General features: G+C 48.5%; 2 protein-coding genes and 1 non-coding gene across 3 annotated transcripts; 2 read left to right on the forward strand and 1 right to left on the reverse strand.

Moving 5' to 3' along the window:
* Positions 1–7,475: 7,475 nt before the first annotated feature.
* LOC128051857 (U6 spliceosomal RNA) lies at positions 7,476–7,582 on the forward strand. Its single transcript, XR_008199776.1, has one exon. It is a non-coding gene; the product is annotated as a U6 spliceosomal RNA (small nuclear RNA).
* A 3,824-nt stretch (positions 7,583–11,406) lies between these two features.
* On the forward strand, positions 11,407–44,281 carry LDLR (low density lipoprotein receptor). Its single transcript, XM_052643028.1, has 18 exons — positions 11,407–11,535; positions 21,685–21,807; positions 23,352–23,474; positions 26,481–26,867; positions 28,805–28,927; positions 30,867–30,989; positions 32,566–32,685; positions 33,307–33,432; positions 34,303–34,474; positions 34,576–34,803; positions 36,779–36,897; positions 37,178–37,317; positions 37,721–37,862; positions 37,977–38,129; positions 38,616–38,735; positions 41,922–41,999; positions 43,295–43,452; positions 44,108–44,281. Exons 1-18 carry the CDS (start codon positions 11,469–11,471, stop codon positions 44,141–44,143), a joined length of 2,538 nt encoding a protein of 845 aa, XP_052498988.1. The 5' UTR covers positions 11,407–11,468; the 3' UTR covers positions 44,144–44,281.
* A 10,027-nt stretch (positions 44,282–54,308) lies between these two features.
* On the reverse strand, positions 54,309–60,282 carry SPC24 (SPC24 component of NDC80 kinetochore complex). The gene is made up of 5 exons (XM_052644134.1): positions 60,123–60,282; positions 56,221–56,365; positions 55,941–56,045; positions 55,735–55,811; positions 54,309–54,415 (listed from the first exon to the last, which is right to left on the reverse strand). The coding sequence occupies exons 1-5, from the start codon at positions 60,280–60,282 to the stop codon at positions 54,309–54,311; spliced, it is 594 nt and encodes a 197-aa protein (XP_052500094.1).
* Positions 60,283–60,948: the final 666 nt, after the last annotated feature.

The following is a 60,948-nucleotide window of genomic DNA, read 5'->3' on the forward strand; positions in this document are numbered from 1 at the left end:
CCTGGGTTCAGTTCCTGAGTCATAAAAAGCCCCTGGAAAAAAAAAAGAAAAAAGCCCCTGGAAAAGAGAATGACAACCCATGACTAACACTTTTAATTTCTACTGATTGGATATGGTGAAGAACCTTGGTCAGGAACAATAGCAGCTAATGCCATTTCCTCCTGTGATGCAGGTACTAATCTCAATAAGCAAGAATCATCCTCACATCCGTTTGATGCCTGAGGAGATCAATCAAGGTCACCCAGGAAGTGGCGAAACTGAGGTTTGTGCTCAGAACGGGTGGTTCTCCACCCACAACCCACAAAATCAAGGCAAGGGTAAAACACTTGGTCAGAAGGCCCCTGGGCTTCCCTGGTGGCTCAGTGGTAAAGAATCCACCTGCTAAGAAGGGGACATGGGTTCAATCCCTGGTCCAGAAAGATCCCACATGCCTTGGAATAACTAACTCCATGCACCACAACTACGGAGCCAGCGCTATAGAGCCTCAGAGCCACAAGAAGAGAAACCAAGGCGATGAGAAGCGCGAGCACCTCAATGAAGAGTAGCCTCTGCTTACCCAGCCTAGAGAGAGCTCGTGCACAGCAACGAAGGCCCAGCGCCACCAAAAATAACATAAATAAATCATGAATGAACAAATGAGTAAATCTTTAAAAAAAAATGGTCCCTGGAAGGCAGGTGGTATTTTTACTTGGATCAGTTTATATCAGTTAGCATCAACTTCAGCTGCATACTGTAAAAGAGCAACTAATTTCCAGACTTCTGTGGTGGTGCTCTGGCTAAGATGCCATGCTCCCAATGCAAAGGGCAGGAGTTCGATCCCTGGTCAGGGAACTAGTTCCACTACACCAAAACTAAAAGATTCCGCATGCCACAATGAGATCTCGAATGCCTGAGCAGCAACGAAGTCCCAACTCAGCCAAAAAATAAATAAATAAACATTTTTTTAAAAAGTATTGAATTTTAGGATTTCCCTGGTAGTCCAGTCTTTGAGATTATGTGTTTCCAAAGCAAGGGGTATGGGTTCATCCCTGGTCAGGGAATTAAGATCCCACATGCTCCACAGCCAAAACAACTAAAGTTTCCAAATAAAATAAAAATTGAATTAAAATATGATCAAAACATGATAAAAGAAAATAAAATTGTATTTTCACCAGGGCAGAAATGTCCACCTACTTCATTGGTCTTGGGACTACCACTAGCAGCAAGGGATTCTGGGAAATAATTTTCACTGGGCACATTATAGCCTGAAACAGGGTTGAGATTCTATAAATAAAAGGAAAGAAATGTAAAACAGTGCAGCTGCTGTGGAAAATAGCATGGAGATTCCTCAATCAATTAAAAATAGATATAATCCAGCAACTGACTTCTAGGTATATATACACCCAAAAGAATTGAAAGTAGGGACTCAAAAGAGATTTGCACACCTATGTTCATAGTAACATGATTCCCCACAGCCATAAAAGGCAACCCAAGTGTCCATCAGTGGATGAATGAACAAAATGTGGTGTATGTATACCAAGCAATATCATTCAGCCTTAAAAGGAAGGCAGTTCAGACACATGCTACAGTATGGATGAACCCTGAGGTTACCATGCTCACTGAAATAAACCAGTCACAAAAAGACCTATACTGTATGCCTCCACTTATATTAGGGGTGTGTGTGTGTGTGTGTGTGTGTGTGTGTGTGTGTGCGCGTGCGCGCGTTCAGTCACGTCCGACTCTTTGCAACCCCGTGCACTGTAAAATCTGCCAGGCTCCTCTGTCCTTGGAATGTTCCAGGCAAGAATACTGGAGGGGGTTGCCATTTGCTTCTCCAGCAGATCTTCCCAACCCAAGGATTGAATCTGCGTCTCTTGCATCTCTTGCATTGGCAGTCGGATTCTTTACCACTGAGCCATCTGTAAAGTTCCTATTAGGTCCCTAAAGGAGTCAATTTCATAGAGATAGGAAGCTGAATGATGGGTGCCAGGGGCTGGGGTGGGAGGATGGGGAGTTGGTATTTAGTGGGGACAGAGTTTCAGTTTTGCAAGATGGATGGTGGTGATGGTTGGACAACAATGTGAATGTACTCAATGTCACTGAAATGCACGTTTCCTTCCCACCCCCCGCGCCACGTGTGGAATCTTAGTTTTCCAACCAGGGATCAAACCCACATCTCCTGCAGTGGAAGTGCAGAGTCTTAAACCACTGGCTGCTGCTGCTGCTGCTAAGTCACTTCAGTCGTGCCGACTCTGTGTGACCCCAGAGACGGCAGCCCACCAGGCTCACCCATCCCTGGGATTCTCCAGGCAAGAACACTGGAGTGGGTTGCCATTTCCTTCTCCAATGTATGAAAGTGAAAAGTGAAAGTGAAGTCGCTCAGTCATGTCCGACCCTCAGCGACCCCATGACTGCAGCCTACCAGGCTCCTCCAACCATGGGATTTTCCAGGCAAGAGTACTGGAGTGGCTTGCCATTGCCTTCTCTGCTTAACCACCGGAGCTCCAGGGAACTCTCTAAACTGCACCTTTCAGATAGTTAATATGGTACATTTCATATATTATGTGCATTTTAGCATAAGTATTAATTAATTAAATTTTTAAGTAAAAAGGAAAGATGCAAAAGGAGAATGCTCTATTTGCAGGCAGCTCACTGTGGCCAGAGCACCTGTAGTCAGGTAACTTCTCCCCCTGACCCAAGACGAACAGATGCCATCTATGCAACTGAGGAGGACAGAGCCCAGATTCAGGGCAGGGCAGCAGGGTGGCTGTGCGTCCTAAGATGCTGAACTGGAAGAGCAGGCATCTGTAGGGATTTCTGATGGGTTGTTTCTTCCTGAATTCTCATAGATTCCTGGCAGTGGGGAGAGAGTGGCCTGAAAGATCTGAGAGGCTGTGCTGCCCTTGACATTGACTCTGAGGCCGTGGCTGACGTCAGAGGCTAAGGGAGCCAAGGTTACACATGTGGCTTGCAGCAGCTTTTGGCAAGTTTCTTCCCTCTTTCTTTCTTTTTTCTTTCTCTTCCTTCCATCCCCCTTTTCTTTCCTTCTCTCTTTTTTATTTCTTTTCTTCTTTCTTTTATTTTTTCCCCTTCCTCCCTTTTTTCCCCTCCCTCCTTCCATTCTTCCTATTTTTTTCCTTTCTTTTTAAACGTTTAAGCATGGCAAAAGACACATAACAGGGACTTCCTTGGTGGTCCAGTGGTTAACGTGGGTTCAGGGAATGTGGCTTTGATCTGTGGTTGGGGAGTTAAGATTCCACCTGCTCTGCAGTGCTGCCAAAAGATTTTTTTTAAAAAAAGACACATAAAATTTCCCATCTTCATCATTTTAAGTGCACCATTCAGGCACATCACATGCACACACATTTTCAACCAGCGCCACCATGCATCTCCAAAGTATTTCCATCTTCCCCGACTTCAGTTGTCTCCCTACTAAAAAATCACTCCCCAGTCCCCCTCCTTCAGCCCCTAGAAACCATCATCTTACTTTCTCCTCTATAGAAATTTGACTCCTTCTAGAGACCTCCTGAGGGCTTCCCTGGTGGCTCAGCTGGTAAAGAATCTGCCTGCAATGCCGGAGACCTGGGTTCGACCCCTGGGATGGGAAGATCCTCTGGAGAAGGGAAAGGCTACCCACTCCAGTATTCTGGCCTGGAGAATTCCATGGACAGTATAGTTCTTGGGGTCGCAAAGAGTTAGACACAACTGAATGACTTTCACTTTCACAGAGACCTCCTGAAGGTGGAATTGTACAGGATTTGTCTTCTCGTGACTGGTTTATTTCACTTTTTTCTTAATCACAGAAGTAATAAGTAATACAGGCATGCCTCATTTTATTATGCTTCACTTATTTTTAAATATTTATTTAGTTATTTGACTGCCCCAGGTCTTAGTTGCAGAATGTGGGATCTAGTTCCCTGACGAGGGATGGAACCCAGATCTCCTGCATTGGGAGCATGGAGTCTTAGCCGCTGGACCACCAAGGACATCCACTATGCTTCAACTTATCGTGCTTTGCAGACACTACAAATTTTTTACAAACTGAAGTTTTGTGGCAAGTCTATAATCACTATTTTCCAACAGCCCTTCCCCCTAACTGCCTGGCCTGCCAGCCTCCCCTGCTCTCCCCATCCCCACCAGAATGGTGTATCTGGCACCACTGATAAAACTGCATTGACGTATCTTCATCACCCAGAGTCCATAGTTGATATTAGGGACCAGTGTGTTGCACAGTCTATGGGTTTGGATAAGATATCCTGGAATGTGAAGTCAAGTGGGCCTTAGAAAGCATCACTATGAACAAAGCTAGTGGAGGTAATGGAATTCCAGTTGAGCTGTTTCAAATCCTGAAAGATGATGCTGTGAAAGTGCTGCACTCAATATGCTAGCAAATTTGGAAAACTCAGCAGTGGCCACAAGACTGGAAAAGGTCACTTTTCATTCCAATCCCAAAGAAAGGCAATGCCAAAGAATGCTCAAACTACCGCACAATTACACTCATCTCACACGCTAGTAAAGTAATGCTCAAAATTCTCCAAGCCAGGCTTCAGCAATACATGAACTGTGAACTTCCAGATGTTCAAGCTGGTTTTAGAAAAGGCAGAGGAACCAGAGATCAAATTGCCAACATCCATTGGATCATGGAAAAAGCGAGAGAGTTCCAGAAAAACATCTATTTCTGCTTTGTTGACTATGCCAAAGCCTTTGACTGTGTGGACCACAATAAACTGTGGAAAATTCTTCAAGAGATGGGAATACCAGACCACCTGACCTGCCTCTTGAGAAACCTATATGCAGGTCAGGAAGCAACAGTTAGAACTGGACATGGAACAACAGACTGGTTCCAAATAGGAAAAGCAGTACGTCAAGGCTGTATATTGTCACCCTGCTTATTTAACTTTTATGCTAAGTACATCATGAGAAACGCTGGGCTGGAAGAAGCACAAGCTGGAATCAAGATTGCTGGGAGAAATATCAATAACCTCAGATATGCAGATAACACCACCCTTATGGCAGAAAGTGAAGAGGAATTAAAAAGCCTCTTGATGAAAGTGAAAGTGGAGAGTGAAAAAGTTGGCCTAAAGCTCAACATTCAGAAAACTAAGATCATGGCATCTGGTCCCATCACTTCATGGGAAATAGATGGGGAAACGGTGGAAACAGTGGCAGACTGAACTGAACTGATACACACATCCTGCCCTGTTCTCTCTCCTGCAGTCCTTGATGATGAGGTGGTGTCACGGTTAATTCTGAACCTCCCCAACTACGGATCCGGGGCTTTTGCCATGTTCTCAGTATGAGTTTGCTTTCAAGTCTGTGGTTCTTCTTGAAAGAAAGGAGTGGCGGTCCAGGACAAATTTGAGTTATGAATGATCAAAATCCCGTTAAACCAGTCAATCCTAAAGGAAATCAACCCTGAATATTCATAAGGACTGATGCTGAAACTAAAGCTCCAATACTCTGGTCACCTGATTTGAAGAGTTGACTCATTGGAAAAGACCCTGATGCTGGGAAAGATTGAATGCAGGAGGAGAAGGGGACGACAGAGGACAAGATGGTTGGATGGCATCACTGACTCAGTGGATGTGCGTTTGAGCAAGCTACGGGAGATGGTGAAGGACAGGGAAGCCTGGCGTGCAGCAGTCCATGGGATCGCAGAGAGTCAATGACTGAGCAACTGAACAAGAACAACAGGGGAATTCAGAAGCAGGGCATCTATTATGCTGTTGGCAGGCAGATCAAAAATAATATTACTGATTTTCACTTATCTATTTAGCCCTTACTACATGTATGGATGTGAGAGTTGGACTATAAAGAAAGCTGAGCGCCAAAGAATTGATGCTTTCAAACAGTGGTGTTGGAGAAGACTCTTGAGAGTCCCTTGGACAGCAAGGAGATCCAACGCGTCCACCCTAAAGGAGATCAGTCCTGGGTGTTCATTGGAGGGACTGATGCTGAAGCTGAAACTCCAATAGTTTGGCCATCTCATGCAAAGAGCTAACTCATTGGAAAAGACCCTGATGCTGAGAAAGATTGAGGGCAGGAGGAGAAGGGGACAACAGAGGATAAGATGGTTGGATGGCATCACCAACTCAATGGACATGGGTTTGGGTGGACTCCAGGAGTTGGTGATGGACAAGGAGGCCTGGCGTGCTGCAGGTCATTGGGTCGCAAAGAGTCAGACACCACTGAGCGACTGAACTGACTGACTGCTAGGCGCTAGAGATACTAACTATATAACATTGTCTCTGCCCTCACATGGCTTATAGGCACCTTATGGAGATAAACGGATGGCTACAGCGTCAAGTCTGGTCTCTAAATGCACCCATTGGGAGGCACCAAGGCACCTGTGGTTACTCGCCCTCTCTGACTGCTGAGTTCTGTTTCAAAGGCAGCTATGAAGACTCACCTTAGCCAAAAGACCAGGGTCTTTTGGGTGGAGACCAATTTTGGTCTGAGCCTCCTGGTGACTTACAGAGGTGGAAACCTGGATAAAGGGCATCAGAACAAGGAAAACACGTGCCTTGGGTTTAGATGATTTTGCAAGCCGAGGGACTTTTAGATGAAGTGGATTCCATGGAAGGTTTGTTTTTAAGTGCCTGTGAGGAAGAAAGTTTCCCCTAAAGAGAAGAGTGATGAAAAAAAGAAGATGTCATTGCAAAGACAGACAAAACCAAAACAAGGAACCAACGCACTATGGTCATTATGTGCCAAACAAGCACGGCTCCAATATGTGTCCAACTCTGCAACCCCATGGACTGTGGCCGGCCAGGCTCCTCTGTCCACAGCGTTCTCCAGGCAAGAAAACTGGCGTGGGTTGCCATGCCCTTCTTCAAGGGATCTTCCTGACCCTGGGATTGAACCTGTGTCTCTTATGTCTCCTGCACTGGCAAGTGGGTTCATTGCCACTAAAGCTACCTGGGAAGCCCCCAATTGCATATATATATATGTATATACATATATATATGCGATGGTTGGATGGCAGTAACGACTCAGTAGACATGAGTGTGAGGAAACTCCGGGAGTTGCTGATGGACAGGGAGGCCTGGCATGCTGCAGTCCATGGGGTCACAAAGAGTTTTACACGACTGAGCGACGGAACTGAACTGAACTGAGACATATATGTGGCACATATATATAATCATTCATATATAAAATCATATATCCATCTGGTGGTAGGTGGCTTGTTCTGCTCAACAGCCCTGGAAAGGGTTACCAGGAAGAGACTGTCTTCCATTCCGTCATGGCACAGTGGATGGGAACCTGCATGCCAATGCTGGGGACATGGGTTTGATCCCTGGTCTCAGAATATTCCACATGCCATGGGGAGCAACTACTGTGCCACACACATGGAGTCCATGGGCCACAGCTACTGAAGCCCATGCTATCGGGCCCAGGAGCTGCAACTACGGAGCCCACATGCCACAGCTCCTGAAGCTGACTTGCCTAGAGCCCATGCTCTGCAGCAAGAGAAGCCGCCGAAAAACTCCGAGCATGTGCTCGCTCCGGCAGCACATATACTAAAACTGGACCGATACAGAGAAGATTAGCATGGCCCCTGCGCAAGGATGACAGGTAAATTCGTGAAGCATTCCATATTTTTAGCAAATGAAACAATTGACAAAGGATTAATTCCCAAAATATACAAGCAGCTCATACAACTCAATACCAGAAAAACAAACAGCCCAATCAAAAAGTGGGAAAAAGACCTAAACAGACATTTATCCAAAGAAGACATACAGATGTCTTCTTGCTGAAAAGATGCTCAACATCGCTCATTATTAGAGAAATGCAAATCAAAACTACAATGATATATCACCTCACACTGATCAGAATGGCCATCATCAAAAAGTCTGCAAACAATAAATGCTGGAGAGGGTGTGGAGAAAAGGGAACACACTTACACTGTTGGTGGGGGTATAAATTGATACAGCCACTATGGAAGAAGGTATGAAGATTCCTTAAAAAACCAGGAATAAAACCACAATATGACCCAGTAGTCCCACTCCTAGGCATATACCCTGAGGAAACCAAAACTGAAAAAGAGACATGTATTCCATTGTTCATTGCAGCACTGCTTACAATAGCTAGAACATGGAAGCAACCTAGATGCCCATCAACAGATGAATGGATAAAGAAGTTGTGGTACATATGCACAATGGAATATTACTCAGCCTTAAAAAGGAATGGATTTGAGTCCATTCTAATGAGGTGGATGAACCTAGAACCTATTATACAGAGTGAAGTAAGTCAGAAAGACAAAAGATAAATATTGTATTCTAACGCATATATACAGAATCTAGAAAAATGGTACTAAAGAATTTATTTACAGGGCAGCAATGGAGAAACAGACATAGAGAATAGACTTATGGACGTGGGGAGAGGGTGAGATGTATGGAAAGAGTAATGTGGGAACTTAGATTACCATATGTAAAATAGACAGCCAATGGGAATTTGCTGTATGGCTGAGGAAACTCAAACAGGGATTCTTTATCAACCTAGAGGGGTGGGATGGGGAGGGAGATGGGAGGGAGGTTCAAAAGGGAGGGGATATGTGTATACCTATGGCTGATTCATTTGGAGAAGGCAATGGCACCCCACTCCAGTACTCTTGCCTGGAAAACCCCATGGACGGAGGAGCTTGGTAGGCTGCAGTCCATGGAGTCGTGAATAGTCGGACACGACTGAGCAACTTCACTTTCACTTTTCACTTTCATGCTTTGGAGAAGGAAATGGCAACCCACTCCAGTATTCTTGCCTAGAGAATCCCAGGGATGGGGGAGCCTGGTGGGCTGTTGTCTATGGGGTCGCACAGAGTTGGACACGACTGAAGCAACTTAGCGGCAGCAGCATGGCTGATTCATGCTGAGGTTTGACAGAAAACAACAAAATTCTGTACAGCAATTATCCTTCAATAAAAAGATAAATTAATTTTTTTAAAAAAGTCTGAGCACTGCAACGAGGAGCAGCTCCTGTTTGCTGCAACTGGAGAAAGTCCAGGCATAGCAAAAGACCCAGCAGAGTCAAAAGTAAAAATAAATAAAACACACAACAGTGCTATATATAATTATTTATATAAGTAATCATTTTATATAATCATTATATATATATATAAGGCAATGGCAACCCACTCCAGTACCCTCGTCTGGAAAATCCCATGGACAGAGGAGCCTGGTAGGCTGCAGTCCATGGGGTCTCGAGCAGTCGGACACGACTGAGAGACTTCACTTTCACTTTTCATTTTCATGCATTGGAGAAGGCAATGGCAACCCACTCCAGTGTTTTTGACTGGAGAATCCCAGGGACGGCGGAGCCTGGTGGGCTGCAGTCCATGGGGTCGCACAGAGTCGAATACGACTGAAGCGACTTAGCAGCATATATATATATATATATAAATTTACTTAATCCTCACAAGAACCCTGAGTAAGTTACAGAAGAGCATATGAAGGCTCCAAGAAGTAGAGAAATTTAAACAGCGTGACTCCATCCTCGGGGCAATATATGCTTTTGTGGCAGGAACACAAAGGACCTTGAAATTTCTGCAGACAGATTAAAGGGAGACCTGGGTAAAACTGTCCCAGAATTCTTGCCCAGGCTTGAGCCCTCCAGGAATGTTCTTTTCAGGGTTTTTGTAGCCCTTTTCCAGGCCTGTCCCTATATCTCCATACAACTAGCTCTGAACACATGTTAAGTAAGCTGAGTCCTCTCTGGAAGACAGTCTCTTCCTGGTAACCCTTTCCAGGGCTGTTGAGCAGAACAAGCCACCTACCACCAGATGGATCAGAGAAAGCTGGGCTTGCAACAGAAACTGAGTCTGTGAGGTCTCGTAAGTTTTCAGAAGAGAAATCAAACCTAGTGCTCCAGACTTTGAGGGGGGAAAAAAAGGAGCATATGTTAATATGTTATAAGGAATGGAATGGAGGGTAACACATTCATAAACGTTGCAACTCCCAGAACTTGCCCATCCTTGTCAATTTCTGCAGCTAAGATTATTCATGATTTCATTTTGACCCTGACACTGAACCTGCCAAGTAAGGGAAGTAGGCATTACTTTCTCCCTGGTTTCCTTCCTCCCTTCTTCCTCCTTCCCCTACCCTGCCCTCTCATCCACTGCCTTGAGGCTTATGGGATCTCACTTCCCTGACCAGGTATGGAACCCACTCCCTCTTCAGTGAAAACATGGCATCCTAACCACTTGATCATGAGGGAAGTCCCAGTGTCCCATTTTTTTAATTGGCAAAGCTAAGGGACTCGCCCAAATTCTGTATGATTCAGAAGCTGGGGCTCTATACTGCCAGACACTGTCTATAAGTTTCTTCTCCTGGGTTAATCACTGTTTTTCTTTCTGAGAGTTCAATTATCTCCTCTCTGCCTCTTTTCTGCCTTCTCTCCTGGGTTTCTCCCAAAGCCTGCTGAGAGGGTAGTACGCCTGCCAAGCTCAGTTTGTAAAACCTCAGAGAACTCTGCTCGTTCCAGAGAGAACCCTCCCAAACTGCCAGACCCTTTGTAGGAGGGCTTTTTGGCAAGGGACCCTGGCAAGTTCATCAATCTCCACCAAAGAGACACCCTGATTCTTAAAAGCTGTTCACCATCAGCTCTTGGTGGTTTCGGCATTCAGGTTCAGCTCTGAAATCTCTAGTTTGTTTTGATTTGGCTTTGGGGAGAGGAAGTGGCCATGGCCACTCTGTTTGTTCAACCCTTTCTCTGAATAAGATAAATCACTATTTATGTCCAGACCCCATGTATGAGCTCAGTTGATTTCAGAGATGTTTTGGCCCATAATTCATCCAAGTGCTGGATCCCACAAAACAAAATCAGTCTTTGCCAGTACTTTTGTGATGATTTTATTTAAATGCATCACTGATAACAGTTTTATGGGGAAATTTGGAAGAACCCTCTAAAACTATATATGATGAAACAGTTAAAATCTATAAACAATTCCTAGGCAAGTAGAGAAAAGTGGTGGGGGTTAAGTTTCCAACATCTCTAGTTTTTGGTTTTGAGTCAGAGGGGAGATGTCATTAGCCAATTAGATGATTTGGAAGGGCAGATAGAATCTTCTTTGGGCACCAAAGGGAACATAACAATCAAAATTTGAGAGAAATTTAAAGGAGATGCGGGATTTCATTTTGAGGGTGGGCATGGGGGCGGCTCAGCTCTTTCTGCGACAAACCCTGTAGCCTGTCCGGGACCAGCTTTGGAAAGAACTGGAATCTGAATCAGGGCTTCATGGGTTAAGGAGCCCATGTCACATCGGCCGTTTGAAACTCCTCCTCTCCAAACTCCTCCTCCCACAGTGAGGTGAAGATATTTGAAAATCACCCCACTGCAAACTCCTCCCTCTCCGGGAAACCTCACATAGAAATGCTGCATATGACTGGGGCCCCGCGTGCAGTCGCGTCCTGGCCGCGCGAAGCCCGGGTTGCCAGAGCGGTCACTGCCAGCGGACAGCGGCCTGGGCCGGGGCGTGACAAGCGGAGGCTGGGATCATGAGGCTCGCGGGCTGGGGACTGCGCTGGGCCATCGCCCTGCTCATCGCTGCGGGGGAGGCTGCAGGTGAGGCTGGCTCCGGAAGCCCGCGTGGGATAGGGGTGAACTCCTGAATTTGGGGAGCCCCTTGGTATTTGGGGGGGCCGGCGGGAGAGAAAATGAAAAATCATTCAATCCATGGAAGACGTGGGAAAATGACAAAGTCCTTCCCCAACGGCTGGACTGGGAAAAGGGTTCTGGGGATAGGTGTCTGAGGGGTCTGGGAGGGGAAGGCGACGCGGCTTTCCCTACAAGTATCCCCACAATGGGGGACCACTCCCCTTTTCTTAGAGCCTGGTACGCTTTAGGAGGAGGTACTCCCTCCCAGAGTTATTCCAGGGGTGAGACGGACCCGAAAACTGGCTGCTCAGCCTGGAAGCCCTACGGGCGCTCCTCCACATCGTCTCACCCTCAGGGGTTACGGCGGCGGTCAAGTTGGCTTTGTGCTTCCCAAGGGCGCTGCTGCCTCTGGAAGCGGAGCGGGACTCGTCTAACCTGCACCAAGCTTCCGCCCTTAGCCTCCTCCTCCAGCCCCGCCTTCAGCCCTGTGGGCCCTCCCCCGAGCTCCCATTGGGCGCCATTCGAACAGGCGAGCCTCGAGCCACACCCCTTGGCCAATGGAAGGCGGTGGTTGCTGAGGCCCGGGCGGGGCGGGGCGGAGCTGGCGCACGCCACGCGCCTCACCTACATCTCCGTGAGGATGTCGAAGGCTAGTCGTTCAGGGCTCCCGTCATAAATGATGCGACAAGTCCCGGGCCCCTGGAGAAACTCTGCAAGCATAGATGAGGTGCCCGCTGAGCGCTTGAGCCCCGCTCGGCCAAGGCCTGTTTCCTCCTCTATCTGCAGTGATGCCTTCGTACCCACTTTGTCCTCGGGAGCTTCTCTGACCCCGCCCGACTGGGACCAGTTCGCAGACGTGACCCCCAGGCCACCTTCAAGGCCTCAGTTCCTTCCCAGTCTGAAACGTTGCCTAGAAACTCTAGTCCTTCCCGGATCGGACGTGAAGGGCACTTAATGGAGACTTTCATCCGTGCCTGGGCAGGGACCGAGAGCTGGGGACCGAATGGAACCCTTTGGGGTTGCCTTGTTTGTTCATAGGCGCTAAAATGAGTTCAGTTGAGCTGCTCTCATGACAACATGACAACCTTTCATTTTAGGGGGTTTGAATTTTAGATTTGAGCAAGAGGCTGCTGCTGCTGCTGCAAGAGGCTAGTTGGTGCAATATCCTGTTATCCAGTGGCTGAGGGAGACATTTGACCTCGCCCTGGATAATAAAGAAATGGTCCTTTTCCAACTTAACAACCAGCTGGGCCTAGAAAAGTATTGGAATTGTCCCATGAACAGGATGCAGGAAGCTTTTTCTTTTAATGGAGGGGGAGGGGTGGCTTTGAGCAGAGAACTTTGAACCCTTGGAATCAGTACCTGTGACACACACATCGCAGTTTCCTCTGGGAGGAAAGGAAGGAGGATTTCAGCCACACGGCAGAGGGTTATTGTAATAATTCGGCCATTGGGTTGTGTGAAGCAGAGGGATGGTGGCTTGAAAAAGAGACAGTTGATGAGCCTGTATTTCACACAGAGATCCACTCCTTCTTTAAGAGGATATTAACGGCAGTGAAGTTTCATTAAGCAAGATATGTTGCTTCAGTTTCCTTTTTCACTGGGCAGCTTGAGGATCTGATGTATTTTGGTTCTCAAGGAGGCTCTGAGTCTGGGTGTGTTCCCCAAACTCCTGAGAGTGAGTAGGCAGCTATTAAATATCTGCCTGCAGTGTGGGAGACCTGGGTTCAATCCCTGAGTCCGGAAGATCCCTGGAAAAGGACATGACAACCCACTCCAGTATTCTACTGTGTATTCCACTAAGTATCTACTCTGGCATTAACTTCATGATAGACATCTGTAGCAGCCCTGGCTACTCCAGTTTGCCCCGAGGGGCGGGAATTTCTTGTCTGTTTATTTTGCGAATGGTAGTAATTGGAATCTTAACTGCTTGCTTTCCTTTAGCCAAATCAAAGTCAATTAATTGACAGTTGGGTGAGGGGTATCAGATATGCCAGGGACACACCCAAATTCAGAAAGTAGAGTGTTCCTACTAAGTTGTGTCTGCTTTAACAGAGGATAAGATGGTTAGATAGCATCACTGACTCAAGAGACATGAATCTGAGCAAATTCTGGGAGATAGCGGAGAACAGAGGAGCCTGGCATGCTGCAATCCGTGAGATCAGGAAGAGTTGGACACAATTTAGTCACTGAACAACAACTGCTTTAACAACAAGCCCCAGGGGGATTCACTGGTCATTGTCAGGCATATTTATCTTCCTGGGCAACACTCACTAAAGATAGGGAGAATGTTTCTGAGACTGCAAACCTTTAAGAGAAATATCTGCCTCATTCTGTCTTTCTAGGGCATTCCTGCTCATATCTGTAGGGTTCCTGCCCTAATAAGACCCAATTCCAGATGCCTTTTTTGCTCAGTGCTTTGATTGCCTTTCACATTCCACATTCAGTATGTTAACAGCATCCACAATCTGCTCCACTGTCTAGCAAGTAACCATGTGTTGCTAAGACACCATGCAAGTAGTCAGCAGTGAACAGTGATAGAAACTGGCTACCCCTCAAAGGAGCAGACGACAAAACTACCATGGAGATCACCTCCGGGGAAAATACCTTGGTGGTCCCTCTTGTGGGAAAGAGCACGGGTAAAAGGATTTTTCATTCATTTTCTGGTAAGACTCTTAGCTTCAGCCATTTTTTTCTTTTATTAAGATTTTTTTGGTGTGGAACATCTTTTTTTGAAAGTCTTTATTGAATTTGTTATGATGTTGCTTCTGTTTTATGTTTTGGTTTTTTTGGCTCTGAGGCCTGTGGGATCTTAGCTTCCCAACTAGGGATTGAACCCACATCCCTTGCACTGGAAAGCGAGGTCCCAACAACTGGACCGCCAGGGAAGACCCAGGTCATTTCTTTTTCAAGAAAGTGATTCCAAGTATTTATTTTTTATTTTTTTTGGTCCATGCCTCTCATCTTGTAGGATCTTAGTTCCCAGGCCCTGGCAGTGAAAGCTGCTGCTACTGCTAAGTCACTTCAGTGGTGTCCGACTCTGTGTGACTCCGTAGACGGCAGCCCACCAGGCTCCCCCATCCCTGGGATTCTCCAGGCAAGAACACTGGAGTGGGTTGCCATTTCCTTCAATTATGAAAGTGAACAGTGAAAGTGAAGTCGCTCAGTCGTGTCCGACCCTCAGTGACCCCATGGACTGCAGCCTACCAGGCTCCTCCATCCATGGGATTTGCCAGGCAAGAGTACTGGAGTGGGGTGCCATTCACTGAGCCCTAACCTTGGGACCACCAGGGAATTCCCTCCATGTATTATTTTGGTTTTCTTGAACAACCACTATCTTCAGTATCCGCGGAAGGAAAACCTTGAAAGCATTTACCACCTCACATGTGTGCTGGCGAAAAAGCAGAAATGTATATTCTCCTTTTCTGTTTCGATAACCTTGTTCCTGATTCCTCGCCCGTGACAGGAGAGGTCTACGGGCTAGAGTTTCGATTGTTTTCTGTTTTCGCGGGGGAGAGGGATGTTGCTTATGTAATTTTAGCCATCCCCAGTATGAGGAGTTATGGGATGTGGTGCTCTGGTTTGCTTTTGCTGAAATTCAACTGAAACTGACATACAAAACCCAAACCTTGCTTGTGGAACTGGGAGAAAATAAGAAAGAGCTGTTTGTTTCTTTGGGCTGTGGTGTGTGAAGTAGGACTAGTTCTGACTCCTTGGTCAGGTCAGGGTTGCCCACTGCCGGGACACCTATCTTGAGGTGCTCTCCTGGGTGCTCACCGTCATTTATCCTCGGCCATATGAGCAAGGCCACGAGACATTTCCTAGCTGACTGCTGTTGGTAATGGTGAAATCCATTCACTTTTCATTCAGACGTTACAGCTGATGGCCAGCTGGATGAACAGCTGTTCAGGTAGAAATACGTAGTAGTAGGCTCTTCTTGTTGGTGAGGTCTTCAGCCATCTACGACAAGAAAATATTTGATTAACTGTTGCCCAGGGGAGGGCTCGTTGGTGTCCAGGGAAGGCGGTTGTTGCTCTTTCCCTCTCTTACTTTTTTGTTAGTATTGTAATTTTTATATTTGGATCTTTGTTGTGAGGTGGGGGCCCTCTAGTTTGTGGTCTTCATTGCAGAATGTGGGATGTTAGTTCCCCAGTCAGGGATCGGACCCAGCGCCCCTGCATTGGGAGTGCAGAGTGCAGAGGACCACTAGAGAAGATCCTCTTTATCCCTATTTAAAGGGCTTTAAGATGGTTTAATGTTTCTAGCCTTTCCAGTAGGGCTTCCCTGGTGGCTTAGACGGTAAAGAATCTGGCTGCAATGCAGGAGACCTGGGTTTGATTCCTGGGTTGGGAAGATCCCCTGGAGAAGAAAATGGCAACCCCCTCCAGTATTCTTGCCTGGAGAATCCCATGGACACAGGAGCCTGGTGGGGTACAGTTCATGGCGTTGCAAAAGAGTTGGACATGACTGAGCGACTAACACTTTCATTTTTGCACTTTCAAAATGATTTAATATTTTTAGCCTTTCCAGCAGCATATTCTGCGTGTGAGATGGTTCCTTGGGCAAAGTGAATTAGCGATGATTGAAACTGCCATCTCCTGGCTGGGAGAGCAGATGGCAGAAGTTCCTCCTCCAGAATCCTCCTCCTCTGTAGAGAATGTCCCTTGCCTGAACTTCCTTTTTTTTTTAAACTTTTTTTCTGAGAGTCCTGGAATTTTGATTGCTTTTTACCCACCCCATGCGGGAAGCCAGAAGTGAGTCATTTCCTTTTTCAGGCATAATCACAATTCAGCTGTGAGTCAGTGGATGTGGGCTATATTGCAGAGGCACCTCAGAGGGCGATGTCCTGTCTGGATCAGTAGCTGGGCGGTGCATTATCTGTCTTCTGATAGCGGCAGATTCTAGAGCTCAGCTCATTTGAATCTCCTGAGCTCTCCACTGGGGTTACCTCCAGCTTGGTCTCTTTGTAAGTTCAGTTACCAAGTTCTGTTGATGCTTCTAAACACTCCTTGTATGTATTTCTCTCTTTATCACCTATAGCCTCCTCCACCCCTCCACTCATCTCTCTCCTAACCTCACTTGACTGTTCCTCTGGGTAGGAACACCGGACAATGAGCTTTGAAGACCCAGAATTTGTTTATTTTGAATTAAAGATGCAATTGACATACTATAAAATCGACAGATAAGAGTTCAGTGAGTTGTGATAGACATCTACTTCCGTGTAGCCACCTCTCATTAGGACCTAGAGGACTTCTCTCCCCCGAGGAAGTTCCCAGCTCTCTTCAGCTTACTCACCTGCCAGACACAGACCAGAGGCACCTCTAATCTGATTTCTGTCATTGCGAAAAGTGAAAGTGTTAGTCACTCAGTTGTGCCGACTCTTTTCAACCCCATGGACCCACCAGGCTCCTCTGTCCATGAGATTCTCCAGGCAAGAATACTGGAGTGGGCTGCCAGTTCCTTCTCCAGGGGATTTTCCCGACCCAGGGATCAAACCTGCGTCTCCTGCATTGCAGGCAGACTCTTTACGTCTCAGCCACCAGGAAAGCCCAGTTTCTATCATTATCGGTTAGTTGTTCCTGAGCTAGAACAGCACATGAATAGTATGTACTTGAGCAAAAGAAACTGGACAGGGAATTCCCTGACTGTCCAGTGGTTAGGACTCCGAGCTTCCACTGTAGGGGGCAGAAGCTTGATTCCTGGTTGAGGAATTAAGACCCCACAAACCACACTGCTCAGTGGGAAAAAAAAAAGCTTTGGACCTTTTTGAACTTGACATTGTTATACACCTGTGTTAATAATTCTTCTGGGTCCCAGGGACTTTGCACTTTAAAATTTGACAGATTCTGCCCTGTTGCCCTCCGAAGAGATGAAACTAGAAGAGTTCCACTTTTCCAAAATCTTTGCCCAGTAATATGATGGACCTGTCTCTGATTGGGGCATACCAGCTGAACAAATCTTGTTTTGACTCAGGCCTTGGGCTCTGATGGTTTCACGCTGAGAGGAAAAAAAAGACATTCCTTACTCTCCAGGAGTTTAAATCTAGGCTGGGGGACTTGGTAAACAAATGCTTTAGATCTTGTATGTTAGGAGTGAGAAATGGGAGTTTTAGGAGCTCTTGTATGCGTGCGTGCTAAACCACTTCCAGTTGTGTCCAACTCTTTGCGACCCCGTGGACTGTAGCCTGCCAGGCTCCTCTGTCCATGGGATTCTCCAGGCAAGAATTCTGGAGCTGGTCGCCATGCCCTCCTCCAGGAGATCTTTCTGGCCCAGGGATTGAACTGTGACTCTTACCATCTCCTGCATTGGCAGGTGGGTTCTTTACCACCAGCGCCACTGGGAAGCCCACGGGCTGCTAAACACAGTTTCGGGGAAGGTTAGCTTCGAAGCTGAACTGTTAGGCAAGTAAAGAGGAGGGAGTTAGGTGGGGACATTGTACCAGAAGGGACTGCAGAGCTTTGGGATCTGAGGTTGTGAAATCTTTTTTTACCAGATCCAGATTAATTATTATAATAATTAATATAATTATTTGTCATATACCTATGCTATCATCTGGTGTACATTAAAAACCATAATTATACAGAAAAGCAGGTATGTTAAAAAGGTGAGATAAAAATCAAACACATAACGTTTTAAAATATCTTGTTATTTGTGATGGCTTCCTACTATAGCTAAAAATCTCAAATCATGATGTAGTGGGGGCAAGGTTTCTTTTTTTCCTTTATATCTCTATATATGAAGTAACATATATATATATATATATATATATATATATATATATATAGTAAAGTATATTTGATTTACAATGTTGTGTTCATTTCAGTGACTCCGATTCTTTTTCAGTTTCTTTTCCCTTACACGTTATTACAAGACAATTGAGTATATAGTTCCCTGTGCTACATAGTAGGTCCTTGTTGGTGATCTGTTTTATATATAGTAACGTGTATGTGTCCATCTCAGTCTCCTAATTTATCTGTCCCTCACTTCTCTCCTCTTTGATAACCATAATCTGTTCTCTATGTCTGTGGGTCTAATTTCTGTTTTAAATCAGTCCATTTGTATCTTTTTTTTTAAAGACTCCACATATAAGTGCTACTGTATAATATCCATCTTTCTCTACCTGGCTTACTTCACTTAGTATGATCATCTCCAGGTTTATCCGTGTTGCTGCAAATTGCATTATTTCATTCTTTTTTATTGCCAAGCGTTAAGGGCAAGGCTGATGATTAGCAGTTGGACACAGGGAGCCATACTTCAAAGAGTGCCTTTGATCATTCTTATTGTTATCGCTTGACCTTCCACCATATCTAATTAGGTCTGTTTTTATCTTGTACGTTGAGGGTAAGAGGGGCAAAATGCTCACTAGGAGGAATCAACTTGTCAGTGCCACCCTCTAAGGTCGTGAAGTTTGCACATTTACTTTCACTCACAGCTCATTAACTTAACCTTGGTCCCATGGCCACACCTGGCCACAAAGGAAGCTGGAAATTATAGATCCTCCCTTAGGTAATGTGCTCAGTTAAAACTTCAAGGTCTCAAAATTCCCTGGTGCTCCAGTGTTTAAGAATCCACCTTGCAACGCAAGGGACATCAGTTGGAGCCCTGGTCTAGGATGATCCCACATGGCACGGAGCAACTAATCCTGTGCACCACATCTGCTGAACCTGCACGCCAGAGCCTGTACACTGCTTCTAGAGAGCAGCCCCTGCTCACTGCCACTAGAGAAAGCCCTCACATAGCAACGAAAACTCAGCACAGCCAACATGCAAATAAATAAGTCTTTAAAAAACTTATGAGTGTTTAAAGAGAATGTGCATGTGTGCGTGCTCAGCCATGTCCAACTCTTTGCGACCCCGTGGACTGTGGCCCACCCAGCTCCTCTGTCCATGGGATTCTCCAGGTAAGAATACTGGAGTCGGTTGCCATTTCCTCCTCAAGGGGATTTTCTCGACCCAGGGATCAAACCCAAGTCTCCTCTGTCTCGTGCATTGCAGGCATATATTCTTTGCCATCTGAGCCACCCGGAAAGTCCACTTAAAGAGACTATCAAGGGGGAAAAGATCTGAATACATAAAAAGACATAAAGCATGTAAGATCTTGAATCTTCTCCCATATGCAGAATGAAGGAAGAAGAGGCTTCTTGCATGAGAAGAATCATTCAAGGATCAAGGATCTTTTTGTCTGGAAGCTTCTCCCGGGAATGGACTAATTCTGGAGACATAGTTTATGCCTTGTGCATGAAGAGTTCATTAATTGCCTTTGTGCAAAATGAGCAAAAGAATACATTTTGTGCAAACTATTAAACTATTTTTTGGGGGGGTTTCAGTCAACATTCAAAATAAAGTGATAAAAGAAAAAACGTTCTTCTTACGAAAGTAGTCAAAAATATAATAAACGTAGCCATCAGTCCAAACTTATATTTTACATATCATTTGCCTCAGAATATCTGACTCATGAGGAAATTTCTGCTAGCTTCTCTCTTGGTCTTATTTCCTTATCCTGAGATAAACTGGATCATAATTTTTATTAACTGTGTTAACTTTAGATTACGAAGGGGATCAAAGTCTATATTTAAAGATTAAAAGAGTAATACCAATTTTATTACCAGCCAATAAAAGTTTATTGGAAGCCTGGTGTGCTGCAGTCCATACGGTCCCTAAGAGTCTGACACAACTGAGTGACTGAAATGACTGACCCACTCCAGTATTCTGGCCTGGAGAATTCAGTCCATGGGGTTACAAAGAGTTGGAATGAGCAACTTTCACGATAAAAGTTTGCTTTGATCATAGCTCACACGTAACAGTGACCCTGAATCACAGCATGATACCTGAAACTAAATGTAGTCAGTATTATTTTGCTCTGTGTCCTTGGTCTCTTAGTCGTGTCTGACTCTTTGCAACCCCATGGACTGTAGCCCGCCAACCTCCTCTGTCCACGGGGATTCTCCAGGCAAGAATACTGGAGTGGGTTGCCTTGCCCTCCTCCTGGAAATCCTCCCCACCCAGGGATCATACCCAGGTCTCTCGAATTGGGGGCAGATTCTTTACCATCTGAGCCACAAGGTGTAAAAGTCGTATATTTTAGGGGGCTTCCCTGGTGGCTCAGGAGTAGAGAATCTGCCTGCCAATGCAGGAGACACAATTTCAATTCCTGGTCCGGGCAGATCTCACATGCCTCGGAGCAACTAAGCCTGTGCACCACGACTACTGAAGCCTGTGGGCCTAGAACCTGTGCTCCGCCACAAGAGCCACTACCACAGTGAGAAGCCAGAGCACCACAGCTGGAGAGCAGCCCCGACTCCGGGAGGCAGTGAAGGACAAGGAAGCCTGGTATGCTGCTGTCCATGGGGTCGAAAAGAGCTGGACACACCTCCGCGACTGAACAGCAACAACCCGTTTCTTTAGATCTGAAATTTAGTTATATGATCACCTCTTCCGCTGGATCTCTGCTCTCTGACCTCTACATTAATTATCTCTCATAACTTATGTACCCTTTTTCGGGGGGCTGTGCTGGGTCTCAGCTGCATCACGTGGGCTTCTCGGGGTGCGCGAGCTTAGTTGCCCTGTGGCAGGTGGGATCTTAGTTCCCCAACTAGGGGAACTAAGTGTCTCCTGTACTGTAAGGTGGGTTCTCAACCACAGAACCACGAGAGAAGTCCCAATTTTTATCTTTAGTTCCATTCTACCTACTGGAGAAAGCTTTTCAAGTTTTCCTCCAGCTTAATGCTTTTGCAGTCTCAATTTTCCTTGGTCCTGTCTCCAATACAGGTTTGTGACATGCTAAATCAAATCAGGTCCTTTTCTTTGCTGTTGTGCACCCAGGTTCTAATATTTTGTCCCCATCGCCCAATGGATCCACACTTTGGACTCACCAACCATGATGTCAGAATCTCACACTGGGGATAAATCCCTTTTTAGGAAGTGTTCTTCGCATCCTCCACTATACTTTTGGTTCACTCAGTTTAATTGTTGTGCGTGTTTGATTTGCTGGAGACCTGACTGCTGCAATAGGATTGTATTTCTGGTTCATTCTTCACTCGGCAGGAAAGAGACACAAAGAATTCGGGCATTTTGTGATCCGAGCCCTGATTCTTCCTTCTCCTTTCCTTCTCTTTAGTGGAAGACAACTGTGCGAGAAATGAGTTTCAGTGCCGAGATGGGAAATGCATCTCCTATAAGTGGGTTTGTGATGGGACCGCCGAGTGCCAAGACGGCTCTGATGAATCCCAGGAGACGTGTAGTGAGTATCTCCCCACCTTTGGACATGACATGTGTCCTAACCTTTTCTTTTTAACTCCTTTTTTTTTTTAATCTAAGTATAGTTGTGTTACACTTAAACATTTTCAATTTTAATTTTCAATGTGTTAATTTCTATTGGATGGCAAAGTGATTTGATGATAGCGGGTGACAGATGTGGTAGAAATTGACAAGCATACTAATGTATTCTTCTATGAATTAGGAGATGGGCAGAGAAGATATTGGGCTTTCCAGGTGGGTCAGAGGTGAAGAATCCACTTGCAGTGCAGGAGATGTAAAAGACTCGGATTTGATCCCTGGGTCAGGAAGATCCCCTGGAGGAGGGTATGACACCCCACTCCAGCTTGGCGAGCTATAGACCATGGGGTCGCAAAGAACTGGAGAGGACTGAAACACTTAGCGTGCACACAGAGACGATATTATTGGAACTTTCCTTTAAAGGCTCTTTTTTTTTCCATTGAGGTTCATGTTACACAGATTAGCCCTTTTTTAAGATTGTTTTTTTGGTGGACCATTTTTAAATGGTCCATTTTTAAATATCTTTATTGAATTTGTTATAATATTGCCTCTTAATGATTTAGGTTTTTGGCTTCAAGGGGGTCTTAGCTTCCCAACCAGGATCGAACCTTCACCCTGTGTTAGAAGGCAAAGTCTTAACCATTGGACTGCCGGGGAAGTCCCACAAATTAGCCTTTTTGTGTGTTTGTTTTTTGTTTTCTTGGCCACTCCAGGTGGCTTTTGGGATCTTAGTTTCCCAACCAGGGATCAAACCCATAACAGCTGCAGTGGAAGCTTAAGAGTCTTAACCGCTGAATTAGGCCATTGCGGGTAGGAATAAAATAGGAATTTGGGATTAACAGATGCATACTACTATATATAAAATAGATAATCGACAAGGACCTACTGTATAGCACAAGGAACTATATTCAATATCTTGTAATAACCTATAATGGAAAAGAATCTGAAAAAAACACATACATATATATATACACACACATATAACTGAGTCACTTTGCTGTACACCTGAAATTAACACATTGTAAATCAACTGTGCGATTTTTTTAAAAAGCCACCCCAAAATTTTAAATTAAAAAAAGGTGACCAGTTTAGTAGCATTAGTATATTGCAACCACCACTTCTATCTCATTCCAAAACCTTTGCAACACCTAGCATCTAACTTAAAAAAAAAAATTATTTTTCTGTGCTGGGTCTTAAGTGCAGCCTGCAAGACCTTCAGTCTTCCTCGTGGCATGCAGGATCTTTAGCTGTGGTATATGGTATCTAGTTCCCTGACCAGGGATTGAACCCAGGCCCCCTGCATTGGGAGCATGGAGTATTAGCCACCAGACCCCCAGGGAAGTCCTCAGCAACTCATTTTTAATAAGTTCCATTAAATTTCCTTCATTTTGGTCCAGAAAAGTGAGCCTGAATCTCCTATCAGAAAACTCTGGGTTCTTCCCTTGCAGAGCTAGGAGTGGCAAGGCCATCTTGCCTCTGAGTTAAGGTTCAGTTCTGTTTCTCCCATAGAGTCTGTCACCTGCAAGATGGGGGACTTCAGCTGTGGGGGCCGTGTCAACCGCTGCATTTCGGAGTCCTGGAGATGCGATGGCCAGAAGGACTGCGAGAATGGCTCGGACGAGGAAGGGTGTCGTAAGTGGGGTCCCTTGTCTGGTGGCCCGTGGATCCTAGCCATGTCCAAGTGACCTGACTGGGTTCCCGGCTGAGGTCAGAGTTTGTTCCAAACCATAGTTTCAGACGGGAAGGCACTCTGCAGCAGGTTCTGTCTTGCCTCTTTGATTTTATTCATTATTTATAATTTATTTTCTAAGTGTGTAGATTTTTTAAAAACAAAGTAAGGCTCTTAAAAAAAAAACAAAAAACACCCTGGGGGAAATTTAAATAATTGCTGCTGCTGCTAAGTCACTTCAGTCGTGTCCGACTCTGTGCGACCCCATAGACGGCAGCCCACCAGGCTCCCCTGTCCCTGGGATTCTCCAGGCAAGAACACTGGAGTGGGTTGCCATTTCCTTCTCCAATGCATGAAAGTGAAAAGTGAAAATGAAGTCGCTTAGTCATATCCGACTTGTAGCAACCCCATGGACTGCAGCCTACCAGGCTCCTCCGTCCATGGGATTTTCCAGGCAAGAGTACTGGAGTGGGGTGCCATTGCCTTCTCCGTTAAATAATTGAGATCACATCAAATCTTCAAGTTGACAAAATATGAAACCCCCCAAGAGAGTATTTTAAAAAAAAACAACCTAAAAAGTGAGTGTTTGCTTAGTGATGCATACCTAACCTTGGTTCTCACTGGGGAGCATTTTAAAATAAAAGGGATCAGGCCTCTTTTCCAAGTGTTTTATTTTTTCTTCCAGCTTTACTGAGATATAATTGACATGTAACATGGTGTGAGTTTAGTGTCCAGTGTGATGATTTTATATATATTGTGAAATGATTACCACAATAGGGTTATTTAACACCTTCATCATTTCACATAATTACTGTTTCTTTTGACTCTTTAATAATACCAGCATAAGCAACAAGGTCCTATTGTATAGGGCAGGGAAACTATAGTTAATATTCTGTGATAAACTATGATGGAAAGGAATATGAAAAAGAACACATTTATGTATAACTGAGTCTCCTTGCTGCAGAGCAGAAATTAACACACCATTGGAAATCAACTATACTTCAATCCAACTTAAAAAAAAGAATTATTAAATTCCATGCACAATGGGGGAAAAAAAAGATTGACATGTATGTACAATAAAACTGAAGAAGTTAAAAAAAAATAATAGTACCATCAAACCCAGGAGGTGGGAGAATGAGTGAAATAGAGGAGGGAGATTAATAGGAACCAACTTCCTCCTGCAAAATAGATAAGTCACAGTGATGTTATGCACAGCATGGTAAATGTAGTCAATAAGATGGTGATAACCTTGTAGAGTGACACACAGTAGGTAGACTTGGATTGGTGATCATTTTGTGCTATCTAAAGTCACTGAGTCACTGTGTTGCACACCTGGAAACTAACACAGCTTTGTAAGTCAATTATTTACCTAGTGCTCAGTCGTGGCCGACTCTTTGTGACCCCAGGGACTGTAGCCCACCAGGTTCCTCTGTCCGTGGGATTTTCCAGGCAAGAATACTGGAATGGGTTGCCATTTCCTTCAACTTAAAAAAGTCCAGTATGGGCTTCCCTGATAACTCGGTTGGTAAAGAATCTGCCTGCAGTTCAGGAGACCTAGGTTCCATCCTTGGGTTGGGAAGATCCCCTGGAGAAGGGAAAGGCTACCCACTCCAGTATTCTGGCCTGGAGAATTCCATGGACTGTATAGTCAATGGGGTCGCAAAGAGTGGGACACGACTGAACGACTTTCACTTTCAAAAAGTCCAATGTCATTGTAAATAAAAACAAGCAAATAATAATAATAATAATGGCACCAGTTTTTATTTTTATTTCTGGCTACTCTGAGTGGCTTTTGGGATCGTAGTTCCTCCACCAGGAATGGAACCTGGGCCCTTGGCAGTGAGAGCCTGGAGCCCTAACCACTAGGCTGTCAGGGAAGTCCCCAGCCATTTTTTTGTTTTGTTTTGTTTTTTAAAGCCGAAATCACCTCCTTTTCATTTTATAAGTAATACGGTGTGACATTTAAAGTGCTGTCTCTATGCTTCCTCTGAACCTGAATGCATTACTTTCAGGGAGATATTTGAGCCGAAGGTCAAGGAGGATGATCACGTTTACTATCTGGTATTTCAAAAACAACTGTTTCTCTAGTCGGATCAAAATATTCTACTTTACCTTCCTTCAACACCCAGTTTCCAAACGTTCAGAGCTGCTCAAGGACCACTAATAAAATGAAGGAGGCTTTGAATAGTAAAGTGAAGTGAAAGTCACTCTTTGTGACCCCATGGTCTATACAGTCCATGGAATTCTCTAGGCCAGAATACTGGAGTGGGTAACCTTTCCGTTCTCCAGGGGATCTTCCCAACCCAGGGAGCAAACCCAGGTCTCTCGCATTGCAGGCAGATTCTTTACCAGCTAAGCCACAAGGGAAGCCCTTCAATAGTGAAGGAACACTTAATTCTAAGTTGCCTGCGAGTGTGCTCAAGTCCCTCAGTTGTGTCCGATTCTTTGTGACCCCATGCACTGTAGCCCGCCAGGCTCCTGTGTCCATGGGATTCTCCGGGCAAGAATACTGGAGTGGGTTGCCATTTCCTACTCCACTCAGCCACTTTTTTTAAAACTAAAGTATGTTTAATTTACAGTGTTGGGTTAGTTTTAGGTGTAGAGCAAAGTGATTCAGTTACACACACTCACACATACATTCTTTTTCCTATTCTTTTCCACTATATTTATTATAAGATACTGACTATAGTTCCCTGCACAAACTCTTAAATATAGGTTCCCGTGTACCTTTACACCCCAGTCCTCACAGTAACACTTTGAGATAGGAACAGATGAGAAAACTGAGGCCCCAAAGGGGGCCCAGGAACTGGGTGGTTGTCGGCCAGGTCCTCTGACCACTGCCCGGAGTCCACTCTCTGAGCTCTGGCCTCTCCTCAGCTCAGTGTCCCCATCTGTGCAATGGGTTGGTGTCGGGATTGGGGAATGGTCTCCCCGGTGACCAAGCTGTCCTCTCCTTTCGGTCCCCGCAGCCCCCAAGACGTGCTCCCAGGATGAGTTCCGTTGCAATGACGGCAAGTGCATTGCCCCGAAGTTCGTCTGTGACTTGGACCTGGACTGCTTAGACGGCTCGGATGAGGCGTCCTGCCCCATGCCCACCTGCGGCCCTGCCAACTTCCAATGCAACAGCTCCATGTGCATCCCCCAGCTCTGGGCCTGCGACGGCGACCCCGACTGCGACGATGGCTCAGACGAGTGGCCAAAGCACTGCGGGAGCCCCCACCCATCAGGCCCCCCGCAGGACGACAACCCCTGCTCGGCCCTCGAGTTCCACTGCGGCAGTGGCGAGTGCATCCACTCCAGCTGGCGTTGCGACCGTGACCCTGACTGCAAGGACAAGTCTGACGAGGAGAACTGCGGTAGGGGCGCCTCGGAAATCCCCTCACCCAAGCTGGGGGCTCCCCCAGCAGGGAACAGAGGTGGGGCAGTGCCTTTCAGTGGTTAAATGATTCTGCATCACACAATAAGAAAGTCAGTCCTGGACTTCCTTGGTGGTCCAGTGGTTAAGACTCTGCTCTTCCAGTGCAGGGGTGAGGGCTGGATCCCTGGTCAGGGAACTAAGATCCCATGTACCTTAGCTCCGCCAAAAAAAGAAAAAGGAACATTGCTTCCAAAGGTCTTATCTCCAACTATAATAAATCCTTGATGGGATGATTCAGATACAAGAAAAGAAAGAGCTAATATCCGGCATAAAGAATATGATATCCAAAGATATCTTCAGATTTTATTCAAGGCAACATGGTGTCAATAAAACATGATAAGCACCTAAAAAAAAAAAAAACCCAAAGTTGGTGCCATTTCGTGTTCCTTTCGGTCATTCTGATCACACAGAGGACACTTTCTTCCAAAGGAGTTCCCTTTTGAACGCCTGTTTATTTATTTATTTTTAAAATGTATTATTATTTGAATTCATTTACTTACTTGTTGGTTGTGTTGGGTCTTCACTGTTGCATGAGGGCCTTCTCTAGTTGCGGTCTGTGGGCTTCTCTTGCTGCAGAGCGCAGGCTCTAGGCACACAGGTTCAGTGCTTGCAGCACACCAGTTTAGTTGCTGTGTGCTGCAGAAGACCTCCCCAGATCAGGGATGAAACCCATGTCCCCTGTATTGGGTGGCGGATTCTTATCTACTATACCACCAGGGAAGCCCCTTGAACCCTTGTTTAATTTATCTCTTGCCAAGAGGAGCAAACTGCAGCACACTGTATTCTTTTGGTCCAGAAAGGATCCAGGCCTGACTGGTGATGTCCAAGCTGTGTGACCCTTGGCTGGGGACATAGCCTTACTGTGCTTTGATCTCCTCCCCTGTAGATGAAGCAACGGTGTTGGCCTCGGTGGACCTGGGTTACAACATAAGAGCACACACACACACAAACGAGTTCCAAACATTTGCATACTTATTTATCATCCTTTTTTTCCCCACTGACCTCTTGAAATTGAATTTTCACATTGTCAGCATTTTTATAGTGAAATATAACCCATGGGAAAGTGCAGAAAGCATAAGCTTAGAGCTTAATGAATTAGGGTTAAGTGACAACCTGTTTGAGGTCAAGGTCTAGTCTGTGGTTAGAGTGATCCTATTCTAGTCACCACGTGCATCTGTCAAGATGGCATCATAACATCATTCTTTTCACTTAGTGTCAGCTCAGAAACATTTTTCATGTTCACAGTCTGAGTCATTGGAAGGGCTGTACGATACTCAGTAGTAATGACTTTTTTGGGAGTGGGGTTGGGCAATGGGCTTCACTGGTGGCTCAGTGGTAAAGAATCCACCTGCTAGTCAGGAAATTTGGGATCGATCCCTAGGTCAGGAAGATATTAATTCCCTAGAGTAGGAAATGTCAACCCACTCCAGTGTTCCTGCCTGGGAAACCCCACGTACAGGGGAGCCTGGTGGGTTACAGCACATGGGGTCACAAAGAGTCAGACACAACTTAGAGACTTAACAACAAAAACATCATAACTTACCTGGCCAGGCTTCTATCTAGATTGGGACCACATCATTGCTTTTCTGCCAAGAATGGCCTGCTAGCTCTGCCAGCTTTTTTATTTATTTACCTCTGCCAGGTCTTAGCTGTGGCATGAGGGATTTAGCTTCCTGACCGGGGATCGAACCTGGGCCCCCTGCACTGGGAGCACAGTCTTAGCCACTGAACCACCAGGGAAGTCCCTGATCTGCCAACTTTTTAATGAATTTCCTGCATGCAAGGACAGACCGGAGAGAAATCTATGAAAATGTAACGGTTGTGTTAGGGTGCCTTCCCTTTCTTATTCTCCACACTTGGCTCTTTCTTTCCCAGCTGTGGCCACGTGCCGGCCTGATGAATTCCAGTGCTCGGATGGGACCTGCATCCATGGCAGCCGGCAGTGCGACAGGGAGCCTGACTGTAAGGATCTGAGTGACGAGCTGGGCTGCGTCAACGGTGAGCCCCACCCCTCCAGGGTCCCGGGCTGTGGGGAGATGTGGGGGGAGGAGCACAGTGCCTCCCAGACAAGGGAAGAGCCTCCTGTGTGTCCTCGAGCAAGTTACTTGAGCTCTCTGAGCCTCACTTTCTCTAATCTGCAAAATGAAAACACACCCACTTCAGGACTGTGAGATTTAATGAGGCTGGAGAGTAAATAGCTCATGAACCTATCTAAGCTCAGAGTTATGTGTACAGTACAATTCCACTTTGCTGAGTTTATAGTATAGCAGTTCTGCTCCTGGGAAACTTGTATCTGTGCACTGGGAGATAGGCTCTAGAATGAGCAGAGTAGCACTGTCCTAACAGCAAAATAGTGGGAGCAACCAGAATGTTCATCAGCAGTAGGATTAGTTTTTATATATATATATATATATATATATATATATATATATATATATATATATATATGCCATGTTGCACGACATGTGGGATCTTAGTTCCCTGACCAGGGATCAAACCCACACACCTTGCATTGGAAGCTCAGAGCCTTAACCACTGAACCACCAAGGAAGTCCCAGCAGTAGAATTAATGTAAAAAGAAAAAATTTTTTTAATTGTGGTGAAATACATCTAGAGGCCTCCCTGGTGGCTCAGAGTAAAGAATCTGCCTGTAATTCAGGAGATATGGCTCTGATCCCTGGATCGGGAAGATCCCTTGGAAAAGAGAACGGCAACCCACTCCAGTATTCTTACCTGGAGAATTAGGTGGGCTACAGTCCGTGGGGTCTGGAAGAGTCGGACAGGACTGAGTGGCTAACACAACAAAAAAACACATGTAACAAAATTTACTGTCTTCACCATTCTGAAGAGTATAGTCCAGGGGCGCTGAGTCACCATCCTCACCATCCATTGCCAGAACTCTTCCATCTTCCCAAATGGAAACTCTGTCCCCATTATACACACTCACTGCTATTCTCCTTCCTTGAGCCCCTGGTACCCACCATTCTACTGTCTCTACGAATTCCACTCCTCCAGTATTTGACCTTACGTAACTGGAATCACAAATTTGTCTTTGTGTGACAGGTTTATTTCACTAAGCATCGTTTCCTCAGTGTGCATCCATGTTATAGAAGGTGTCAGAAATTCCTTCATTTTAAGGTGAAATAATACTCTATTGTATGGATGGACCACATTTCGTTTATCCAGTCACCCGTGGATGAACACTTGGGTTGCTTCCACGCCTTGGTTGTTGTGAATAGTGCTGCTGTGAACAGGGCTGCATGGAAATAATTTTAAACGGCAGCGTCATCACAGAGTGGAATATCATACAGCTGAGAAAAATGAGGCTCCAGCCCCTGTCTGCAGCCCAGGCGAACTTCATAACCTTGGGGTTGCAAGCAAGAAGGAAATTGCAGGAATTTAGCTGGATACAGTTATTAAGACTCAAAAGCAAGCAAAATTCAACAGTAGATTGTTTATTCATATATGTTTGATAGAACTATTAATGAAAAAATAAAGAAGTGGTAACCAAAATTCAAGATTATTATTACCTCTGGGGGTAGTAGAATGGGATGGCTTAGACCACTGTAATAGTTTAGGTTGGGGCTGGAGAGTAGGAATTTTCAGCTCTGCAGGCCATGGTCTCAATTACATCTGCTTGACTCTGCTGTTATAGCGTGAAGTCTGCCACGGACAGTATATAAACCAATGGGCAGCGCTGGGTGCTAACAAAACTTTTATTTAAACAAACAGGCATCAGGCCAGTTTACCAGCCCCTGCTATTGGTGATATTCTAATTCTTAAGCTGAGTGGAGGCTTCACGTATGATCAGTAACTATTCTGTTTTACCACCAAAAACGTTTGTATCTATTCTTGCATAAATGATCATATTAATAAAAAGCACTAAGCCACCTCCTGTCAGCTGGAAGCACCTGACCCTCCTCTGTGGTTCTCATAGTGACTCTTTGCGAGGGGCCCAACAAGTTCAAGTGCCAAAGCGGGGAGTGCATCTCCCTGGACAAAGTGTGCAACTCCATCAGGGACTGCCGGGACTGGTCGGACGAGCCCCTCAAGGACTGTGGTGAGCCCTGGGGTATGGGCAGCTGGTAGTGTTGAGGGTGGGGTTCACCACATTGAGACGTGTGTGATGTGGTGCTGTGAGGGGCCAGCCCTGCCCAAGCCCACAAGTGCTGTGACTGGGGCTGGACAGATTTTAGGGGGGAGCCTGGGAATAAGTGGATTGGCTTCTAACCCTCAGTTTTCCCATCTGTAAGATGGGGCAGTAACTCCCCAGACATCCTAGGGCTGCTGGGGATCAGGTGTTGCAAGTATTTTCAGCAGCACTTTGACCCATGATTTGGACTTTCCAGTCCATAGGGTCTGTCGCAGCTCTTCTACTTGGCCTTTGTAGCAGGAGAGCACCCACCCAAGCCCATACACATGCATTTGAATGCCTAGGGCCATGCTCCAATATTCTATTATGGATACAGACACTCGAATTTCATAGAACTTTTGAAATATTTTGCTTTTGATTCTTATTTTCTTTTCAACTATTTTAAAATGTAAAAACCATTCTTAGCTGTCAAAGAGCAGCTGGGGGGCTGGCTTTGGTCCACACTTGGAACAGAGGGTAAGAGCATGGATTATGGAGCCCAGTGCCCTAGGTTTGCGGTGAGCCGTGTGATCTTAAACAAACTGTTTAACCTGGCCATGCCTCGATTTCCCCAGCTATAATTCTCTTGCCTTTAAGGTCATAGGGAGGATTTTGTGTGTGTTAGTCACTCAGCCCTGTCCGACTCTTTGTGACCCCATGGATGAGCTTCTCTGTGCATGGGATTCTCCAGCCAAGAATTTCCTGTAGGAAGGATTTTCTGTAGGGAGGATTAAGTGAGTTAATACATGTAACTGTAGTAAGTGGTATGTGGCTTTTATTTTTTATAATTAAAACATTTTTAAATTATGGTAAAAAAAAAAACCCACGAAATTCATTAATTCATGGTTTTAACCATTTTTCAGTGTAGAGTTCAGGATGTTTTAAGTACCTTCAGAGTGTTGTGTGACCATCACCATCCATCTCCAGACTATTTCATCTTGCAGAGCTGAGTCTCTGTCTCCACTAACTCCCCCTCCCCCAACCTCTGCACCCACCCTCCTACCTTCTGTCTCTGTAAATATGACCCCGTTAGGGGGCTCACGTGGAATAGTGCAGTATTTGTCCTTCCGTACATGGCTTATAATTCACTCACTGTAACACCCTCACGGGGCTTCCCTAGCGGCTCAGCAGTAAAATAGCTCACTTGCCATTGCAGGAGACTCAGTTTCCACCCCTGGGTTGGGAAGATCCCCTGGAGGAGGAAACGGCAACCTACCCCAGTATTCTTGCCTGGAAATCCCATGGACAGAGGGGCCTGGGGGGCTACAGTCTATGGGGTCACAAGGAGTGGGGCAAGACTTAGCGACTAAACATCGACAGCATCCTCGTGGTTCATTCATGGTGTCACATGCGACAGTGGCTCTAGACCTCTTAGGAGTCGTGGTCACGTCACCAGCCACGCAGTCATCGTGTTGGTTATGATGGGGTAGAACTAGTGCAGGATGTTGCGCGAGGGGGGCTGAAGGCCAGAGTGTGACCAGTGCCCCTCCTGCATCTGGCACAGGGACCAATGAGTGTCTGGACAACAAGGGCGGCTGCTCTCACATCTGCAATGACCTCAAGATCGGCTACGAGTGCCTGTGTCCTGAAGGCTTCCAGCTAGTGGACAAGCACAGATGCGAAGGTGATTCCCAAGCCCCTGGCCCTTTCCTTGGAAGAAGAGGAGGGTCAAAGCCTCAGCCTCAGTTTTCCCATCTGTTAAGTGGGTGCAGGTGCCCTCCTCACAGGACTGGTGCTTGAGCCAGCTGTCGCCAGCTTGGCCCTTGGGGAGCACTTGCTTTTGCCCTTTGGGGATTAATAATTAAGAAAGAAATCTCAGCTGATGCAACTTCGCCCAGTTGACTGTGCCGTGAACTGAATGGTGAGGTTGGGGTCACTGTTAGAGATGATGCGTGGCCATTTTCAAGATTTCGGTGATCAGGGACTTCAGTGGCTCAGACTTCACGCTCCCAAAGCAGGGGCTTGGGTTCGATCCCTGGTCAAGGAACTAGATCCCACATGCTGCAATTAAGAGTTCATATGCTGCAATTAAAGATTTCACGTGCTGCAACTAAGACCTGGTGCAGCCAAATCAATTAAAAAAAAAAAAATATTGGTCAGAACCTCCTATCCTGGAGGTTTTCCCGAGAGGGGATGGGTTGTCCGCCATTTGCCACAGGGAGGCATGGCTCTTGGTCAGAGCCCATGGCTCCATCTGCGCCCTGCTGGAAAGATGCCCCAGTTCTCTCTGTGTCCCAACTCTCAGATATCGATGAGTGTCAGAACCCTGACACCTGCAGCCAGCTCTGCGTGAACCTCGAGGGCAGCTACAAATGCGAGTGCGAAGAGGGCTTCCGGCTGGAGCCCCTCACCAAGGCCTGCAAGGCCGTGGGTAAGTGCAGGAAGGTGGCAGGAGGGGTAGGCCATGTGGTGGGACTTTCATCATCCAAACTTTGTACCTGGGGGTAGAACGTTTGCTTCTGAGACATCTGGCAAGTGAACACACAGCCCAGTTAGCAGTCAGGCTAGGTGACTGCCCACGCTCATCTGGCTTCTCTGAAGATGTAGATCAATCCCACTGGGGATGGTGTGCAGCTTCTGGTCTCGCAGGGGCTTCAGGGGACAAGAGATGGGAAGCCATGAGCCAGACAGCCTATACCTGCCCCAGCAAAAGGAATTTATACCAAAAAAAGCAAGTCCAGGACTTTCCTGGTGATCCAATGGTTGAGACTCTGCGCTTCCAATGCAGGGGGCTTTAGTTTGATCCCTGGTCCAGTAACTAGGATCCTGCATGTGGCATGGCCAAAAAAAAAAAAAAAGAGAGACAGAGAGAGAGAGAGAAGGGGGAAAAATCCATTGAAAAGAGACCAAAATATAATACCTCAAAATGAAACAAAATAGGTGGCCCTGGTGGTAAAGAACCTGCCTGCCAATGCAGGAGATGCAAGCAATGCGGGTTTGATCCCTGGGTGGGGAAATTCCCTTGGAGAAGTAAATGGCAACACGCTCCAGTATGCTTGCCTGGAGAATCCTGTGGGCAGAGGAGCATGGCAGTCTATAGTCCATGGGGTCAAAAAGAGGACTAAATCAATTTAGCATGCAGTGAAACAAATAGACATCATTGAGTTTCTTCTACCTGAAGTTTAGGTTAGAACTGCAACCATGCAGTGATTCTTAGAAGCACCTAAATCAAGAGATCCCAGGTTTCTGGAGGTCGGGGTCCCTTCCACTCTGCTGAACGCCCCTCTTCCTGGCTCCCCAGGCACCATCGCCTACCTCTTCTTCACCAACCGCCACGAAGTGAGGAAGATGACTCTGGACCGAAGCGAGTACACCAGCCTCATCCCCAACCTTAAGAATGTGGTTGCCCTGGACACGGAGGTGGCCAGTAACAGGATCTACTGGTCTGACCTGTCCCAGAGGAAGATCTACAGGTGAGCCTGCCCGCTCCCCCAGCTGCATGCAGCCCCAGTCCCTGAGTGGATGGAGGGCCCCTGGAGCTGACACTCTCCTCTTCCTTCTCCTCTCCCCTCAGTGCCCAGATCGATGACGCCCCCGGCTTCTCCTCCTACGACACTGTCATCGGCGAGAATCTCCAGGCCCCCGACGGGCTGGCGGTGGACTGGATCCACAGCAACATCTACTGGACCGACTCCATCCTGGGCACCGTCTCTGTGGCTGACACCAAAGGGGTGAAGAGGAAGACACTGTTCCAGGAGGAAGGCTCCAAGCCACGGGCCATTGTGGTTGATCCCGTCCACGGGTGGGTACTCCTAGGGCTGGAGTTCACAAATGGATTAGAGCTCCAGATGGGAGGTTTGGGCTTAGGTAGACCAGATGACCAGACCAGACCAGATTAGCTTTTTGTTTGTTTGTGGGGTTTTTTTTGCAGGGCGTAGGGCACAGGTTTCTCTTTATGTCTTTATTTATTTTCGGGTGCCCGGCTCTTCATTGTTTTGCACAGGCTTTCTCTAGTTGTGGGGCACAGGCTTCTCGTTGTTTCTCTTGTTTTGAAGTATAGGCCCTGTGGGCCTCAGTAGTTGCAGTTCCTGGGCTCTAGAGCTCAGGCTCAGTAGTTTTGGCACATGGGTTTACTTAACTCCAAAGCATGTGGGGTTCCCACATCCCCTGCACTCTCAGTGGGAGGGGGTCTGTCATGGTGGGAATTTTATCATCTGAACTTTGCACAGGGTGGGGGTGTAGACTGTTAGCTACATCCCAAGACCTCTCCCAAGTGAACACACAGCCCAGTTAGCATGAAAACAAGAGAGACAATGTCCTTAAGAAATATTGAACACTTGAAAAAAAAACCACATATACACTTCAGGCCAGCATTAGCCAAACAACAATTTTTGCAAATGAAGTGAAGGTCGCCACCCTGTGGCACGCCCCCTGCAGGTGGGACCATAGCTGACGCAGCAGCTCCCGTGTCCACAGGGACCTCTGTGAAGGCATGGTCTCGTCCCAAGTACCATGCCCTGCAGAGAACACCTGCTCCAGCACATTACATGTGTGTCTGGGAGGGCCTCTGGGGCTGGGAATTTCACAGCCCCAGGATGGGCAGCCTGTTCTGGCTGCAATCATTGGAGGAGAGGGAGCAATGGGCCTCAGAGAGAAAACATTGGCGAAGCCACACTTGGCTGTGTTAGCACGGTGTCCACGGCTCAGATTGGAGGGACCCTGGGATGAAGGTGGGCCCAGAGGCCTTCATCCAACAAGACTAATGCCTTCATTTGGTGGAGGGTCATCTGGTCTACGCAGATGCCAGGAGAGAGAGACCCTCCCAGACACACACTCCACTTGGACTTGTATCACTTTTATATGCTCTGCTTTTATATTTCTCCCCCTAAACAGCAGGCACCACCACCTGGCTCTTCCATTTGGTCTATGAGTTTCCTTTCCTTTGGCCTGATGGGCCATGATTTATTTAAACTGCTCTCCAGCACATGGAAATTTAAGTTTTTCTCCCCTGCCTCATACAAAGTAGCCATGAATAGCTTTGAATGCCTTTGAACATGAGCCTTGCAATTTATCTGCAGGATAACATACACTTAACCTGGTGGTCCAGTGCTGATACTCTGTGCTCCCAATGCAAGGGGCATGGGTTTAATCCCTAATCGGAGAACTTAGATCCCGCGTGCCTCACAGCCTTAAAAAATTAATGAATAAATAAATAAATTCGTACTTTACCAAAACAAATTTATAAAAGCCCTCAGGCTCAGAAAGCAGTGTTCAGAGAGCAGATTCCAGGGCCCCAGTCCCAACACTGGAATGAAAACCTTCTTTTGTTCTCCAAGGTCCCCGAATCTTGCCAGGTCTCACCAGGTTGCAGGCCCTGGAACTGGCAAGGTTGGTGGGGTTTAGTCGCTAAGTCAAGTCTGACTCTACAACCCCCTGGACTGTAGCCTGCCAAGCTCCTGACTGTCCATGGAATTCTCCAGGCCAGAATACTGGAATGGGTTGCCATTTCCTTCTCCAGGGGATCTTCCCCACCCATGGATCAAACCCAGGTCTCCTGCACTGCAGGCAGATTCTTTACCAGCTGGGCCACCAGGGAGCATCAAGGTTAAGTTAGAGGACCAGAAAGAACCCATCCAGGGCCTCCCCCAGTAGGGACTGCAGGGGCGGGGTGGGGGGAGGTTCCTGGCCTGGCTGATGCCAGGGAGAGAGCAGCTCTTCGGTGCTCACAGCTTCCTTCCCTGATGTCCGTCTGTCTGTCCTTCCCGCTGCCTCCCCAGCTTCATGTATTGGACTGACTGGGGCACCCCTGCCGAGATCAAGAAGGGGGGCCTCAACGGCGTGGACGTTTACTCGCTGGTGACTGAGGACATCCAGTGGCCCAATGGCATCACTCTGGGTACATTGTGGGGACAGTAGTCCTTGGGTTCAGGCAGGGTCTGGAGGAGAGATGACCAGGGGGCTCCATGACAGTGTCGAACCGGAAAGTCAACTCTCCTCTCCCCACACCACACCTGCATGCGGTTCGGGTGGGAGGGGGGTGTGGATCTGAATGGCTTTCCCAGGCGCTGGGTCTGGTTGGGTGGGAGGTTGGTTCCCTCCTGCGAAGAGCGGGATGCCCAAGCCCCAAGGCTCGGGCATCGCCTGTGACCTCTCCTTGCCCCCACTGTGGGTTCTAGATCTTTCTGGAGGCCGCCTCTACTGGGTCGACTCCAAACTGCACTCCATCTCCAGCATTGATGTCAACGGAGGGAACCGGAAGACCGTGCTAGAGGACAAGAAGAAGCTGGCACACCCCTTCTCCTTGGCCATCTTTGAGGTGGGGGCTGGAGGCATGCAATCACTCATTTTTTTAAACTAAGAAATTTTTAAAGAAAAAAGGCTCTGGAAGAGAGGGATGGCCAGGCAGCTCTGTGAGAGTTTATAACCCAAAACTCAGTTCTCTTCCCCTGACACACCTGCCTGCAGTTCAGGCTTGCAAGTCGGGGCAGGAGCTGGGGGGATCCAGTGATTTTCCCCGGTGCTGGGTCCTCGGGATGGGGCCCTTCCTCCTTCGGGGAGCAGAATGCCCAAGTCCTAAAGCCCCCAACATCGCCTATGGCCTCTCCTTGCTCCCTTGCCCTGCCAGCTGCACCCCCGTGGACCCATTTGGAGGGGTGTGGAGCCAGTGGTCATGTCCCCTATGGTTGATGGGGATTGTCATTTTCCTTATGCCCCTGTAGGATAAAGTATTTTGGACGGATATTATCAACGAAGCCATTTTTAGTGCCAACCGCCTCACAGGCTCAGACATCAGTCTGATGGCAGAAAACCTGTTATCGCCGGAGGACATTGTCCTTTTCCACAACCTCACGCAGCCGAGAGGTAAAGATGGGGTGTTCTCCCCCACTGCCTCCACTTCTCTGCCTGTGCTCTGGAATGTTCCAGAATTTTTCTGACCTCATTCTCATCCTGCCTCCCTGCCTTTTCCCGCTGCAGGGGTGAACTGGTGTGAGAGGACTGCCCTCCGCAATGGCGGCTGCCAGTACCTGTGTCTGCCGGCCCCACAGATCAACCCCCGCTCACCCAAGTTCACCTGTGCCTGCCCCGACGGCATGCTGCTGGCCAAGGACATGAGAAGCTGCCTCACAGGTGGGGATCGGCCTTCTGCCACCCTTGAGGGTTGGCCCCACAGACTTTCTTTGCTCATCTGTCAAATGGGAGAGGAAGGGCCCTGGAGGCTGTTGTAAGGCCTTTCTCAAATGCTGCGTACATCAGCACTGACTAGCGGGGAGATGGACTCAGGTCCAGTTCTCTCTTTCCCAGCCCTCTTTGGCGGGGAGGCCCTGATTTTAGTTGCAGACATTAAGGGAGAATGCGGCCCCTTTTTCGGTCTCTGCATCCTCAGAGAAAGTCCCTACTGGGGGTCAGTGTGTCTGTAACACTTACGAATCTCCCTTTTGAAAGACAACGTGTAATATAATAACATAGACATTAGTGGGTTTGTATTTTCACTGCATTTGTCTTCAGTTATTTCTTTGTGGCCCATGGCACTTGCTTCCTACCTGTTTTCAGAAACAGCACAACTCTCTTTGGCTCTCAGGCCACAGGACACTCAGGAAATGTTTATTCTTTCAGAGTCTGAATCTGCAGTGACCACTCGAGGACCCTCCACGGTCAGCTCGACAGCTGTGGGGCCGAAGCGCACATCCAGCCCTGAGCTCACCACAGCCGAGTCAGTGACAATGTCCCAACAAGGTAAAGCCTGAGGCCACCTACCCCCCGCTCCCTGCACCAGTTCATTGATAACCAGCATCTCTGTGAAGAGACAGAGTGGATTTAATCTTGGTTCTTTTGCTGACTGTCTCTGGCATGGCTTGTGCCTGTCTGAAGCCTCAGTTTCCCTACTTGGAGCTAATAACAGTGCCTGCCCACCTCCCTGGAAAAGTGGGGATCACATGAGCATGGGAAGAACCTAAAGTTTCAGGTGTCTGCCCAGCAAGGCCAGGACTAGTGTGAGGCAGGTCAGGTACTCCCTGGGTTAGCGCCTAAAGGGGGCACCAGAAAATCCAGGATTCAGATAATATTTTAATGCAATTTTCTTTCATTTTTTAGTTTTTCTTTTACACTTTTAAAATTAATTCATTTCTAATGCATTATTATTTTTTAATCAAATTGTGGCCTGTGGGGACAGTCCTGATAAATAAAGTTTGCTTGGTCCCAGTGAGGCAGGTTTTGCAAAGTGTATTATCAGATCCTGTTTTCCTAAAAATTTTGCTCTTTTGTTCTTCATGAGATATTGACATTAATTTTTGTTTTGTTTTCTTTTTCTTTTTTTTCTTGGCCATGCCACGTGGCTTGTGAGATCTTGGTTCCCCAACCACGGACTGAACCCAGACCCTCAGCAATGAGGGTGGAATCCTAACCACTGGACCATCAGCCAGGGAGTTCCCATTGGCATTAATTTTGATTTTTTAAAAAATGCATTATAATGTTACTGGTTTACTGACTTTGGGGGGGAAATCCCTTTAAATTTTGTGACTGAGGCGAGACAAGATTGCCGGGAGAAATATCAATAACCTCAGATATGCAGATGACACCACCCTTATGGCAGAAAGTGAAGAGGAACTAAAAAGCCTGTTGATGAAAGTGAAAGTGGAAAGTGAGAAAGTTGGCTTAAAGCTCAACATACAGAAAACGAAGATCATGGCATCCAGTCCCATCATTTCATGGGAAATAGATGTGGAAACAGTGGAAACAGTGTCAGACTTTATTTTTGGGGGCTCCAAATTCACTGCAGATGGTGACTGCAGCCATGAGATTAAAAGACGCTTACTCCTTGGAAGAAACGTTATGACCAACCTAGATAGCATATTCAAAAGCAGAGACATTACTTTGCCGACTAAGGTCCCTCTAGTCAAGGCTATGGTTTTTCCTGTGGTCATGTATGGATGTGAGAGTTGGACTATGAAGAAGGCTGAGCACCGAAGAATTGATGCTTTTGAACTGTGGTGGTGGAGAAGACTCTTGAGAGTCCCTTGGACTGCAAGGAGATCCAACCAGTCCATTCTGAAGGAGATCAGCCCTGGGATTTCTTTGGAAGGAATGATGCTAAAGCTGAAACTCCAGGTCTTTGGCCACCTCATGCGAGGAGCTGACTCATTGGAAAAGACTCATGCTGGGAGGGATTGGGGGCAGGAGGAGAAGGGGACGACAGAGGATGAGATGGCTGGATGGCATCACGGACTCGATAGACGTGAGTCTGAGTGAACTCCGGGAGCTGGTGATGGACAGGGAGGCCTGGCGTGCTGCGATTCACGGGGTCGCAAAGAATCGGACACGACTGAGCGACTGAACTGAACTGACTGACGCGAGTCACCAGTTCCCTTCTTAGCCTGCCCTCAAGGTCTTTCTCTACCACCTCCCCAGCTTGCTTGCTTGGAGACACGCTGTTCACTGCTTTTTCCAGCAGAGGGCGCCCGGCCCCGTTTTTGAACAGTCCGGAAACAGCACAGGCTTTTCTGGCCAGGAAAAACAAAAAAAAAAAAGCACATTAGCAAGTTTCAGACATTTTTTTTCCTTTCAAAGTAACTGAATCCTTTGTTCCACCATAAAGGGGATACAACAGGAACTGTATGGTAGAGAGAGGCCCAGAACCGTTTTCAATTGAAGTGCCACTGCTTGAAATACCGTTTCACAGACGGGCCCATCTGGGGCTTCTTGAATTTGGCAAAGGAGCTCTTTTAAAAGAAAAATTTCTCAGGGACACTGCTGCTACTGCCCTAAATTATTTTTGTGGTGAGGTTTCTTAAGTGCAAATGTAAAACTGGATACAAACTCTGTCCAAAGCATGTATGATAGCTGGTAGATATGGATTTGAATATAACTGGTGATGGTTACTACTGCTCACTGGCTTATCATGTGGCTCGGATGTGGCTTGTGTGGTCTTCGCAGCGCATTGGCCTGTTTGGAGGCCTTTATATTTTCACTCACACGGGCCCTCACGTTGTTTGGCCCAGGTGCACACATGTGATTATATAACGATGTCACCTCCAATATCTCTTTTTTTGTTTGTTAGCTTTTTTTGATGTGGACCATTTTTTTTAAAGTCTTTATTGAATTTCTTACAATATTGTTTTCTGTTTCATGTTTTGGTTTCTTGGTGGTGAGGCATGTGGGATCTTAGCTTCCCAACCAAGGATCAAACCCACACTCCCTGCATTGGAAGGCGAAGGAAGGTGAAGTCCTACCCACTGGCCCACCAGGGAAGTCCCTTCCCCAAATATTTATTAGCCGGGGCCAGCTGGCACAGGACTATGGGTCTTTGGTGCGATCCAACCCAAGCACTGAAATTGCTGAGAATTACGGGGACAGAAGGTGACCCCTGCCCTCATCCACAATAGGCTCCTTGTCATCAAATGCAGGGGCTTCCCAGGTGGTTCATCTGCCAGTGCAGGAGATGTGAGTTCCATCCCTAATCAGGAAGATCTTCTGGAGAAAAACAGGGTAACCCACTCCAGTATTTTTGCCTGGAAAATCCCATGGGCAGAGGAGCCCGGGGGACACTACTTAGCAACTAAACAACAATGACAACATCAAATGCAGAAGCAGGTTGAAAAATTCCATCAGTGACCTCTCCAGCCCCTGGGAATGTATCCACAAGTTTTGATCTCAGAGACCGGCATCCCCCTTCCCTAGTGCCTCATAACACGAGCCTATAGAACCCTCTTAAATTCGGGCCATAATCCCAATTGCCCACAAGCAAGGCCTGGACAGAAGCCAGCCTGGCACCATTCAAGCCTGGGAGATACTCCAACTTCTTTGGACGTTTGAAGACACTGGGAAGCGTCGGTTGTTCTCCTCTGCATGTTGACATCATACACCTGTGTTTCCCCACCCTTTCGTGGTGCATCTGGGCCTCACTTTCTCCCTTCTCTCCCGCAGCCCTGGGCGACGTTGCCGGTCGAGTGGACACGGAGAGGCCCGGGAGCGTGGGTGCTCTATACATCGTCCTCCCCATTGGTAAGCCTGTGGCCGGGCCTCCCCTGGTTCCTTGCTTCCTGCAAAATGACTTCAGTTCCCGGCAAGCCATTCTGGTCCACCTTTCCTCCAGTAATCAGGTGGCCCCATTGTGTGTCCTATTTATCACTGAGCAACCCCCTTCCTAGCTTCATTCACTAAACAAATATAGTTGAGTGACTACTGTATACCAAGGCCACTTCTGCACACTGGGGACAGAGCCCAGAGAGAAACAAACATCCGCCCCCTCGGAGCTGAGAGCAGAATGGGACATCTGAGATGTCACATGGGAGGAAGGGGGACTGGGCCAGGGTTCCCGCTGTAATTGATGGGCACTTTCATCAACACCCAAAGGATGGGAAGGCAGGCGTACCTCCTGATGAGTTGTTCTGTTTCAGGGGCCAGTTTGGAGATTTCTACTTTCCTGGCTTCACCTGTCAATCATGACTTGGTTTGCATCATACCCATTTTTCCTTTTTGAAAAAAAAAAAGATCCTTTCAAGGTGTCCTTTCACAGAGACCAGAGATCTAAGTCCCCACCAGTTGTCTGGCTGTGGGTTGATACACTTGCCCAGGGAGGCCCTCACCTCCCTTGAGGCTGCTCCAGGGTGATGCCCACCTGACATCTTCCCACCCTCTGGGCACCAGCCAGGATCTTTTCAGGAAACGGCACCCCAAGACCCACCATGAATGATGCAAAGAGGGATCCCACATTATCCGCACTCACGCAGAGGCAGAGTGTGCTGTGGTGGCCCCGAATTTTAAGAACAATCCCATTTGTGAAACGAAGTAACTGATGTGTGACTAATACACAAGAAACGTGGAAAAATTGACAATAGCCTTCTTGCCATCAAATGCAGAAGCAGGTTGAAAAATTTCACCAGTGACCTCCCCGGTCACTGGGAATGTGTCCTAAATCTTTGGTCTCAAGAGACGGGCAGCTCCTGACCCAGTGCCTCATAATGCAAGCCTACTATATACCCAACAATAGGTTAGCGGGGGCAAGGCAGTCACAGTGGTTTCAAGCTAGAGATTTGTTATACTCACTGATGGATTTTTTTTTTACACTAGGCAAGTATTGTCTTTTTTCTACGTTTTGCGGGGCATTTGGGAAGATCTTAGTTCCCCAACTAGGGTTGGAACCCACTTTCCCTGCAGTGGGTCTTAACTGCTGGACCACCAGAGAAGTCCCAAGTATTAGGAAATTGGAAAAATACAAATAATAAATTGGGAACAAAAACATTTCCCCGTGAAAGGGCCTGGCGTCTGAAGGCAGCACCCCTCCCCTCTCCCCGCAGCACTGCTCATCCTCCTGGCCTTCGGGACCTTCCTCCTCTGGAAGAACTGGCGGCTGAAGAGCATTAACAGCATCAACTTCGACAACCCCGTGTACCAGAAGACCACGGAGGACGAGGTCCACATCTGCCGCAGCCAGGACGGCTACACCTACCCCTCGGTGAGCCGCCCCGCTGGGGACTTCGCCAGCACCGGCTGTCTGTCTGAGTGTTCCTCATGCCTCCTAAAGGCCAGGCCCTCCTCGAGAGCGGACGATCTCACAGAGTGGGGGGCATGGGCGGGGGGCGGCAGGACCAGCGGATAAGCCAAGGGAACATAGGTCCGAGGGTGAAAGCCGGAAGGGGGACAGAGTTTTTTTGTGGGAGGTCTGGGAAGGAGGGGAGGCAACTTCAGATAAGGTGGCCCAGAAGGCTTTCTTGAATAGGGAGTGTACGGAGTGCAGCAGGCATCACTTGTGCAAAGGCCCTGTGGCTGAACCCTCCCTGTGTGTGTGAGGGGCGGAGAGTGGGAGGGGAAGGGGCAGGTGGAGCAGGACGCTGTGGGCCTATTGGAGCACCGATGCTGGGAGCGAGATGGGCGCCACGGAGCCACATGATCAGACTCGGGTGCTCACAGGCGCCCCTGGTGGTTGTGTGAGGAACAGGCCTGGGCCAAGTTCCAGAGCCCCGAGACGAGGGTGGAGGCCTTTGTGCGGGTCCAGCGGTAACGAGGGGGGTGACCTGGGGGACCAGAAGAGAGTCAGGCGTGGGTGGCTTGTGGCCATGTTTACTGGATGTTGGACTGATCGTTTCCGGCGTTTACTGTTTTGTTGACAGAGACAGATGGTCAGCTTGGAGGATGACACGGCATGAGCTGCTGCCTTGAGTCCTCTCCCTCCCTGGAACCTGCCGCTGGTCACTCAGAGGCAGCAAAAACACTTTCTCCCCCGACCCTTGACCTGCCCCCAACCCTTCCTGAGACCTCCGCGCCAAAAAGCACTGTTGGGGACTGCAGCCTGTCTGCCTGTCTGCCAGAGCTTTGTTTTATATATTTATTTTTCTGGGAGGCAGAACAGGCATCAGACGGCACCCACGGGCAGCAGTTTGGGTTGCTTTTTTTTCTTCCTTTCTTTACATGTGAAGGAGAAAGGCAGAACAGCTGGGGAATCTGTCTTCTCCGGGAATCTCTGAGCTGCTCTCCTTCTAGACACACTCCTCCCTGGAGGGAATGGCAGACAGACACGGAGCCGGAAAGCTAGTGGCTTTGAACGCACGAAAGCAGGTGCTACCCACAGGGTCCCAGGTGGCTGCTGCTGCCACCTACCCTCTAGGCCAGGCCCCACACTCAGGACTGAATGTGTTTACTTCTGCCAGGCAAGCCTGCGGGATGGCCAGAATTGGTCTGCCTCCCCCTGGTCAGGATCAAACTAGGGTTTTCCAAGCAGGGTTTGTCCTCCACTTAAGCCAGGAGGGGACCCTGGGTCCAACCTTCCAGGAGTGGCACCCGCTGAACCCTATTCATTCACCAAAACCCAGATCATCCCCAGGGAAAACAAATTCGAGCCACCAGTCGCCCTTAACATACATGTATTAAGTGCCTGAGACCCCCTTACTTTGTGCGTGAAGATGAGCAGCTCCCACCTCTAACTGTATCCCTCGGTCTGGGAGTGGGTATCTGGACCCCATCCCTGCCCCTTGCACTTTTTCAGTTCAGGGTCGTACACTGTGTAAAGTCGACATTCTATTATTATTTCGCACTGCTTTTCGTTCTGGTTCCCTTCTGGCTGCAAAGAGTCTGGGTTGATGATCGGTACCAACCCGGCCCCTCTCCCAGCATGTAGGGAGATGTGTGTGCGGTGGCTTGATCATGACTTCAAAGCCAAGATGACGACTGGACGATCTGCCTACTGCTTCCACTTCTAGGCGGAGGCCACTGAGCCATTCATATCCCCGACAAGCCCATCATGGTTGGCTGGTGTCCATCTGAAACATGCATGGCAGGTCTGCCCTGTAAGATGTGCTCTGGGCGCGGGAATTTCATGGGATTCATTAAACAAGAATGCTTTCTGAAATTGCCACACATATCATATTTATGACCACTGGGGGCGTGGGGGTCGGATGGGGGGCAGCCTCCCATGGAAACATCTGAGTGGATTGACTACCGTACAACCACAGAACACGGCAAGGCTGCCGGAAACTGTGAACACCTTTTCTCTTTCTGAAGCATGTAAATAACACCCCCACCACCGCCATGCAGACAATGGGGATTTTTTGTTATGTTTGCACTTTGTATATTTGTTGAAACATTTCTCACTTACGTGTATATATATAAAAGAAAGATCTATTTATTTTTGCAAATCCTGGTTGCTGCAAAGATGCCTCGTCTTTCTGTACAAAGCTTAGTTGAGCGTGCCATGCACAGCCCTCTTCAAGAGAATCAGGTTCTGTGTTGTATATATGGGTTGCTTTTTGAGGATGGGTGTCGCTTTTTAAACCACTGTATAGAATGTTTTTATAGCCTGAATGCCTTACTGTGATCAATTATATTTCTTAAATAAAGTATTTGACTAAACCGGAAGTGCTTTCTTCTGCCTTTCTCTGGCTCCCTCCATCTGTTGATGGACAAGAACTACCCCCAGGGAGAAGGATCTGGAAAGGGAGTATTTTCCTACAGCGTCAACACAGGCTGCAGCCTCTAAGGGGATATTGTGCTCAGCTGGGGAGCAGCTCTGCTGGGTGCTGAATTGAAGTTTTGCTAAATTTCCTGCTTATTCACTCATTCAACAAATATTGGGCACCCATTGTGTGCCAGTTCATGTTCAAGGAGTGTGGGACACTGCAGTAAGAGTCTATGCCCTCAAGGAGATGACATTTTAGAAGAGGAAACAGATACAAAAAATTACTTTAAAAGATTATTCTAGAAGAATATTTAAAAGATAATGAGACAGGACTGGCAAGAGGCTCTTTTATATGAGGTGGGGGAGGTGTCAGGGAAGGATTCTCTTTAACTTTTCAATTTTAAGAATCTGCCTCCAATGCAGGTTCTATCCCTGGGTTGGGAAGATCCCTTGGAGAAGGGAATGGCTACCCACTCTAGTGTGCCTGGGAGAATTCCATGGACAGGAGCCTGAAGGGCTACAGTCCATGGGGTCACAAAGAGTTGGACACAACTGAGCAACTAACACTTTCACTTTTAAATTTTATATTGGAGTATAGCTGATTAACACTGTTGTGATAGTTTCAGGTGGACAGCAAAGGGACTCAGCCATACACATATATGTATCCATTCTCCCCCAAACTCCCCTCCCATCCAGGCTGTCACATAACATTGAACAGAGTTCCCTAAGCTACATGGTAGGTCCTTGTTGGTTATTCATCTTAAACATAGCAGTGTGTACATGTCCATTCCAAACTCTCTAACTATTCCTCCTCCCCATCCTTCTCCTTTAAAAAAAAAACAAAAAAAACTTTTTCCCTGAATTTAATTCTATTAAATTCATTGCTAAGATAGAAATAAATTGAGAGGTTTCACATCACAAATCTGGCTTCATTGTGATAACATTTGTACAGAGCCATAGACATCGGGGTACGTGGTCTGCACTCTCCTCAGTCCCCTGCACCCCGAGTCTCTTGTGCATCCCAGCTTTACCTGAGTCTGACCTCAAGGGCATTTCAGCACACTATCTTCGGGTGTGGCAGTCAAGCCACAGATAGTACTGGCGTTTCAAGTGGGAAACAAGAACACAGCAGGTTATTGGATGGGGAAAAAAATACAAGGAACTAAGCATAAAAGACTAAATGGGACAAACCATAATGAGATGCCACCTACAAGCCATTTGTATGGCTGTGATTAAAAACAAAAAAACAAGGCTTCCCTGATGGTCCAGTGATTAAGATCCTGTGGTTCCAAGGTAGGAGGTGCAGCTCGATCCCTGATCAGGGAACTAAGATCCCACACACCTCGACTAAAGATCCTTCATGCCGCAACTAAGACCAGGCACAGCCAAAATTTTAAAAAATAAATAAAACTACCATGTGATCCGGGAATTGAAATCAGGGATTTTGATATTTGCACACTTGTGTTCATAGTATTATTCACAAGAGCCAAAAAATGGAACAAACACAAGTGTCCATCTGTAGGTGAATGCATAAATAAAATGTGTATATACACAGTGGAATATTATCCAGCCTGAAAAAGGAAGAAAGTTCTGAAACATGCTCTAAATGGATGAATCTCCAGGACATTGTCTAAAGGAAATTGGCCAGATCCAAAAAGATAACTACTGTATAATTCCATTTATATGAAGTCCCTTGTTGTTCAGTTGCTCAGTTATGTCCAACTCTTTGCGACCCCATGGACTGCAGCACGCCAGGCTTCCTTGTCCTTTACTGTCTCCCAGAGTTTGCTCAAACTCATATCCATTGAATCAGTGACGCCATCCAATCATCTCATCCTCTGGTGCCTACTTCCTTCTCCTCTTGCCCTCAATCTTTCCCAGCATCAGGGTCTTTTCCAATGAGTCAGCTCTTCGCATCATGACTGGAGCTCCAGCTTCAAGCAACAGTCCTTCCAATGAATACTCAGGGTTGATTTCCTTTAGGATTGACTGGTTTGATCTCCTTGCTGTCCTTGAAGTTCCCAGTGCAGTCAAACTCCCAGAAACAGAAAGTAGGACAGAAAGTGGGTGCCTGGGGCTGGGGAGGAGGAGGGGAAGTTGGTGTTTAATGGGTACAGGCTTTCAGTTTTGCAGGAGCAAAGAGCTGGATGGTGAGCAAGGTTGCACAACAAAGCGAATGTGCTGAACGCTGCTGAACTGCACACTTTAATTTGGTTAAGATGGTAAACTTCAGGGCTGCCATGGTGGTCCAGAGGCTAAGACCCTGTGCTTCCAACACAGGGAGCCTGGGTATCATGCTTGGTCAGGGAACTAAATTCCACATGCTTCAACTAAAAATCCGGCTCATCCAAATAGGACTTCCCTTGAGGGTCCTGTGGTTAGGAACTCAGAGATTTCACTACACAGGACACAGGTGAATCCTTGGTCGGGGAACTAAGACCCCGTGTGCTGCACAGCACAGGAAAAAAAAAAAAAGACCAAATGCGGGGACAATGAGGCATCCAGAAATAACAGCAGAAGGGGTGGCATTGCTGGAGCCCAGGAATTGTGGGAGCTGGGAGGAGACCAGTCCAAGGCACAGAGAGAGGAGATTCTAGCCTCTCCCCTCCTCCAGGCCCCGCCTCCCGCCAGCACCCCCCTCCCGCCAGCGCCCCTTTGTGCTGAACCCAGTAGGACGTGGGAAACAGGGTTCCCTGCAGGACCTGGCCCAAGGGCAGAGGACACGGAGTATGGAGGCAGTGGGTGGGAAAAGGTGCAGACTGGCTTGAGTTGCGTGACTTTGGACCCATCCGAGCCTCCGTTTCCCCACCTGCAAACCGGGCGATGCTAATCCCCGCCTCCCGGGCTCCGCGGGTGGCGGGTGTAGCGGTGGCAGAGGGAAGCACCGGGAGCCGCCGGGACTGCGATCTTTTCTGTGTCCACAGGGTGGCACTTCCTTCCTTCCTTCCACCTTTTGTCTTGGGAAGGTTCCAAACTGCCTCTGGGGGCGAGAGCTGAGCGGACCGCACAGGAAGCGTCCGGGGCCTGCAGGCGGGCGCTCGATAATTGGTTGATTGACTGACTCCATGCTCAGCCGCGTGGCAAACCGGACAAATGAGCCTGAACAGCCCCGGCGCGCGCGGGAGGGGCCAGGCAGTGGCCGAAAGCGCTGAGTGGGGAGGGTGGGCAGGACTTGGTGGGGGGGGTGGGGGGGGGTGGTCCCCGGGCAGAGGGAGAGCCTGGGAGAGACTGGAGGTGATGGAAGTTGCTGATCCCTGGCCTGGGCAGTTTTCTGTTGACGAAGGGAGTAGTAACTGAAATCCTTCCTCGGCGCCCCCAGCGTGCCAGTGACTGTGAGACACACACAGGATTAGAGTGTCAGGAAAAATAAGAGCAGACCCTTCTTGGGAATTAACTGTTGCAGCCTCTCTGTGGCAGCCGAAGGAGGGGCCAGGCCCAGAGCCCATTTTACAGATGGGAAATGGGAGGCTGGGGTCACTGAGCTTGGGTCCCAAGCTTCTGGCGAGACCTAGATGCCCTGCCTTTTTATCCTTCAATAGCGGCAGCCTAAAAGGCAAGCCCGTGGTGGTGAACCTCTCTGGGCTCACAGGGTGTCCCCTGGAGAAAGGCGTGGTTGTCACTCAGGTAAGATGAGGGGCAGCTGGCCGGCTGCTTGGAGTTGGTCTGTGGGCTCCCCCAAAGGGGTGGGGAGCAGACTGGAGCTTGGGAGCTGCTGTCCCTGGGGACAGGGTATGGGCAGGTGACTCTGAACTCCCGCCTCTCCAAGAGGCTCAACAGCTCCAACCAACACCAGCCGGGTAGTGGGAGGAATTTGCTCCTCCAAGCCTGACACCCCAATTGACATCCTCTGCTGCCTCCACCCCCAACCCCCAGCCCCCACAGGCATCTGAAACCACAGCTGCCTGTGGTGAGTCAGGCTGGAGCCTGCGGGGCTGAGCCCAGGTCCGTGGGAGGAAAGAAGGGAAGGCAGGGAGGGGGAGAGCTGTCCGCATGCCGGCCCCTCCCCCATGGTGGGGGGCAGGGCCCCCCTCCTCTAGGCAGTGAATTCCCTTAGTGATGAGGAGATGAGAGCGGCTGAGAGTTGGAATTTGAGCAAATACAGGTCACATCACGCACCCCATGGTGTGGAGTGGAATTGAGAAGCGGGGGAACAGCCCCCAGGACTCCTGGGTCCTGTCCAGCCTCCCCTCCAGGCAGCTCAGGTTTCAGCTCTGACTCCTGCCCTCTGTGGAGGGGCTCCACCCTCCCCAGCACAGCTGCTCTGCTTACATCACAGCCTCCTCTCCCAAGCTGTGCTTATGACTGGGCAGAAGGCTGGGAGCTTGGGGGTTCAAAGCAAATCCATTCTCCTAGTCGGCTGGGCCTCTGCACCATGACCTGTGTCAAGAGGGCAGTGTCAGACTCTCCTTTCCCAAGCCCCAACTCTGAGCTCCCCCACCCCACCCCCAGAATCTGAAAATCCTCCTCATTTCTCACTGTGGACTGCAGGCCTGGCTTGATCCAGCCCCATGGCCTCTCATTCTCTCCTTGCTGGCCTCTTTGCTGTCTCTGAACCTTTGTACTTGCTGTTGCCTCTGCCTGGGTCACTGTCTCCATACTTTTGTCCCCTGGGGGCTCAGGTCTGTCTGGGCTCAAATTACTCCTGCTCCCAGGGGCCTCCAGGAGGCTCTGCCTTCATCAGCTGTGACGCCGTTCGTGAGCAGCTTACCTTCACTGTGCCTTGGTTCCATCACTGCAGGACACTGCGGCCCAGCACACAGCACCTGCTCATGGCCTCCACAGTAGTGTGGCTCCCTGGAGGGGGCCTGACAGGTCACAGATGTCCGCTGCACACTGCTGAGGCACGTGAGGAGGCCACCAGGAGGTCCTAGAGCCGTCCTGGGGGTGGTCCACGCACTGTTGTGTCTCTATTGATCCCTTGCGGTCAATCTTCCCAGCCTCTCCCCAGCCTCAGCCCATCAAGGTTGCCAGAGGTCCAGGTGAGAGGTTCGGTCGGCCTCTCCACTCCATATACCCTTGCCTATTTTCTCCAGAAACACCAATTAAAAGCCAGGTTGCGTAAGAGATATGGGTTCAATCCCTGGGTCAGGATGATCCCCTAGAGTAGGAAATGGCAACCCACTCTAGAATTCTTGCCTGGAGAATTCCATGGACAGAGGAGCTCAGTGGGCTACAGTCCATGGGGTCACAAAGAGTCAGACACAACTGAGGCGAATTAGCGTTTAGCAATGTAACTTTAGTGTTTTAAAGCAGTCTTCAAACATTACTTTCTGAGATGTCAGTTATATGAAAATTTATGAAAGCATAGAAAACGGATTGAAAGACAATCATTGAAATGTTAGCTGTGTTGTCTCTAGGCAAAAAAAAAGCCAGGTTGGCCAGGTGTGTGGATACCAGACCAGCAACCACTGATTACTAAGGACTTCAAGTGCTCTGTTGCCTGCCAGGGCTCTACCAAGGACAGGCTTGAGTTCCAGTTCTTGGTCTCTTTCCACCTGGGTAACCTTGGATAAGAGGCAGGCGCCTCAGAGTCCATTTCTCATCTATAGAGCCAAGAGTCTCTCTCCTCCATGGACCCTGGGGGGCCCCTGTTGGATTCAGCCTCCCAGAGAGGGGGTGTCACTGTGACTTTGGGCAACTGACTGGACCAAGCTGTGCCTCGGTTTTCCTACCTGTAAAATGGATCCCCCTCACCAGCTTGGGGTGGTGCTGGGCTGAGGGGATGCCAGAAGAGGAATGGGGTGGGTGTGTGGGGTCAAGTCTCAGTTCTGGGGGCACCAAGGTTTAGGTTCTGTGCTCCCTTCCTGGTGGTAGGGGGAAAGCTGATCCTGCACCCCCATCAAAGCTGGCCTAGTGTTCAACGTGCCCCTAGCCAGCCTCCATAATCTGGGAAAAGGCTGGTGGCTGCTGATGGGCTGGCTCTCAGAGGGATAGCAGGCGGGGCAGGGGTGGGGGTGCAGGCTGGAGGCCGTGGGCCAAGGCCATCCGGGCGTCTGGCCAGTGTTGGGCAGTGAGTCAGGGCCCAGGCATGCAGAGGGCCAGGGCCTCCCCGGCCCCTGTGAGCTCAGGCACCTCCCTGAACCCGCCCATCGGGCCCCACTGGGCTGCGTGCCTCACCCCCTTGCTCACTCCTTGGGCTGGTCTCAGGGGGCTGCCTGGGGAGATTGGACATGGCCCCTCTGAATCTTGTCCATACAGCCTCCTTCAAATGTCAAATGTCCTTCTTCTTGGTCACTGAGCTCTGGGCAGGCAGGCAATGCCTCCTAGGCCCCTCCCCGAACAAAGCCACTGCTTGGAGGGGGGTGTGATTATGGCAGGGGAGCAGATCCCTGGGGAAGGGGCTCAGGCCCTGAGCTGGGGCCCAGAGAAAACTTTGCCTTTAACTGTACCTGCCTTCCATCACCAGCTTTCTCTCCTAGGGACTCTATGCCCATAAATTTGAACTAGAGGGAAATACACTTCTCTGCCAGCCCTGGGACCCTCGGCTGGGCCTCAGTCCTCTCAGGGCAGGGAGCCCTCCTGGCACCTTCACTCCTGCAGGGGAGCAGGTGGAGGCTGGCTGTGTCAGCAGGACACAGCCCTGAGTAGGTCTGCCCCCCCACCAAGCCCCAGGGTTTTCAGGACAGGGGTTGGCTCCCAGTATCTACAGGGTGGAGGCCAGGGTTACTGCCAGATTATCCTATGATGTTCAGGACAGCCCCCAGCAGAGTGACTGGCCCCAGCACTGCAAAGGCTGAGGCAGGAAAACCCTGGCCTAGGTCAAGTCTTTTGCCCTTTGGAGGCCAAAGGTACCAATGCAGGGCTCTGCTTCTTTTTCACATCATAAAACAACTCTGCCAACCTTGAAAATGAAAACAGCCCAGGAGGGCTTATGGGAACATAGCCTTGAATATGTAAAGCCAGGCCCTCGGCATTAAAGCAGGGCCTCTGAAGTTCTGGGAAACTTGTGAGCCATATGGCCTTGAGATGCTTGCATTTCAGTGACACTAGTAACCCCTTTTTGGGGTCTATCTCCTGGACCCAACAGGCAGGATTACTTGCCCTAGGACCTCCAAGGGGTATGGGAATGAACTATTTTTAGTGCCCGTTTGATGTACTCAGGTGCTGCTAGAACTTACTGTTCCTTCTGCCTAGAAATGTCCTTCTCTGATCAAGAAATACAAATTGTACTTATTGTAAGTTGTACAGAGGTGCACAAAAGCCAACACCCAGAAACTCATGTAACTGCTGAATCTACTGGCTTCAGGCAAAGCTGTATCCAGGAGGCACTTGATAGCAAAGGGACCCTACTTCTCACTTGCTGCCCTCAGACAGGTAGGGAGGCTGGCCATAAACTTCTACTGGTAGTAGCACCTCAGTCACTGAGGATGGGGGTTAGGTGAATGCATTGATTGGCTGGCCCAGGCTTTGGCGGCATGCTCAGTCAGTGGGGGTTTATTATGGGTGTCTGTGATAGTAAAACTAAACTAAGAAAGACACACACAGCAGGTTAGCCCCTGCACCCAAGAAGTCCAGTATTTATATCCAGCTCCACCATCATCAGAGAACCAGGCTCTTATCATTTCTAGAGAATGTCGCCCCTCCTCGTGTGGCAATACAGCTGCCAGGGCTCCAGCCATCACACCCAAATTCCAGAAAATAGAGGGGAAGGGAAAGTGGATACTCCCTTGGCTTTAAAGGAGAAATCACATACAACACTTCTTTTTACATTTCATTGTCTTGATTTTAACTGCAAAGGAGACTAGGGAAAGTTGTGTTTTGATTTGGGCAGTTAAAAGGAGTTTCTTACCAAGTTGTGAAGAAATATTAGGGAGGCAACCAGTGGTCTCCAATACACACAGTCCACCCTGGAGCCAGGGATGGGCCCCTACATAACCTCTTTGTGACTGGCTCTTCCTTTCTAGCTCCAGCATGACCACCCCCACCTCTGGGGCAGGTTCCCTTCCCAGCTGAGGTCCCACAGCACCCTGGACACTCTCTAGCCTGAGAGTGGCATCCGATCACTTCTGACTCCTCCATCGGCTGAAGAGATCCTTGGCACCTTCACGTTGTGTCTTCACCTTGGGCACAAAGCAGCACTCAAGAGACTGAACCGATAGAAACGGGGCCACACTGGAATCCCAGATGAAGACCTGGAATCTGTTACTGGCTACCACGGTGTCATTGGCATGCACTGTTATAGATGTGAAGTTGCAGCCCTGGCAAGGTTAAGTGGGATCTTTGATTACCTAGTCCAGCATCTGAGGCCAAAGTCAGGAGGGTGGAACGGGCGGGGGTGGGGAGAAAATCAGTAAAAAACAAAAACTCATTTATGTGTCAACATTTAATTTTAAGTTGATCTCACCACCGAGGCACTGACCACCCACCACAGCTGATTCCCACTGAGTGGGGCTGTGCGACGCAGTCCCAGAGGCTCCGGGCTACCACTCCGTGTCCACCAGATTCCAGAGATAGTCGCTGATGAACTTCTTAGAGAGCTGGGTGCTGTCCAGGTGGATGGGCTGGGCAACGCTGGGGCCGTGGTGGACTGAGAGCACGGATGTAAGGAAAGACAGCATGCACTGCCCTCTCCCTCAACCCCGTGACAAAAGGATACTGCCTTGCAATTGTTATTATTAAGATACTTAGAGGGGCTTCCCTGGTGGCTCAGCGATGAAGAATCTGCCTGCCAATGCAGGAGATAGAGGTTCAATCCCTGGTCCAGGAAGATCCCACATGCCACAGAAGAACTAAGCCTGTGCGCCACAAATACTGAAGCTGTGCGCCCTAGAGCCCGTGCTCCACAACAGGAGACGCCACCACAGTGAGAAGCGCACACTGCAATTAGAGCAGCCCCTGCTCTCCGCAGCTAAAGAGAAGCCCGTGCAGCAACAAAGACCCCACACAGCCAAAACAAAACAGACGAAGCTTAAAAAGAGACTGAAACACATTTTCATAAGCAGAAAAGTAAATCCTGACAGTGTACTTAAAAAATTATGGCAAAATCTATGTAATTTATCTTGACCACCGTAAACATTTTCAGGTGCCCTGTCAAGTGGCATTTAGTATATTCACGCTGATGTGCAACCATCACCATTCATCTCCAGAACTCATTTTGTAAAACTGAAAAGTCAAAGTCACTCAGTTGTGTCCAGCTCTTTGCGACCCCATGGACTGTAGCCTGCCAGGCTCCTCTGTCCATGGAGTTGTCCAGGCCAGAATATTGGAGTAGGTAGTCACTCCCTTCTCCAGGGGATCTTCCCAACCCAGGAATTGAACCAGGGTCTCCTGCACTGCAGGTGGATTCTTTACCAGTTGAGCTCCCAGGGAAGGGCCTTGTAAAACTGAAACTCTGTCTCCATTAAACACTGACTCCCCCTACCCCACCCTGATCATCCTCATCTTACTTTCCGTCCTCATGAAACTGACTCCTTTAGAGATCTCAGGTGGGTGGAATGATATAGTATTGACTTTTTGTGTCTGATTTATTTCACTCAGCATACTATACCACAGGTTCATTCTCGGTGTAAACTGTGTCAGGATGTCTTCCTTTTTTAGGGCTGAATAATATTCCACCGTGCAGGTGGACCACGTTTTGTTTATCTGCTGATAGATGCTTGGGTTGTTCCCACCTTTGGGCTCCTGTGAACAGTGCTGCTGTGAACATGGATGTACAAACACCTGTTCGAGTCCCTGCTTTCACTCTTTTGTGGGTACACTCAGAGCGAAACTGGGTCATATTCCAATTCCCAGAAGTGGAATTGTTCGTACGATCATGCTGTTCAGTGTGTGGGATCTGCCATAGCGTCTGCGCCATCTAATTCTCCCCAGCAGTGCCCAGGGTTTCACGTTCCCCACAAAGGATACTGCCTTTGATCATCCCAGGCTCACACTCATAATCCCACTCGATTTTACTAATTCGGCGATAAAGTTGAGCCACGTACCTGTGCGAGAAGACAAAAATAATAGAGAAAAGAAGTCATTCCAGGGTTAACTCTAGCAAAGATCCATGGGCTACAGACACACACACACACTCACAGGGATATGCACTCACATCACATCTATGGACCTACACAGCTGAAGGGATGGTGACTGTCGTGTCCTCGTCGACTTCCTTCTCTTGTCTTTCGAGATCCACCTCAATCTCCTTGAGCTCCTTCAGTTCTCTTGTGAGCTGAGTCAAGCAGGTAGTTAAGGATCCCTGGTTTTGGAGGCAGGGCTGCCCACATGCTCCCACCTCACACCAACCTTGTCAGCCCCGAGCCATTTGCTCTAGGTGTGTTTTCTAGCATGAACAGGTGCCTCCCAGGCGGGGCTGGGGTCCAACCATTCCGCACATGCAAGAAAGGATATAGGAGGTTGGCCTTCAGACGGGCGTCCTCCTCGCTGGCCCTCTGAAGCTCAGCTTCAAGCTGCCGCAGCTCGACACCACCCTGGTGTGCCTGCTCCTTTGCATCCAGGAGGTTCTGGGCCACCTCCTTCTCTGCGGTGAGGATCTCTGCAGGGTGGGGTGAAGTCTGAGCCCCTCAACTCAGGCTCCCCAGGAGAGCCCCGGAGAAGAGGGCAGCCTCAGCTCCCCCATCTATGCCCACTTCCATTTGTGGCTCCCAGACCCATCGTCCTATTTGCAAATACCCACCAGGGTCCCACCAGGGTCCCACCTGGAATCTGACTCAGTGTATCCACTTCACCAAGTCACACCTGAATTCATCAGGCAAAGAAACTCCAGTCCCTCTTTGTCCACCTAGTCTTAATGTATGACATCACTCTCCAGCCCGTTGCCCAGACAACAAGCCCAGGACTCACTCTCTGGATGCAGTTGGCCACCCATCCTGGCAGGGCCCCTCCTTCCTCGTGCTGGTCCTTCATCCCTCCAGGACCGCCCTGTCAGCCCCCCTGCATTGCTTTGGCTGCTCCTGTTGCTAGTCTGTGCTGCTCTCTGCCTTCAGAGTGGCTGCATCAGAGGCTGAATGCTAAGCCACTCCTCTGCTCAAAGACCTCCCAGGGCCCCCCCAGTGTCTCCAGGATAAGGTCTAGGGGCACCTTCGCCCTCCTTGCTGACCTCCTTTCTCCTTGCTTTTCTCCCGAGCACGTGTTTTCCCTCTGTTCCGGCTGCAAAGATGCTTCATTAATGCGTGCAGACATGCCATGTTTTCTCATGTGTTTTCCTGGGCCCCTGTCTGCCTGTCCTCCAGGGATGCTCCCATCGGGCACACCCGTTCCCAGCCTGAGGACCTCCTGTATAATGCCCAAGTCAGGCAGAATGGACACTGTCCTCTCCCTCCTGGGGCATGACCGTGCTCCTAGCCATCACCCTGGCCTATTTATTTCTTGTCTCTCTTCTTCAAGGCACAAATTGTGTCTTACAGTCGCTAGATATCAGCCAACACCTACTCAGAATAAATGTATTTGGAACGGAACATCTGAAAAGATCAAAAACATCCTAAGAAGGTTACTGTGTTCCTTCTCATTGAGTGAGAGAAACTGGCCAACCCAGAGAAGACACAGATGACAACGCTTCTCAGAGGGCCAGTGTTCGTTTACAAACTTAGATCCAGTTAATTTTTAATCAAAGCGCTACATGTCTATGGTTGTGAAAATTTAAACACACACTTGCGCATGCACACACACACACACACACGCACACACACACACACTCCTCTCTAAGCCTCTCCACCCTCTGAAGCAGCCACTTAAACTCCTCACTGTTTTCTCTGGCATCAGCCTTCATATTTCTAAATAATTTGCTTATGCTGCTATTTCTTGACCTGTGTTAGACGGTGCCTGCTGACTTCCTGTCGGGAGAGCTGGGGGTCTGGCTCTCTTACGCAGCCTTCCCGCCCCTTCTCCAGGCACCGTCCGAACCATAGCCAAGCCTCCTGGATGTTCAGTCTAAGCCGTCACTGCCTACATGTGTGCTCTGGCCACGGGTGACCGGGGAGCCCTAACTCACTGTGTACTCTCACAACCCTCTGAGGGCGGCTTAGCCCTCCTTGCATTCAAGAGGCTATGAACAGAAGTTTAAAGAAGTGACTTGTCCACAAACTTAGCTCCGAAGCCGGGATCTGAACTGGATTCTTTATTTTGGCCATGCTGGGCAGCGTGTCGGATCTTCCCCGACCAGGAGTTAAACCCGAGCCTCCTGCAGTGGAAGCATGGGTCTTAAACACTGGACTGCTGCCAGGGAAGAACCTGAACTAGATTCTTTGATCAAACCCCAGCACCCTAGAATGCTGACTCTTCTCTCCTTGCCCCAAATCCATCCATTCTGCTGAAACCCAGCAGGTTGGGTTATGTTGATCTTCTCCCCAACCACCCACGGAAGTAGAGTTAATGGAATGAGAGGAGAAAAGGAAGGAGGAGGAGGAGGAAAGAGCAGAAGACCCGGCCCAGGACGTCCACCACGCTTAGCAGTTGCTGTTTTAGTTGCTAAGTCATGTCTGACTCTTCTACGACCCCATGGACTGTAGCACACTAGGCTCCTCTGTCCAAGGGATTTCCCAGGCAAGAATACTGGAGCAGGTTGCCATTTCCTTCTCCAGGGGATCTTCTCCACCCAAGGATCGAACCCCAGTCTCCTGCATTGAAAGGCGGATTCCAACATGCTTAGAACCAACATCCAAACTCCCCCTGGGGGCTAGCAGGCTCTGGCTACTGCTGACCTCACCCACCTCTTTCTCCTGGGTCTCCAGGCTCATTCTCACCTCATGACCTTGTCCCTGAGAGAACCGTCTGCCAGGATCACTCCTCCCCCGCAGGCATCCTATGGTTAGCTCCCAGCTCATTCAAGTTTCAACCCAAATGGCACCTCCTCATAAAGTGTAATTGTCAAAAGGCATTACAAATCCCTGGCACTGAAACCACAGTGGAAAACTCGATGACATTTCCTCAAAAAAAAATTAAATATCAAATTATCATCTGATCTAGCATTTCCACTTCTGGGGAAATACAAAAACAGAATTGAAAGCAAGGACTCAAAGAGATTATTTTGTACCCTCCTGTTCACAGCAACATTATTCACAATAGCCAAGAGGTGGGAGCAGCCCAAGTGTCCAGTGATAAATGGATAAACAAAATATAGCGTATCCATACGATGGCACACTGGAGGTGATGGTGGTAATGGTTATACAACAATGTGAATGTGCTTAATGCTGTTGAATTGGACACTTAAAAATAGTTAAAATGGTAAACCTCACATTACGTCAACTTTACCACAAAAAAAAAAAGTTTGAAGCCTTTAAAAAACCCAAAATACCCTGATGCTGAGAAAAGCTGCAATATGGGCAGCCCCCACCTCCACCCCTTTCAAGGGCACAGTGCTATGCAAGCGTCATTTCTGTGAATTTCACTTTGAGTCATCAAAGGGGTGCTTCAGCAGCCCCATTTCACAGATGAGGAAACTGAGGCTCGAGAGGTAAGCCACTGGACTGGGACCACAGGGCTCATGAGTTAAGGGCTGAAATGCTTAGCCCATCACCTCCTGACAAATTCATTTCTCGTCTATCCCCTCCCTCAGCTGGCTAGAGTATCAGCAGCCCCCGCACCCCAGGGATTGTGTTTGCTCTATTCCCTGCTGTCACCCCAGGGCTGGCACTATGCCTGGGCACAGTAGGTGCTCAGTAAAACATCTGAACAACCTCAGCAGGAAGATGTGGATTATTTATTGTTACAACCAAGTTATAGGAAAAAGAGGCATTGCGAGGTTAAGTAAGTCACCTCAAATCTCACAGCTGGGAAGTGGGAATGCTGAGATTCAAACCCGGTGTTTTGACACTTGAGTTTCAATTCAAACCGAGTACCCCAGCTCCTGCTCACAGAGCGGCAGAGCCTGCAAACTCATATATTCACCACTAAACCCCCTGGGTGGCTCAGATGGTAAAGAATCCGCTTGCAATGCGGGAGACCTGGGTTCGATCCCTGGATTGGGAAGATCCCCTGGAGGATGGTACGGCAACCCACTCCCGTATTCTTGCCTGGAGAATCCCCATGGACAGAGGAGCCTGGCGGGCTACAGTCCTTGGGGGTCGCGAAGAATCGGACAGTACTGAGCGACTAACACACAAACCCCCGCTGCTATCCTGAAGCCCACTGCATGGATGGGGAAACTGAGGCTCAGAGGGGACAATGCTCACCTGCACGGGGAAATAGGTTAGGGGAAGGGGCGCCCAAAAGGGAGGAGGTTCGTGACTGGCTTGGCCACCGCTCCCATTACACGGACCCCGGCTGCCCCTCGGCCCGCCCGCCCAGGTCCTCACCTCGCAGCCACTTCTCGGCGCCGTCTTGCGTCTCCAGCAGCCGCTCCACCATCTGCTCGTGGCGCCCCAGCAGCCGCCGTTGCTGCGCCTCCGCGCGATTGGCGCCCAGCAGGCTCAGCAGCCCCTGGCTCACCTCCTCCATATCGCGGAAGGCAGCCATGACTACTTTAGAACCAATCCCGCGCAAATTTAACTGTCCCCCTGTGCCCCGCCCCCTCCCGGAGAGCCTCGTTTCCATTGGGTTGATCCCACGTCAGTCATCAGCGAATGAGGGCGGCTGCTTCGAGTCGGACAAGTGCGCCTGCGCCAGCTCCTCCGTCAGTCATTGGCGAAGGCCAGTCCGCGCAGGGGGGGCGTGCCTCTGCAGTCCTGCCTGATGGTCCTGCCTGATCCGCCTGTGCTGGCTGGAGAGCGGCTGCAAGAGCTTCAAACGTTCTTTCTTACCAAATTCAGTGCCTGCTGCTTCCAGGTTGGGGTTCTAGGGACTAAGCTGATAACTGCCTCACGTGGAACCGACGTTCTGTGGTGTGTGCATGGGATACTCACAATAAACATAAATAAGTAAAGTCTATAAGAGGCTGCATAGCAAAATGGAGTCTGCAACCAGATTTATTGGGTTTCAACCCCAGATTTGCCACTTACTGGCTGTGTTACTGGGCTTCCGTGGTGACTCAGTGGTAAAGAATCCACCTGCTAAGGCAGGAGACCCAGATACCACCCCTGGGTCAGGAAGATCCTGTGGAGGAGGAAATGGCAGACTACTCCCGTATTCTTGACTGGGAAATCCCATGGACAGAGGAGCCTGAGGGCACTACGGTCCAAAGGG

This window comes from Budorcas taxicolor, chromosome 7 (assembly GCF_023091745.1).
Source record: "Budorcas taxicolor isolate Tak-1 chromosome 7, Takin1.1, whole genome shotgun sequence".
NCBI lineage: Eukaryota > Metazoa > Chordata > Mammalia > Artiodactyla > Bovidae > Budorcas > Budorcas taxicolor.

Coding starts and splice junctions, on each gene's coding strand:
- LDLR (XM_052643028.1), top strand. CDS start 11,469: ATGAGGCTCGCGGGCTGGGGACTGCGCTGGGCCATCGCCCTGCTCATC. Junction 26,868..28,804: donor GTCTGACGAGGAGAACTGCG/GTAGGGGCGCCT, acceptor TTTCTTTCCCAG/CTGTGGCCACGTGCCGGCCT. Junction 34,804..36,778: donor GTGGTTGATCCCGTCCACGG/GTGGGTACTCCT, acceptor CTGCCTCCCCAG/CTTCATGTATTGGACTGACT.
- SPC24 (XM_052644134.1), bottom strand. CDS start 60,282: ATGGCTGCCTTCCGCGATATGGAGGAGGTGAGCCAGGGGCTGCTGAGC. Junction 56,366..60,122: donor CGCCGAGAAGTGGCTGCGAG/GTGAGGACCTGG, acceptor CCCACCCTGCAG/AGATCCTCACCGCAGAGAAG. Junction 56,046..56,220: donor CGTCTGAAGGCCAACCTCCT/ATATCCTTTCTT, acceptor TACCTGCTTGAC/TCAGCTCACAAGAGAACTGA.